At 38.6% G+C, this 72,089-nt stretch overlaps 2 protein-coding genes across 4 annotated transcripts; both read left to right on the top strand.

The window, feature by feature from the left end:
• The first annotated feature begins 13,559 nt into the window (after window positions 1–13,559).
• On the top strand, window positions 13,560–14,078 carry LOC142178896 (uncharacterized). Its single transcript, XM_075248695.1, has one exon. It carries the CDS (start codon window positions 13,560–13,562, stop codon window positions 14,076–14,078), a length of 519 nt encoding a protein of 172 aa, XP_075104796.1.
• A 9,951-nt stretch (window positions 14,079–24,029) lies between these two features.
• LOC107784679 (chloride channel protein CLC-e) lies at window positions 24,030–69,107 on the top strand. 3 transcript variants are annotated; one of them, XR_001647729.2, is made up of 8 exons: window positions 24,030–24,507; window positions 24,924–25,305; window positions 37,554–37,754; window positions 41,583–42,049; window positions 52,005–52,559; window positions 66,490–66,698; window positions 68,456–68,681; window positions 68,770–69,107. XR_001647729.2 is itself a non-coding variant. In XM_016605841.2 (7 exons), exons 1-7 carry the CDS (start codon window positions 24,091–24,093, stop codon window positions 68,484–68,486), a joined length of 2,262 nt encoding a protein of 753 aa, XP_016461327.2. In that variant the 5' UTR covers window positions 24,030–24,090; the 3' UTR covers window positions 68,487–68,817. The 3 variants fall into 3 exon arrangements, 1 of the variants encoding a protein (XP_016461327.2); XR_012707085.1 differs by having other exon boundaries at window positions 52,005–52,570; window positions 68,456–68,817; XM_016605841.2 differs by having other exon boundaries at window positions 68,456–68,817.
• Window positions 69,108–72,089: the final 2,982 nt, after the last annotated feature.

Here is a 72,089-nt window from a genome sequence, read left to right as displayed (position 1 = left end):
GAGTCCATTCTAACATGTTTTATTTTGAATTGTGAAGAAAGTTGAGTTGGTCGGTTTGTTCAGAGGGTTCAACAAGAGTCTACTGTGCTGGAAAAAAATAGAATACTGAAACAGCAAATGACCGGAGTGTGTCAAGCATGGGCCAGTGGGCAAGGACATCCTCGTCATGAGTCACAATTTGCGACACAACAAGAGCAGTACCACTCTCCTAAGTACCACCCGTACTCGTTAGATCTTCCTTAAAAGATTGAAGAGCCTGCCCGAAAGCTGGTACAAGAAGAAATGACCCAAAGGGTGAAAAACTTAGAACAATGGTTGAAAAACATGCAAGGGTTGTCTGGCCAAAAGAGTGTTGCCTTCAAAGATCTATGTATGTTCCCCGATGTCCACTTGCCGCCTGGTTTCAAGACTCCCAAATTTGAAAAGTACGATGGACATGGAGATCCCATTGCCCACCTGAAAAGGTATTGCAATCAACTGAGAGGTGCGGGAAGAAATGAAGAATTATTGATGGCTTATTTTGTGGAAAGCCTTACGGGAGTAGCTTCCGAATGGTTTATGGATCAAGACACGTCTCGCTGGTATGTCTGGGACGACATGGCACAAGCATTTGTCAAACAGTTCCAATACAGCATCGACATTGCCCCAGACCGCATTTCTCTTTCAAACCTGAAGAAGAAACCAAGTGAAAGTTTCAGGGAATATGCCATTAAATGGAGAGAGCAAGCAGCTCGAGTTAAGCCACCCATGGATGACCACGAGCTAATAACTGTCTTCCTTCAAGCGCAAGAGCCAGATTACTTTCAGAACATGATGTCCGCAGTTGGCAAATCCTTTTCAGAAGCAATCAAAATGGGAGAAATAATAGAGAATGGTCTTAAGACAGGAAAAATTATAAGTCAAGCAGTTTTTAAAGCTGCAACTCATGCTGTCCGGGTTGAGTCTGATAATTTTTGCGACACAAATGAGAAGATTGAAGAAATCATGATGACATCAGGGTCAAGAAGAGGTCCTAGGAGAACATCTCGAAGGTATGAGCAGCCTCCTAAAGTTATCTATGAATCCCCTGAGCAATATTATCCCCCTCAGAACCCACAACACTCTATTGTTCCACCTCAGTATGTTGCCCGGCCACCAAAACGCCCCAGAAGGCGAGCACGAGCATCACAAAATCTCCAGAAGCCTCCACATAACTTTCAGGTGCCCTATAACCCACATCCAAGCCAGAAGTATAAAGGGGAACGAAGGTTGAAAGATAATTTTACACCAATAGGAGAGTCTTATGAAAGCTTATTTGAGAGGTTAAAGTATCACGACATGATTGCATCTATTCCTCCAAATCATCTAGACACACGTGCAAGAAGCTTTGACCCTTCTAAAAGGTGTGAATACCATTCCAATGCCCAGGGGCACAATGTTGAAAGTTGTCGGGATTTGAAAAAAGAAATAGAAAGGATGATCCAGGAAAATCTGATTGTAATCCAAGGTAATGACACCCAGAATATCGCGCAGAATCCTTTACCTGCACATCATGATGCACACTTTATGGGGAGGATGCCTGGTAACATGGGATTTTAGAGTCATCCCGGAAAGCCGCTAACCGATGATAATGATATCGAAGTTGGAAATGGTCTGGACAATACTGCAAAGCTCAGTGGCTAAAGATGACAACTTTGATAAAATGGGAGGACGCTCTGTTCCTTGGTTAGCAAGAGAGAAGCTTGTGGTGGCTTATTTTGTTGTCATTTCTGTTGTCTGGATTATTCTTAGGGTTGTAATCCGAATATTGTCTTGAGTCAAACCTTCTTATTTTTCCATTTTGTCATATCAGTTTGTTTAAGTTTTGTCAAGGCTGTGTTAGGATTTTATTCTGCTTGTTTTGATTGTTTTATTATTCAAACCATTTCGCCAGTAGTCTAATACAAAAGCCGGCCTTTTATTATTTCCAGTTTTCTTTTGACTAGTCCTTTTATCATTTTTATTCAAGCGCCGATTCTAGTGACATGACATGCGCACACAGTTTGGGCCTAGTCTTTAAAGATAATCATAAAACCCTGGAGAGGTGATCAAAGCATTTAAGGGAAATAAGAACAGTTTGAAATTATTTGAAGCCCGAGTCATGTGGAACTGGGGCAAGTAAAACTTAAAGAAAACCGTTAAATGCAAGATTCGCCAAATTGGCATGAGGGTCGTTCATGAGAATGAGAGTGTCGCCCAACGGTGCTTTAGAAATGACAAATGAAAAAGCAAGTGTTTAACATAATTGTCAAATCCAGCACCATCGGAAGAGACTATAAATCTATGATCAATTGTGTTGTTTGCATTTGGCATGTTTTGAAGACTGGAATGATGAAGGCATTTTGTTCTGCTATCTAAACACTTTATCCTTCGTTACCCCTTTTTAGCCTTATTTTATTTTCTTTCATACCCCTCGTTCGGAATCAATAGCAACGACTAGGAAATACGAACCTAGTAGGTAAAAAAAATCAAAAAAAAAAACGAAAAAGAAAAAAAGAAAAGAAAATTGATAACAAAAAAAAACAAAAGAAAGTCAGAAGAAAAAAGAGGAATTGGGAACTACGTTTGACCTGATTCCTCAAAGAGGATACGTAGGCGCCTCACGGCTCGGTCATAGGGTGCATAGTGTGCATAGTGTGCATGGTGTGCATAGTGTAACAAAAAAAAAATTTAAAATATAAATAATAAATAAATAATCCCCAAGCAAGAAACTGGGGCAAGAGTTGTACTCGTTGTAAGCAAAATTGGTTCCGAAGGTTGTAATTTTAAAACCCCAAATTTATTTTGTTTTTTGAGCCTTTAATACCCTTTCTTTCTAAACCTATCCAAAAAACCCACATTACGGTCCAAAGAAAGACCTTCTGACCAGTCTGCAAAAGATGCCAAGTCAGACAAATGAGAGTCTTACCGGCGAACATAACATTCTGTTCCACAGCAGAAAGGACTCTAATCTCCAGCAGAGAGAGTCATACCGGCAACATTCCAAATCCCCAGCTGGAAAGTGATATAAATGAGAGAGTCTTATCGGTGAAAACCTTCACAGGCACCATAAGGCGATGAAAGCTGAGAGAAAAACCAAAATGAGAGAGACTTGATAGTGAAAACCTTTTGGGCACTACAAGTCGAATAAGATTGAGAATCAGATGGGGAATTGCCAATTGAAGGTCTTGAAAAATGATTGATGGCAGAGGATAGGCCACATGTGCATGTCATGACCATTAGAGTCAGTATTTGCGTTTGATAGGTTTTTAATTATAGTTTCTTTTATTAAAGAGTCATCTTTTTCCGTTGTCTTTTATTCTGTTTCCTTTTATCTTTTCCTTTCATAGAAATTTCCCCAGTAGAGTCTGTTTGGTCAGAACCAGTGGGAAATGACTTCAAAATAGGCCATCAGCTTTCCAAGATAAGATCTGGCTAGTACATCCAAGTGGTATAGTCAGCAAGGAACAAGCACAAGGCCAGTGTCAAGAAAGATATCCCCAGCAAAAGGGAATTGACAAAAGGATTGACGAGTGTCAAGAGGGATATCCTTGCCGAAATCAAAGGTTATTAAACCTCAAAGCCCGTGGACAAATCAAGGAGAGCAATAAGCATGACTTGGAAAATTCATGCGAGACTAAAAGGTCGGAAAAATGCAAGTCTCCGAGCCATGCCACGAAAGAAGAGGGATATCCCTAGCAGAAAAAGATTATCCTCAGCAAATAATATCGTCCCTTGTGGAATGCAGAGCAAGGAAGGAGAAAGGGGAAAGCCATCCCAAGTAGGAGTATCACAACAAATGGACCACGTTTTAAACTAACAAATTTTGTTTAAATTGAAACAGGTAAAGGAAGTGGCATTGATGACAGAAATGCAGGCCATAAGGGAGACTGTCAAACTGGGGCAGAAAATTTTCCTTTCATTTGGAAAATTTTCTGGAAGTCAGATACCCATTCAGGGTAAAATGAATATAGCACCAGTCTCAAGGGAAGTGGTCTTTGAACCAGTTTTACCCCCAGCATAACAAGTTTTAATAAAGGAAGTATTCCCCAGCAGACAGAACAAAGGGATGACATTTGTGCTCAGAAAAACAAAAGCCATTATCATCCCTAGGAGCTTCCAGAAGAATGAAGCATTGATTTGAAGGGATAAAATTCCCCAGCAACGTTATCCTCAACGACGTTATCCCAAGAAGATAACACTTTTATCCCCAGCAGTGTTGAGAGAAAATAAATTCTGGAAAAAAAATTGAATTTGAAGGAGGGGAAGAAAGAAAACTACCGCAGTGGTATTATCCCCAGCAAGCAAGAACAAAGCAGCGCGAAGGAAGGAGAAAAGAAAAGAAGGAATTACGAAGGTAAGTTTCTCAAATCATTGATCTTTACATTTTTCTCCTAGGATAAAAAGTCCTAGTCTGATGAATTTACCTCCCGATACAATCTTGGTCCGATGAAATTTTTCTCCCAAGATAAGATATCAAATCTTAGTCGGATGAATCTTTCTCCTAAGATCACAACAAAATGGACCTAGTCTGACGATTTATCTCCTAGAGTCAAAATCTTGGTCTGATGAAATTGTTCTCCCAAGATAAAATCTTAGTCGGATGAATCTTTCTCCTAAGATCACAACAAATGGACCTAGTCTGACGATTTATCTCCTAGAGTCAAAATCTTGGTCTGATGAAATTGTTCTCCCAAGATAAAATCTTAGTCGGATGAATCTTTCTCCTAAGATCACAACAAAATGGACCTAGTCTGACGATTTATCTCCTAGAGTCAAAATCTTGGTCTGATGAAATTTTTTCTCCCAAGATAATATAATAAAATCTTAGTCGGATGAATCTTTCTCCTAAGATCACAACAAATGGACCTAGTCTGACGATTTATCTCCTAGAGTCAAAATCTTGGTCTGATGAAATTGTTCTCCCAAGATAAAATCTTAGTCGGATGAATCTTTCTCCTAAGATCACAACAAATGGACCTAGTCTGACGATTTATCTCCTAGAGTCAAAATCTTGGTCTGATGAAATTGTTCTCCCAAGATAAAATCTTAGTCGGATGAATCTTTCTCCTAAGATCACAACAAAATGGACCTAGTCTGACGATTTATCTCCTAGAGTCAAAATCTTGGTCTAATGAAATTTTTTCTCCCAAGATAATATAATAAAATCTTAGTCGGATGAATCTTTCTCCTAAGATCACAACAAAATGGACCTAGTCTGACGATTTATCTCCTAGAGTCACAATCTTGGTCCGATGAAATTTTTCTCCCAAGATAAGATATCAAATCTTAGTCCGATGAATCTTTCTCCTAAGATAAGATATCAAATCCTAGTCTAATGAATTTTCTCCTAGGATAATTTAAAAAAAAGTTTGAATTGAAAAAAAATGGTTGAAGTCAGGAGCCCCCCTGAAGAATAGAATGGCGATTTATTGGTTGAAATCAGGAGCCCGCCTGAAGAAAGGAAAGGCGTAAAAAAAAAAAGGTTGTTGAAATCTTGCCAACCTAAAGAAAGGAATGGCAATGTATTGTTTGAAGTCAGGAGCCCGCCTGAAGAGAGGAAAGGCATTTTTTGTTGAAATCTTGCCAACCTAAAGAAAGGAATGGCGATGTATTGGTTGAAGTCAGGAGCCCGCCTGAAGAGAGGAATGGCGATTATTTTCAAAGTTGTTGTTGAAGTCAGGAGCCCGCCTGAAGAGAGGAATGACGTTTATTTCTAAAGTTGTTATTGAAGTCAGGAGCCCGCCTGAAGAGAGGAATGGCATTCATTTTTGTTGTTAAAGTTGGGAGCCCGCCCATAGAACAGAGGCATACATTTCTGTCTTTAATTTTCAAGCATTGAACTTGAGAGCCCGCCCAGATAACAGAGGCATACATTTCAAGTCTTTAATTTTCAAGTATTGAAGTTGGGAGCCCGCCCAAATAACAGAGGCATACATTTCAAGTCTTTAATTTTCAAGTATTGAAGTTGGGAGCCCGCCCATAGAACAGAGGCATAAATTTCAGTCTTTACATTTCAAGCATTGAAGTTGGGAGCCCGCCCAAATAACAGAGGCATACATTTCAAGTCTTTAATTTTCAAGTATTGAAGTTGGGAGCCCGCCCAGATAACAGAGGCATACATTTCAGTCTTTACATTTCAAGCATTGAAGTTGGGAGCCCGCCCAGATAACAGAGACATACATTTCAAGTCTTTAATTTTCAAGTATTGAAGTTGGGAGCCCGCCCAGATAACAGAGGCATACATTTCAAGATCAAGTCAGAGGACAATAAAACAGAGGGTTACAATAGGAATCCCCAGCAGGAAACAATAAAATTCCCCGGCATGGGGAAGCAGAAGGTTGCAACAAGAGGTCACAATACAAACTCAAGTACATGTGTCAAAAGAAGAAAAAACACCGGAAGAAATGCAAGCATATAAGGAAGCAAGGCAACAAAAACAAATTGTACTCTAGCCCAGCTTCTTGTTTTCTTTTAAGAATGGTGTTACAAGGAGATCGGTAAGCAGTAGTAATAGCATGCAACAACAGTAACATTGCAGTCCAACGGTAGTCCCAGCTACCAAAATTTCCCGAACTACATTGACCTGATTCCTGTTTAGCCCAGGATATGTAGGAAACCTTTGAAGCAAAGGTTCGGTCAAATCTTTTTCAAAAAAATGCTTCACAAGGAGTACTCGGATGGGCAATACTCGGATGGGCAAAAATCGCTCGCTTTATCTTTGCACGAAAACCCTTCGTGTCTTCGGGCAAAGAGGGGCAGCTGTAAGCACGTGATTTTTGCCCAATATGAGAATTACTCCGAAAAAATTCAAAAATAAAGTAATTTTCTTGGTGTGCAATTTTGTGATATTTTGTGATATTTTGAATAATTATTTGTATTTATTTGTGCATGTTTATTTGCTAAATTAATAAAAAATACAAAAATATGTCGCATTTTGCATATAGGATTCAATTCTACAATTGTTAGTAATTAAATTTGTTTTACAAAAATTAAAAATTACAAAAATAGGCATCGTTTGCATTTTTAGCATTTAATGTCCAAATATACAATTTTATGCTTAATTAATACTTAATTGTGCGTTAATTGTTATTGGGAGTTAATTTGCGCTTTTATAACTTAATTTAGTTCTTAATAATAGTTTAAGTATTTTTATAATTTAGTTTTAGAAAAATAAAAGAAGAAAAGAGAGCGAAAATATAAAGAAAGTCGGAATTGGGCCTCTTCTTCAATTTCAAGCCACAGGCCCAAAAAATGGCCCAATCTTCCCTACGACCCAGTCCATTTCGAACTGGGTCGACCCAATCCATAACCCAACACCCCTATTATCTTACAAACAACACAAAACAAAAGAAAAAAAGAAGAAAAAAACCCTAAAAAACTAAGAAGTCATCCGCCCCCACCCCTCCTATCTTCTTCTTCTTCTTCCTCAAGCTTCTCCACCTCCCATGGCTGCCCTTCCTCACGCCTCCACCACCTCAACACACACACACACACACATGACATTCTCCATCGTCCCATCAACCCCAACACGAGCAGCCATGGCTGCTTTCTCCCCCCATTTCCCGTTGTCGAAACCAAATGACCATTGGAGTAGCTTCACGTTCGCCATTGTTGCTGCGTTTTCTTCCAGTCGTTGCAGCTGCTACTGCTGTTCCTTCGTCATCCATGGAGGTCCTTCTGCTTCCATCTTCTCAACTTCAAGTCCAAGCGACCAAGCTGCTCCGTTCTCCAAAACGCAGCAATGAGAGCTGCTCGAAACCAGCCCAAAAACGAGCTCCACCGTTGCTCCGTCGTGCTGCTGCGTCGCTGCTGCCTCTTCGCCATGACCAGCACTGCTGCTCACATTTCTGTTACTCGTGTTGCTGCTGTTCCTTCTCCTCCGAGCTGCTGCTTCTCCGCCATGGACGAGCAAGCGTCGTGCTGCTGCCATGATAACGCCGTTGCTACTGCTTCGAAGTTCTTCTTCAATGCAAGCTTCGTCTTCTTCGTTTCTTCGTCGTTGTTTTGAATCGGTTAGTTGGTTTATGTTTCAAATTTCGTCCATATCTTGTTCGTTGTTTTCGGATCCAAAATCGCTAAATATTTGATTCTTGTTTTGTTCGTTGTTCATCGTTAAAATAATTTTCTAGTTTGTTCATATGTTTTGTTAAAATTAATTTTCAGATTTCAAAATAAAAGTTTAATTAGTTGTTTTCATGTTTATTTCATGTTTGTATTATTGTTTAAATGAATATTTGTTAGTTTAATATTAGTTAGATACAAATTGAAGTTTAATTAATTGTTTCTTCAATTTGTTTCATGTATTTTATGTATTTTCCGGAAATTGTTAATATTGTTAAGTTCAAGCTTAAGTTCATAATTGTTTCTTCTTAGGTTTTTGTTTTGTCATTTGCCTAAAAGAATTTAGTTGTAATAAGGGAAGTATGTTGGTTTTAATCATTTGAATCCATCATTTTTATTTTTAGATTTAATTCATGTTCATATTATGTTTGTTTGATCTTGAATCCGAAATGTGTATAGTTTGATTTTTTGTTTATCATTTATGATTATTTCTTGAATTTGTCTCATAATCTTGTTTATAGGAATTGTTTGTTGTAATGTTGTTAGAGTAGTTGATTTTAAGTTCAATATTATTGAATTTAGAAATCTAAATATACTTGTTTGTTCTTGTTGTTGAATCCGAAAATATGATTGTTTGTTGCTAAAATATTGTTCAATCAAATTTTAGTTGTTCTTTGTTGTTCAATTTGTGTTCATGTGATTTGTTGTTGAAATGTTGTTGAAATCATGTTCATGTGCTTTGTTGTTGAAATGTTGAAGAAATCATGTTCATGAAATTTGTTGTTTGAACATTGTTAGAAATTAATCATATTGTCTATATTTTGGTTATGTTTGATTAAATGATGTGTTATAGCTGATGGGTAGTTTGGTAATTTGTAGTACGTTCAGGGGTAGTTTGGTAATTTTAGTAAGGTCGTGAGGGGTAGTTTAGGAATTGTACATTTTGTAATTGTTTATTTGAAGCATGGGGGACAAAATGAAATGGGGTGGGTTGTGATATGGTTATTTAATATAAAGGGGGGACAAGATTTAATTTAAAGGGGAATCTTGCATTATTTTAAATGAAGCATGGGGGACAAAATATAATGGGGTGGTGTGATATGTTTATTTAATGTAATGGGGATGAGTGGAAAGATAATGGGTTGGGTAGAGAAAAAGTATGGATTTTAATTAATTGAAAGGTTTATGGGATGGGTTATATATGTGAAGTCTTGAACACAAGACAGGACAGAATACAGAGAGAACATAAAAGATACGAGAAAAAATACAGACACAGATAGAGAAAAAAACGGACAGAGAATAGAAGAGAGAAAAATTCCGAAAAATATTTAAGCTTTCAAAATAAAAATAAAAGCTAAAAAATCTACTGCTTTCTTTCTTTGTTTGAAATTAGTATTAATGGTTGTTGTTTCATTTAAAGCTTAAAGCTTTTGTTTTTGGGATTACTACTCCACCGGTCTGTACTGGGTTGTTACTGTTGCTGGGCAGTTGTTGATGTTGTACTGTTATTACTGCCGCTGATTCTCATCTTCATTTTCTTGCTTCCAATATCAGGTACATATCTGTAAATTCATGTCATGAACAGCTTCAACATGACATATTAATGAAGTTCGGGAATTATAATTCTGTTTTCCATTCGTTCAAGTTCATTAGTTTAAAATTTGGTTTTGTTTCAGTTGATTAATATAGTAGTATGTTTGTCGTGATGAATATAAGATAATTGTTACCTCTTAAAGTTCGTATAAGTGTTGTAATAATATCACCTATTTCGGAATTTTCATTAAGTGAAGTCATGATTGAATTATCAAGGTAGGGAACATGACATAAAATGGGTCATTAATTACATCCCGTAATATTGTTAGCTAAATGTAAAGTAGAATGGAAGTATCAAGAAATTACATTATTAGTATATCTTGTAAAAAATCTGATTTTGGTTTAGATTGATATAAGTTGTATGTTCATATATGGCATGATGATGAGTATATATATAATCATATATGGAAGGTGATTTGATATAGCTCGTTACGATGTTAGAGTGTTATGAATGTTTTAGACGGACAATTGTGTTGCATGTAAGGCAATTTTATTCAATCGATTTGTATAATAATTCCCTTTCTTATCAACTTGATGCTTATCTACCATCATAAACAAATTAATCAAACGATTATAACTTTGGATTAAAAACAATTAATGTAGAAGGTGATTAGGTTTATAGATTATAACATTTTTTTAGCATTCGCTTCAAATAGAACAATGAAAATTCTTCAAAAATATCACTTCCTTACATCCATTCTTTCCCAAATTTTATACGTAATTTGCATGTTGTCTATTTGGGTAGGCAAATATTGTATTCACTAAATGGTAGTATTAATTACACGTTTATTTTTACTCCACAAATTCGAATGGTTTGAGGAATATAATTCATGTGCGAAAAACATAAATAGTGATCAACGTCCAATAAATTGTAAATTCTTTTTAAGGAATTTAGAGACTAAAAGAATATTTATTTCTCATGATGTTCACATAAAAATACGTGGATATAATAAACAATTTGTAAACAAATTTATACTACCATCAAGAATATTTTTGTGATTAGGGATACATTCGCGTAACCTAATTATATTTCTAAAGGCAATTTGGATTATGCGTTCGCGCAACTTCGATCGAATATTTAATAAAAGGGATTTCTCGGAGAATATCATTATTAATTTCATAAAAACCCGAGATGTGAGATTCACTACTTAATTATACCAAAAGGGCGAATGTTCTTGATTTTATTTAAAGCATAATTTCGAAAATAATTATTTTAATAAAAATATTATCTATATTATTGTGTACACGTGCGCGTGACACAACTCCGCATGTTTTAAAAAATATAATTTATAACACGAATATACGTACGCGTGATTCGATTCAAAGAAGGGACTTTAAATCTAAATAGAAGCGGTAACAATAAAATCATGCAATAAAAAATGTATTTAGCAAATCAAAATAATCAAGCCGAATATAACAGTTGAGCGATCGTGCTAGAACCACGGAACTCGGGAATGCCTAACACCTTCTCCCGGGTTAACAGAATTCCTTATCCGGATTTCTGGTGCGCAGACTGTTAAATAGACAGAGTCATATTCTCCTCGATTCAGGGATTAAAACCGGTGACTTGGGACGCCTTAAAATTCCCAGGTGGCGACTCTGAAACAAACAAACAAATCCCGTTTCGACTGTCCTTTAATTGAAGAAAACTCCCTACGCACCCTCGCGGGCGCGGAAAAAGGAGGTGCGACAGGGAGCACTCGTGAAATACCCTCGTTGCTCCAACAATGTCAGCATCACATTTGTAATTTGAAAATTTCCCGCCCGGAACCGGGTGGGAAAATTGCACTAGCATATCCTTGGTTGGGAAGCACTCGAGGAGCCACTCTTGGAGGTGGCGAGGGAGGGTCTGGAATATTATCATTGACCTAGCGGCCTCTCCTTTGTCCTTGAGGTACAATAGGAACCTCATCATCGATATTGTCATCTACCTCCTCCCCCGGCAGAAGATCTCCAAGAGGTGCGTTGTTTGCAGCCATTTTGTACTTGAATTTGCGACACAGACAAATTAGTAACGCAGAAGGAAAGAAGAACAATGCATAAAACTATTTAGATAGATAGCCAAAACTATTAGCTCCCCGAAAATGGCGCCAAAAAGTGATCGAAGCCAACCCTACACCAATACAAAGTGGCGAGAGCGGTCAAAATAGCCTTTACCCGAGATGGTCGGGATCAAATCCATAGGGAGCTAGAAGTGGGAATTGGATTCCTATCTAAACTAGAGATGCGTAGGGCTCTTAATTATGCTTTCAATCATCTTTTGGTTGGTTATTACTTCTAATATTTATGCTAATGATAAGCTAAATTAAACTAAGAATGATTGTTTGTAAGGTTTTCTAAATAGTTAAACAGGCACTAAGGAAGTGACTTTCTCCTAGGTGAATACTTGACAGGATCTAAAGCCTAAGTCAAAGACATTATGTTGGGGATTGTGATATAGCCAATGCACGGAATTACTCACTCTATACCTCTCGGTAGCTTGAGTGGTTTTGCCCTAATTGACTTTCTCAAGACCAATTGGGTGTCAAAATTGCGGGTATTACTATCTCTATGTTTAACCCTTTAATTGGGGCTATCAATCTCTTGATTACACCCCAATTCTTTGTTGGGCTGATTTTCCTAGACTCAAGCTCTCTTTATCAAGAAGAACTCAAGTCAAATAGGCACAAATTAGTGTTTGCAACCACTAATTCAACATGGAAAATACAAATCAGTCCAAATATCATCTACCCATAAACATCTAAGCATTAAATCAAAAGACTCATCAAATACCCACACTAGGGTTGAGCCACAACCCTAACTAATAGGTCTAGCTACTCATAATAATGGAAGAAAACAGAGAAATAGATGAAGAATAACCCATATGATTTAATTACAAGCTAAGATAAAGAAGATTCAGTATTAATCTAGCTACAAATTACTCAAAATATATAAAACGCTGTTCACATGCTCTGGTCTTTTATAAATTACAAAAAGATGCCCTAAAATTGTGAAAAGAATGTATTTATAATAGGCTGAATTTTCTGGACAAAAATACCCCTGACGAGATACTGCGGTCCGCATAAAATGCACCGCAGACCGCATTGAGGCTTCTCGGCTTGATTAATCATTCTCTGAATTTGGCCACCGCGGGCCACATAAAATGCACCGCGACCGCGGTGGGTTCAACTGCGGTCCGCACAAAAAGGACCGCGGACCGCATTGTCCTTTATATTAAAACTCCCAACTCTCTGAACCCCTATCTTCGCGGACCGCACAAAATGGATTGCGGCCGCGAAGAGGCTACTGCGACCGCACAAAATCCTCCGCGGACCGCATTGCCTTGGGCTCCCAAAAGTGCACCTCTATGAATCTCCCCACTGCGGATCGCACTAAATGGCTTGCGGCCACAGTGGGTCTATTGTAGTTGTGCTTTGACTTGTTCTTGGTTCTTGTGCATGTTTCACTCCTTTTTGAGCTAGTTTTGACTAATTGTCACCTTTTTTCCAAACCCTGCAAACAAGTACAACATGTAAGCCTTTGGGACTATTTTGTATACATTTTTAATCAAAACTCAAGTAAAAATGAGTGTAAAATGAACTAGAATCCCTAGTTATCATACCCCTCCCAGCAAGACGAGGTAATGTACGATTTCTTTTAGTTTTAACTGACTATTTTTCCAAGTGGGTAGAAGCAGGTGCATTCGCCAAATACACGAGCAAGAAATAATCACATTCATATGGAGAAACATCACATGCCGCTTCGGCATCCCCAAAGAAATCAGTTGCAATAACGGGCCCTAGTTCACTAGAAAAAAGACTACCGAGTTTTTCAAAAAATGGCACATCAAAAGAATACTCTCCACGCCATATCATCCCACAGGCAACGGTCAGGCATAGTCCTCCAACAAGATAATATTGAACATCATGAAAAAGAAGCTCAAGAACGCCAAGGGGCTGTGGCCAGAACTACTATCAGAAGTGCTATGGGCATATCTCACTACGCCGAAAACAAGCACAGAAGAAACACCATATTCGCTAGTCTATGAGACCGATACAGTAATACTGGTAGAAGTCGGTGAACCAAGCCTAAGGTATTCAAACGAGAGCAGGCCAAGCAACGACGAAAGCAGAAGGCAAGATATCAACGAAGCCGAAGAGCGGAGAGACATGGCTTACATAAGAATGATAGCTCAAAAACAACAGGTAGAGTCGTACTACAACAAAAAAGCCAAGATTAGGCCACTCAAGGTCGGGGACTATGTACTCAAAGCCAAAACACAAGCAAGCAAAGACCCACAAGAAGGAAAACTGGGAACCAATTGGGATGGCCCATACAAAATCATGGCGGCGGTAAGCAAAGGGTCATTCCATCTAGAAACAATGGAGGGGAAATTTCTACCAAACAACAGGAACGTCGCCCACCTCAAATACTTCAACTTCTAAGGATAAACGTATCCCGAGTCGTACTCTTTATTCCCTTACCCGAGTTTTGTCCCAATTGGGTTTTCTCGGGGAGGTTTTTAACGAGGCGACGAAGAAAGTGTCTCGAAGTTAAGTATAAGTTCATCGCTCAACCTCTCAACTATTTTTCCAGGTCGACCAATGAAAGAACTAGATAGAGTGGGACTTCTCCAATGAATGTATAAACAAAGTGAAATATGCAAACACACAAGTTATCTCTACCAAGTTCATATATTATGCCAAACTAAGAGTCAACATTCGACCTCGCTCGAATCGACTAACATTTGACCTCGTTTGAATCATTTAAGAGTCAACATTCAACCTCGCTCGAATCGACTCACATTCGACCTCGCTCGAATCAACTCACATTCGACCTCGTTCGAATCACTTAAGAGTCAACATTCAACCTCGCTCGAATAGACTCACATTGGACCTCGTTCAAATCACTTAAGAGTCAACATTGGACCTCGTTCAAATCGACTCACATTCGACCTTGTTCGAATCACTTAAGAGTCAACATTTGACCTCGCTCGAATCGACCCACATTCGACCTCATTTGAATCTCTTAAGAGTCAAAATTCGACCTCGCTTGAATTGACTCACATTCGACCTCGTTCGAATCACTTAAGAGTCAACATTCGATCTCGCTCGAATTGACTCACATTCGACCTAGTCTAAATCACTTAAGAGTCAACATTCAACCCCGCTCGAATTGACTCACATTCGACCTCGTTCGAATCACTTAAGAGTCAACATTCGACCTCACTCGAATCGGCTCACATTCGACCTCACTCGAATTACTTGAAGTCAACGTTCAACCTCGCTCGTATCGACTCATTCGACTTCACTCCAATCGACTCACGATCTACTTTGTTCGAATTTATCAACATTCGACCTCGCTCGAATCAATTCACATTCTTTGCTCGAATTATTTAACATTCGACTTCATTCGAATTTATCAAAATTCAACCTTGCTCGAATCAATTCACATTCTTCACTGGGATTATTTAACATTCAATTTTTTTTGAATTTATTAACATTCGACCTCGTTCGAATCAACTAAGAGTTGAGAACTCTTACAAAGGAAAAACATTCGGAGAAAAGTAAAAAGAGCCAAGAACATACAGCAAAAAGTCAGTCATTCCATTACAAAAAATAAAGTATCTTACAAAGGGCCAGAAAGACCCCCCACCTACCCCAAAAAAAAGAGAAGAAAAAATAAAGAAAAGTAATAAAAACTAAGTACACAAGTATCACACAACATCATCTCCGCCCGCGCCATCGCCACCTTCATCGCCCGGCCCAGCAGTACCATTTCCACTATCACCCGCGCCATTAGCATACTCATTGTCATACCAAGCATCAGATGCAAACCCGTTGAAGTCCCCTTCATTATCGTTGTTCCTCAGTGTGGTGGGGTCATAACTACAGGCAAGCCTGGCATCACGTGCTTTAATACGAGCATCTTTGAAGTCGGCCTCAGGAACCTTCCCCGCCGCCATCAAGTTCCTATATATGTCTAGTTTTGCCTCAACATGGATCCACATCTTGTATAAATCACGAGGAACATTGGGGAAAGCGGAAGCATGAGAGGAAGAAGGTCGAGCCAACAATAGTGCCTTCTTAGCCTCAAGAGCGGCAACTTGCTCACTTAGGCTCAAAACTTCTTTCTCAAGCCCACCAATTCACTCATCAAGCCACATCTCCCTTAGCGCGACCGTTTTCGCATCAGTTGCACGTTCAGACCTAAGGACGTAGATAGAGCTCTCTAATGCCGTCGCCTTTGCCAAAGCCGCTACCCTAGCCTCCTTGGCCCTCACCAATAACTCTTCCACTTTCTCAATCAACTCATCACTCAGGCCAAAAACTCTAATCGAGCTTTGCTCAAGCTCAACCCACAAGGTCGCCACTTGCACTTGAAGGTCAACGCATTCGGAGACGACCCCTTGCTCACCTCATGCTCGTCGTCCTTGGCCTTGAGCAACCCCTCGAGCTCACTGCATCTACCTGTAGTTTGCACAAGCTCCTCATCCTTCTGACCCAATTCATCTCTAAGGGACTCGAGGTTACCTCCTGCTCTAAACCGTGCACGCATCTCACGGTACTTGTCATGATAACGAACGTACTTCAAAACCATCTTCTAAAAAACAACCTTTCGCCTCTCTTCTCGGCAAGCACTCTCGATCTCTAAAATGAAAGTCTAAAAAAAAGAGAATAAGAAGAAAATTAGTAAATATAAAAGGAGGAAAAAGACGCAAATTGCAGAAATGATGAAAGAAACTCACCCTCAGAGCTATCCCAGATATGCCCAGTGACAGGTCAGAATCTCGGAGCGTCTGAAGGGTCCTATTTTCGGCGGTAGAGCAAAGAGGGGCAAAGGAGGGAATCATGCTCACCGTATCCTCCAACAAATCGCAGTCCAAAGGGATTACGATCGAGTGAGAGGATCCATCCGTTCTCACCTCCACCTGAGTTAACCCTTCATCGAATATCCTCGCTTCCTCGGGGTCGACTTCAGAGCCGGATTTGTAATCATCTATGATCACACTCTTTGCCCTCTCCTCTAGGGGTGTTCATCGGTCGGTACGGTACAGTATTTAGATAATTCGGTACGGTATTTTCGGTATTCGATTTCCTAAAATGCTATACCAATACCGTACCTAATTAAATTCGGTATGGTTCGGCTCTAAAGCAACTTTTTGAACGTAATATTTAGGGGAGAAAAATGCCTTAACTAGCCAGCAAAATTAAAATTATAATTAGCCAATAAAATCAACCTTATGAATACAGCAACACTACACATCATATATGAGACTTCTATAAAAAGGAGCATAGGATTAGAATAATATTTACAAACTTCATCAATGTTTAAATATGTTTGCTCTAAAGATATAACTTGCATCATCATAAAGAATGCACCAGACACCAGTAAGCTTCTCAAAATGTGACCAAAATAAGTATACAAATATTGTTTACAGAAACCATTCTGTGTAACATTCATTAACCACATAGACAAAAATAGGTGGTGCACAGGCTTTAACAAAAGAACATGGAACTAGAAACATTCTCCTGAAGCTCTCTGGTAACTTCATGCTGCAAGGATGACCGGATAAAAATTAATCCAATATCTAACAACATAAGTTGATAACATTTATCAACCAAATAAAAGCTAGACTTACCATATGTGTTGCAACTAACAATTATACATCAACGATGCAAGGCTCTGTTCCATTGGGCAAGCCTACAGAGAATTCAAGGTAATTTGATATGCAATGTGAACAATAAACTAATTGCAATTTGCAAATATCAATATAGAGTGCATACAAATAAAATATTCTTACCAAGTTCAAATTGCACGAGATAATCTATAACTTCCTCAACTCTAACAAGAAGTAATTCGTTTCGAAGCCAATCTTGACAACACACAAGAGCTTGTACTAATTTGGGAGTCAATGAGCTCCTAAAACAATCAAGAATACGGCCTCCCATACTAAAAGCACTCTCTAATGCCACACTAGACACAGGAATTGCCAAAACATCAAGAGCAATCTCGGCAACAATTGGAAATCTAGATTTGTTCACTTTCCACCAAAGCAAGATATAAAAACCATCACCTCCATCATCACATTCTTAATCTAAATACTTCTCTAACTCTGTTTTAGCATCTGAATTTTCATTTTCAGCTTTGTGCCTCTTATATTGTTGTGAAAATGTTGCCTTTGAAGTTTTAGATTGAGTTCCATGACTACTTGCACTTGACGTCTCTGATGAGCTACTTGATGTAGAAGATGAAGCATGATCATTTTTTGAGTGTTTCTTTGCATACTCATCAAACAAAGAAGTCATGTAGCTTTTCACTTCTCCTACTATATTTTTTCCTGTTTCTTACCCGAACATGCTCACAAGTGCATAAGTAACATACTCAAACTTATGGCGCGGATCCAAAATACATGCAATAAAGATCATCTTGTTCATCTTTTCTGGAGTACCCCAATACTTGTCAAAAATTTTTTCATCTTTCCTGCCATTGAACTCAAGTCAACGTTATCTTCTACTATCAAACTTTTCAAATTATAATGAAGTTCACATATTTCAACAAAATGAACATTTAATGCAACATAAAGTGAACCAGAGATCTTCAAGGTAAGTACAAAAACAGTTTCAAGAAATCTCACCATGAGCCTCACACTTTCCCAATCAGAACATACAAGTGAACCTACTGATGTTCCATCTTCACACACATGAGTAAGAAGATAATGCAACAATCCATGATAAAGAGAACCATAACTTGCAAATGCATGCTTGAATTCTTTTGCCACATTTAACATTAAGTAGGTGGAGTTCCACCTAGTAGGAACATCCAAACATAGTGATTTCTTACATGCAATCTTTTCAATTTCACAACATTCTTTAAACTTTTTCCACCTCGCAGGAGATTGTCTAATATATCTTACCACTTGTCTAACGCGTTTCACAGAATAACCCACTTCTTTCAAACCATCCTGAACAACAAGATTGAGGATGTGATCCATACATCTCATATGGAGGTGTTTACCCTCCATCAAATTAGTTCCCCATTTGGTAAGTTGCTTAAACAACTCTTTCACTATGACATCATTTGAACTTGCGTTATCAACTGTAACACTAAAGATCTTATCTAAACCCCAATCAAGCAAACACTTAGCAATAACATTTGCCATATCATCACCTTTATGACTAATAATTGGACAAAAGTTTATTATTTTTTTGTGCATCTTCCAATCCTTATCGATAAAGTGAGCCGTAATGCATATATAATTGATCTTTTGTAATGAGGTCCATGTATTTGTAGTAAGACAAACTCTTTGTTTTGTTTCTTTGAAAAGTTTCTTGAGTTTTTGTTTGTCTTCAGCATAAAGCTCAAAACAATCCCTAGTCACTATATGATGGGAAGGAACCCAAAATTGAGGACATAAAGCACTCACAAAGTTCTTAAAACCTTCTTTTTCAATATGGCTAAAAGGTTGCTCATCAAGAATTATCATTTTAGCTAAAGCCCTTCTACAAAGTTTTTGATCAAATTTCCAAGAGACGGGCATTCCCATATCCTTTTTACCACTTGGAATTGGTTGAAAGCCTATCAATCTTTGATTTGTTTCAACATTATAGGGAAATTTCACACACCTGCTCATATGACCTTTCAATCCCGACGTTCCATTTTTGATATTACAATCTTCCTTCGTAAAATCACAGTATTTACATTTTACAATTGTTATCTCATTAGGACCATCAACCAGCTTTTGAAAGTGTTCCTACACAACAGATCTTTCTTGAATGCCTTTCCTTTTATTGCTTAAAACTGAATCAACTTCACTTGTAGCTGTGGTTTCATTTGAACCCACATTTTCACCTATTTTACCTTGAATCTCTGCCATCTGTGAAGATAAAAAGTAAAACATGAAGGAATGATATACCAAAAAGTAAAACATGAAGCATATGACATATATATAAGGGCAAAGAAACGATAATCTACAACCAAAAGAGCATAAAAAATAATGTATGAGAACTTACTTTTACTACAATATTGCAATCACCTTTGTCTTCTTTCAGTAATTTTGATTGTACCAAAAACCCTAACCCACTTGTGCACATTTCTTTTAATAATAAGTTACCAAACATATAAAAAGCAAGAGATGAACACACAGAGAAAAGGAGCAGAAGATTGAGAGAGACAGAGAGATGGAATAGAGAAGAGGAGAAAAATATAGATAGCTAGATAGAGAGAGGGGAGAGATCGAGATCCTACCTACTGCAAACCGCGAGAGAAGGCAAAAGCTAGAAACCAGGTGCAACTTACAGCGAGAGAGCTGGAGAGAATTGTCTATGGTCTGTCTAAGTTGAAGTAAGGTTTGAAAATGGTGGATTTTAGATTTCTAAACCTAAAACTAAAAGGGGAAACGACTGGGTGTAAGCAGGTAACCAAAAAAATGGGGGGGAAAGGTATGTATAGTGAAAATAAAAGGTGGGAAATATTAAAAAAAATAACTAAGAATAAAGAGAAGTAAAATTTTACAACTTTTATATTTATGTTATAAATAATCTCTCTCTCTCTCTCTCTATATATATATATATATATATATATATATATATTATGTAATTTAGTCGGTATTTCAGTACGGTATCGGTATTTCGGTATTTAAAAAAAATATCACATACCATACCTAATACCAAATATTTTTAAAATTTAAACCAAATATCATACCAAATACCAAATACCAAAAATTTCGGTTTTGGTATGGTAATTCGCTATTTACCAAATTATGCACAACCCTACTCTCCTCAGTTGAAGAAGGAATGTTGGCCTGCTCTGACGTTGACGGATCACTTCTTGAAATGATCACAGCCACTTCTGGTCGCTCCCCTTCTTCTATTAAGGTGATCTCTACATCCGAAGGAGGCACGATCTCTACATCCAAGGCCGTACCTCCCCTCAGCTCGGCCATGGTCAACTCAGGTTCACCCCCGCCGGCTCATCTTCGTCCACTATTCCATCAATCTCTATCCTTCGCCTTTTCAGCGGAGCCTCTTTGTCTTCGCCTTAGTCCGACTCATCAACCAAGTGAAACACTGTAGAAGCCGGAATCTCTACTAGCGGGGCAGTATCAACAGTCTGAGCATGCTCACTTGTAGCCACAACGAGTACGGGCCCGACCGAAATACCTGACTGGCGAAAAACAAGCGTAGGATCCCTTGCCCTCCTTGAAGCTCTCCGACCTACCAACGAAGAAAGACAAATAAGAAATAGAAGGAAAGAAAGGACGATACAAAGATCAAAATTATTAAGATCAAAGCAAGGTGACTCACTGGCCGCAGGCCTGCGCCCAAACCTCTCATTAAACTGCAACCACTCATGAATCCCCACCGTGTAAGGAAAGATCTGACTCACTCGGTTGCGAATGTCGACGACTAGCGAAGGAGGGTCCCTCTCGGCTGCAAAAAGAGTAAAGGAGAACGATCATATCGCCAAAAAGAAACAACAAAGTTATTTGGGAGAAAACACTTACGAGCAAAGTTACAGTTCTCGGGGAATCCGCTGGGGTTCGATACCACGTGCTCCATTATCACGTAGAAGAAATTAGCCCAAACACGGCGATTGGTTTTATCGTCCATCTTCACTACTAATCCCTTAGTCCCACGGTGGCACTAGTGTATTATCGTGCCCCTATGAAAACTTGGGGCGAAGAGGTGACGCAGATGGCAGAGAGAAACACCACGGTGGCCAGCTCCGCGTACTTGATAAGCATAAGGTTAAGCTTGTATATGTACGGGGAGAGCTAAGCCGGGCACATACCGTAATAACGGCAAAAATCCTCCGCCAAGGAAGGAAGAGGAAGTGTATAGCCGACAACGAATGGGTACGCGTAAAATGTATAATACCCTGGGCGATGTACTTGCACTACATCGCTACCAGCAGGGATAAGTTCAACGTGGGTCGAGATTTGCCATTTAGCCCTAAATGCAACGAGCGCCTCCGCATCCATCTCATAAACGATGGGTTCAGTATCACCCTCAGGTGGGTTCTTGAAGTCTGACCTGGCCTTCCTCAAATGTGGAATTATCTCATCCACAGTGGGAAAATTCTTGTCTTCTACCATGGCCGCTCCTTCAAGAAGAAGGAAAAGCTTGGGGTTTAAAAGCTTCAGAAATGCAATAGCTCAAGTCAGAAATATCCATCTCTATTTATAAGAATATGGGCACCCTGAATGAGAAAGTCCAAACGCCACCTCATTAATTTCGAAACGAAAGAGGCACGGGAAACTACGTAGCATATTAGGAACATGCGCCGTAATGACGCATGATGAAATGACGTTATTTCAAACTGACGTAACAGTTAGACGTGGCTCTTGAAATGCCACATCATCATCTCGCCATAAAAGGGTCACTCCTCGGCCAACGTGCTCAGATTTCTCAAAATTACAACTAGCGAAGTCCGCTCATCGAGCTCGTCCAAAGACAACCCCGACGGGCGGAGGAACTAACTGTATGAGTTAAAATTTGATCAAAGGGACCTCGCCTAAAAGAGGGCAATCAAGAATTAATTAGGCCAAGGTCATGCTTAAGAAGTAACATTGGCAAGCCGAGCAGCTAAGGTCGAGGTCGAGCATTCATATCTGCCAAAACGGCTAGTTTAGCAATAAGATATTTTAAAGGAATATTCTGCAGAATATTCTCTGCATTTGTACTTTAGTAGGTAAGGGATATGTCCTATATAAGTAGGAAGAGAGAGAGAAAGAAAGGGGTATGTAATATTTTATATAATAAGCCCTCTCTAGAAAAGTTGTTTCTCAAGCAACTACAAACATTATGTTTACACAAGATTCGATTTGTTGTTTGTCTCAAGTTTTCTCACATTAGATCCGATAAAGTTCTCTATATTCCCACATTTGGTTATCTTACATCACTGTCAGAGGGAGAATCATCCACCCCATTGAATATTTGGGTGAATCATTCTCTCTATTTACATTTATTGTCACTTATCATATTTATTGCTTGTCACTATCCCCTCATTCATTCATAACAATATCATTAAACATCCCCTTGATATTTAATAGCTTGAATGCGGTTTTTATATTATTGATATCAATCAATCTTGGATCTAGGACTTATTATATTTAACTAGAATTTACCCATTATCATTTTATATAATTAGTTTAGCTAAAAGACTAAATACTTTTTGGTCAAACAATAAAATTTCATCTTTATTTTCTCAAAAAGATTTTTATCTTTTTTCTTCTTCTCATTATAGGTAGTCATTTATAGGTGGAAGATTAGCAGGAAGAAATAATAATGAAATATAGAATTTATGGAATTCCCATAGAACAAGAAAGCTTTTGAGTTGGGGTATTTGATTGAACGAAGATTATGCTCTTTCTTTTATCTAGTGTAGTTTATGAATATGTAAATTATTTTTTTATTTGTCAATTGAATTTTAAAATGCATTACAAAGGTTATGAATGTTTTCTTTCTTGTTTGGTTAATTAGGTTTACACGCATGCTTCGTGTGGGTTTGAGGTCTGTCAAATACGGGATATGTAATGAATGATTATCGATTCAATAAAATGTTTGCAAGGTCTTGAAGAATTTTATGTTTTTACCAAAAGTGAAGTGTCTTAGTCAAGAGATTAATGCTGTGATTTTCACGCCATAATATTGTTTCATAGTAAATGTTACAATACTGAAATTGTAAGAAAGAGATATTAATCAATTGAACGATTATGTATATTCTTTATGCAATTTATACTTTTAGATTAATCAAACACTAATTATGTAAATGATTATATATGTATCATAAGGCTCAAGCAATGTAAAACAACGCTATTCATTATTATGAAAATAGAAGGACTATCAAGAATGACGATTAATGATATCAAAAATGACTAATTCAATTGGCAATGTTCATGATAGTTGTAAAAAGGATTATGCCACTGCAAGAAGGATCATGTATTGTGAATAATATTTATAAGTATTAAGTGAGAAACGATTGATTATGTAATTGTACCTCATAAAATTACAACAAAATAAAATAAATAGTTATGTCTGATTAAACTTTAATTGTTCATCTTCATAGTTTCAAATGATATCTAATCATCTTTACCTCGACAAACAAATCATTATACGACGATCCACATTGATAATTCATAGAAACTTGTATTTTTTCATGTATAATTATTTATTCAAATTTTATTTAATAATATTATATTATTTTATAATATTATATATTACATAATTTGGTATACACATTCCATCGAAAAACTAGTAAATATAAAAGCCAACCCACAAACAAAAAAAAGAAGAAAAAGGAAATGAAAGTCCTCATTAAAAAAGCGATTTTTTTTCTTAACGGCATTAGTAGACGGTTAAAATCCAAAAAAAATTGTGATAACATTATATTGTAGAATAAAATATGTTGACATTTTTATTATTGGTCTGACGAAGTTGTACGCTTCAGACAGCTATGATTAGCGGCCAAAACACTGTGCTGCACAATCCTCCTAATTCGCTCTTCAATTCCTTATCTCCTCGCCATATCTGTATATCTTTCTGTAACGACAAAGCTTTAAAAAAGTCAGTCACGCACTCCGCCCCTCGGTTTGCTCGTCTGTTAAACAATGAATCACGGAAGTTGTTGGGTCGTCATCCAAATTGCTGGCCTTGGGCTCGACGACCATCTCTTCCTCCGGGACGTTCCTCTGACGGAAACATTGAAAAAGAACAAGATATGTGCGACAGCAGCAAAGTCGATAGTGATAGTGGCATCCAGATAGGATCTCTGCTCGAGGAAGTTATCCCACAAGGCAATAATACCGCTATAATCTCGGCTTGCTTTGTTGGCCTCTTCACCGGTATCAGTGTCGTGCTTTTCAACGCTGCGGTACGTGCGCTATAGGTCTTTCATTTCTCTTTTCATGTACTATTCCTCCTTACTTACTTGGCCTCAGTCAATCAGCCCCCTGCCTACTTTAAATTATTGTACATTTTATCAGAGGAGTGTCCTATACATCAAATTCACATAACTTAGTAAAATATGCTGATATTCTGAATTTTAAACTTACCAGCTTAGAACATCCAGGTTAGTTCAGAAACAGATAATCTAAATTGGTCTCATTTATAAGTCATTTTGTTATTCAAGACATACAATTTGGCTCTTGATAAAAGATTATGCAGCGCCCGATGATTACCTAATATTTATCAGCAACCCATGTAATTTAACAATATTGTCACCATATAAAAGAGAACTGAAGAGAATGTTCAATTTGTGGTCATATAACGGATATCTCCCTTGGTTAGGTTCATGAAATACGTGATCTTTGTTGGGATGGAATTCCATATCGAGCTGCCTCAGAGGAGCCCATTGGAGTACATTGGCAACGTGTAATCTTAGTACCAGCTTGTGGCGGTTTGGTAGTCAGCTTTTTGAATGCCTTCCGAGCCACTCTGGAGGTTTCAACTGAAGAAAGTTGGACATCATCTGTTAAATCTGTGTTGGGGCCAGTTTTGAAGACAATGGCCGCTTGTGTCACATTAGGAACTGGGAATTCCTTAGGACCAGAAGGCCCTAGTGTTGAAATTGGCACATCTGTTGCCAAGGGAGTTGGAGCTCTGCTTGATAAAGGTGGTCGTAGAAAGCTGTCACTCAAGGCTGCTGGATCAGCTGCTGGAATCGCTTCTGGTTTGTTCCCCATATTATTCTTGGTTCTGAACCATACATGGTACATTTTCCTTATAATTACATGTAGCCTGTTGTATGCTTTCCTCTTTCCTGGGAAGCCTTTCTGTAAATACAAGTGTGTTTGCACTCAAACCAATAAACTGTAAAAAAGGTGAACTCCTTAAGCAAGCAAAAGCATTAGAAATGTAAACTAGACATATTTCTCAGATTGAGAGTCTGAGAGATTAGAACACGAGTGTTTCCATTAGAGAGAGAAAAGAGACTTCTAGATATTTCTATTATCTCTGTAAGAGTGAATCCGTTCCTATACAAAAAATAGGCCTTCATTAAATACAAGCTTGGGCTGGGTACTACTGGGCCAAAGTAAAAAATAAAAAGAATCACCCACTATCAAATGGGCCTAGTCTAACAACCCCCTTCAAGCTGGAGGGTGACACAACCCCTAGCTTGCGAATATGAAAATGATGAGCAGGCCCAAGTAACACTTTGGTAAGAACATCAACCACTTGAGAAGCACTGGAGTTGTGAAATAGACTGATCAGGCCATTCCCAAGCTTGCCACAAACAAAATGACAGTCCAGCTTAATGTGTTTAGTGCGTTCATGGAAAACTTGGTTTTTTGCAATGTGGACTTCCTGATTATCACAAAATAAAGGAACAGGTAAAGAAGGAGAAACTCCAATATCAGACAATAATTTGGTGAGCCAAGACACCTCTGCAACAGCCTTACTCATGGACCTATACTCAGCTTCAATTGATGATAGTGAGACAACAGGTTGCTTCTTTGATTTCCAGCTCACCAAGCTGCCCCCCAAGAAAAATACAAAAACCAGTGACAGACCTGCGGCTGTCTGGGCAAGAAGCCCAATCACTGCACAATAAAGCTGCAAAGACAAGTCTGGAGAGTTATTGCGGAAGATTCCAAAGTCAAAAGTGCCCTTGAGGTATCTTAGCAAGTGCAGGGCAGCCTGCATGTTAGGAACACAGGGAGACTGCATAAACTGACTCAGATGCTGAACAACAAAACTAAGGTCAGGCCTTGTGCGTATCAAAAAGTTTAGCTTGTGCATTAGACTCCTGTACTCTTCAGGCCTGGGCAAAGGAGTGCCAATCTTAGCTTTTAACTTCACATTCAATTCAAGGGGGCAAGTGACAGAAGAGCAATTCGAGGAATGAAAATCAGCCAGCAAATCATGAATGAACTTTTTCTGATGAAGAAGAACCCCAGAATCAGTGTATAAAACCTCAATGCTAAGGAAGTAATTAAGAGAGCCCATGTCCTTAATCTTGAACTGGTCACTGAGAAAGGACTTCAAAGCAGCCAATTCAGCTAGATCACACCTAGTCAATATGATATCATTCACATAGACAACCAAGATGACCAAGGAATCCCTAGAACCCTTGGTAAAAATAGAGAAATCATTCAAGGAACGAGAGAAGCCATTAGAGCACAAGGCTTGAGATAATTTAGCATACTATTGTCTTGAAGCCAGTCTTAAACCATAAAGAGACTTCTGGAGTTTGCATACTAAAGGAGCAGAAGAAGAGTGAGGAACAGTTAGGCCCGGTGGCAGCTTCATGAATACCTCCTCATCAAGGTCCCCATGTAAGAAGACATTATTCACATCTAGTTGAAAGAGGGGCCAGTGTTGTTTAACAGCTACAACAATAAGAGTTTTGACAATAGACATATTGACCACAGGAGAAAAAGTTTCATTAAAGTCAATACCCTCAACTTGAGTGACCTAGCTTTATATCTCTCAATACTTTCATTAGCCCTATATTTAACCTTGTATACCCACTTACAACTAGTAGGTTTCTTGCCAGGAGGCAATTCAACAATGTCCCAAGTTCTGTTGGCATCCAAGGCCTCAAATTCACATCTCATGGCTGCCTGCCATTCAGGAACAGCTGCAACCTGAGAGTAAGAATAAGGCTCAGGAACATGAAGTTGACTAAGAGAAGGAGCATTAGAAATAGATCTGGAGGGAGGAGGAGAAGAAGTGGAGGTGCAGACATAACTCTTGAGATAGTTGGTTGGATTGTGTGGCACGGAAGATCTTCTCAAAGCAGGAGGAGGTACAAGAGAGTTAGAATAATGAGAAGGAGAAGAGATGGAAGTGGGAACAGAGAAGATTGAGAAGCAGTAGAAGGAGAAAGTGAAGGAGATGAAGGAGAGGAAGAAGACGGAAAGGAACATTCATCAAAACAAGCAGAAAAGGGAAAGGGGAAGACTTGAGGTACTACATGAGAGGATTGAAAGAAAGGAAAAATGGTGTTCATAAAAAATGACATCTTTTGATACAAAACAGGTGTTATTCTGAAGATTAAGGCGCTTGTAGCCCTTTTTGGCAAAAGGGTAGCCAATGAAAACACAAGGAAGGGACCTAGGATGAAATTTGTTTTGTGAGGGGTGGTGACAGTTGAGTAACAGAGGCACCCAAAAGCTCTAAGGTGGTGATAAGTAGGGTGGAAGAATGAAGCAATTCATAGGGACTTTTGTGATTAAGAAGAGGAAAAGGAAATCTGTTAATTAAATATGTGGCAGTTAAAAAGCAGTCACCCCAAAATTTAAGTGGTAGATGAGACTGAAACATAAGTGACCTAGCAGTCTCTAGTAAATTTCTGTGTTCTCTTTCTACAATACCATTTTATTGGGGGGTGTGAGGACAGGAGGTTTGGTGTACTATCCCTTTTTCTGAAAAGAAAAGGCAACCAGAAGAACTAGATCCCAGTTCCAAAGCATTATCACTCCTAACAGTTTGAACTTTAGATTGGAATTGGGTTTCAACCATAGCAATGAAAACCTTGAGCAAATCAAAGGCATTGCGGCACCCATTAAATGTGTCCAAGTAGCCCTAGAGTAGTCATCTACAATGGTTAAAAAATACCTAGAACCATTATAGGTAGGAGTAGAATAGGGTCACCAAGTATTTATGTGTATTAGCTGAAAAGGCTGGGTGGAGTGAATAGAACTATCAGGGAAGGACAACCTGGTCTGCCTCGCTAAAGGACAAACCGGACTAGTGAATGACCGTTTGGAAGACAGTTTGCAATTAAGACCAGAAATGCATTTCATTTTATAGAAGGGAATATGGCCAAGTTTGTAATGCCAAACAACATCATCTTTATTCACATTATGCAAAGCAGTACTAGTATTTACAATTGGAGTATCATCAGGTACAGAAATAGGAGCAGAAACTGAATTAAGCAAACAAGAAATAAGGAAATTAGAAAGAGGTAAAGGAGATGATGTTGGAGGCCTGGCATTCTGAAATAGTTTGTAGAGTCCATTGTCCAATCTACCAAGAACCACTGGCTTCCTCACTGAAGGGCCCTGTAGGGTACAAGTAGCCTTGGTAAATTGTACAATATCATCATCATGGGAAAGTAATTTGTACACAAAGATGAGATTATATTGAAAACTAGGAATATAGAGCACATTATAAAGAATCAAGTCAGGGAACAAGGCTAAGGAACCAATATTAGTGACCTTAACCTTATACCCATTAGGAAGGGAGACAAGGTATGGTACAGGAAGTGTTTGAACATTAAAAAAACAAATGTTTAAGGGAGGTCATGTGGTCAGATGCCCAGGGTCTATTACTCAAACTACACTATCTATCATAGTCAGCATAAATGCACCATAAGACAACCCTTGTGAGGTAATAACTCACCAGCAAAGTTGGTAGAAGCAAGATAGTTGGTTGAAGAAGTAGATGATGCTGATGAAGACAGTTGAGATTGTTGAAGTAACATTAGCTGAGAATATTGGTTCTTGGTAAGACCAGGAACTGGATAGGACTGTTCAGGAGCAGAGGTACCTTCAGGACCAGCTGACATTGCAGAACCACCAGAGGTATCCACCTCAGCATGGGCAACAGACCTTCTGGGAGGAAGAGATCTATTTGACTTGAAATTTGGAGGAAAGCCATTGAGCTTATAGCACTTATCAATGCTATGTCCGGGTTTCTTACAATAGTAGACATGTGAAGCTCAAAAGATCCCTTAGAGGTAGTACCGGACCTTTGAGGTTCAAAATTTATTTTAGGAGAGGGAGGAGGCCTGGATACACCAACACTGAAAGAAGCAGAATTTGAGGCATATTGAGTTCTAGCAAAAATTTGTCTTTGCTTCTCATCAGATAGCAAAATCCCATATACATTACCAATGGAAGGTAAGGGCTTCATCATGATGATGTTGCTTCTTGTTTGGACATAAGTATCATTCAGTCCCATAAAGAACTGGTAGACCTTTTGTTCCCTGTCTTCAGCAGATTTACCCCCACAAGTACACATTCAAACTCTCCCGGCAGACAAAGATGCAATATCATCCCATAGTCGTTTAATTTTGTTGAAATATGATGCTATGTCCATGGACCCTTGGGAAATATGAGCCAGTTCCTTCTTTAGCTCAAAGATCCTAGTACCTCTCTTCTAACTCAGTCCAAATATTCTTAGCAAACTCAGAGTATTCAACACTCTTGGATATTTCCTTGTACATAGAGTTAGTCAACCAAGAGACCACAAGGTCATTGCAACGTTACCACTGTCTGGCTAGAGGAGAACCTTCAGGAGGTCTGTGAGAAGTACCATTAATGAAATCTAGCTTGTTACGAATAGACAAGGCAACTAGGACATTACGTCTCCAATTGCCATAACAGCTTCCATCAAAAGGACCGGAAACTAAGGAAGTTCCCAGCACGTCTGATGGATGGACATATAAGGGGCGACAGGGATGGGTATAATCATCTTCATGGAAAATTAGGCGTAAGGGAGTAGAAGAAGTCGCATCAGCACTGGTGTTATTATCATTTGCCATTTTTTTCAACAGATTGTCAATCAACCAACACAATACAGATACACATATATAGATTGTGAGAAAGCACGAGAGAAAAATCTATATTATTGATATTCTATTTAATTATAATACAATGAGCCCTATTTATACAATACATATCATACTCCTATTCTATGTGGGACTAGGACTAATTCATATTATGTACATAACTATCTAACACTCCCCCTCAAGCCGGTGCATACAAATCATATGTACCGAACTTGTTACATATGTAACTAATACAAGGACCAGTAAGGAACTTGGTGAAAATATCTGCAAACTGATCATTTGACTTCACAAACTTTGTAGCAATATCTCATGAGAGTATCTTTTCTCTGACGAAATGACAATTAATCTCAATGTGTTTAGTTCTCTCATGAAACACCGGATTTGATGCTATATGAATGGCAGCTTGGTTATCACACATCAGTTCCATCTTGCTGACCTCACCAAATTTCAACTAATTAAGTAAATGTTTGATCCAAACTAGCTCACAAGTTGTCACAGCCATTGCTCGATATTCTGCTTCTGCACTAGACCGAGCAACCACATTTTGTTTCTTGCTCTTCCAAGACACCTAATTACCTCCTACTAAAACACAATATCCAGACGTAGAACATCTGTCAAAAGGTGATCCTGCCTAGCCAGCATTTGAGTACCCAACAATTTGCTCATGGCCTCGATCTTCAAACAATAATCTGTTACCTGGAGCTGATTTTATATATCGAAGAATGCAGACAACTGCATCCCAATGACTATCACAAGGAGAATCCAAGAACTGACTTACCACACTCACTGGAAAGGAAATATCAGGTCTAATCACTGTGAGGTAATTTAATTTACCAACCAGCCGCCTATATCTAGCAGGATCGCTAAGCGGCTCCCCCTGTCCTGGTAGAAGTTTAGAATTCCGATCCATAGGAGTGTCAATAGGTCTACAACGTGTCATTCCTGTCTCCTCAAGAATGTCTAAGGCATACTTCCTTTGTGAGATAACAATACATGTGCTAGACTAAGCGACCTCAATACCTAGAAAATACTTTAATCTGCCCAGATCCTTAGTCTGAAAGTGCTGAAAGAGATGTTGTTTCAACTTAGTAATACCATCTTGATCATTGCCGGTAATAACAATATTATCAACATAAACCACCAGATAAATACTAAGATTTGAAGAAGAATGCCGATAAAACACAGAGTGATCAGCTTCACTACGAGTCATGCCGAACTCTTGAATAACTGTGCTGAACTTACCAAACCAGGCTCGAGGAGACTGTTTTAGACCATAGAGGGACCGACGCAACCGACATACAAGGCCACTAGACTCCCCCTGAGCAACAAAACCAGGTGGTTGCTCCATATAAACTTCACCTCAAGGTCACCACGAAGAAAAGCATTCTTAATGTCCAACTGATAGAGAGGCCAATGGAGAACAACAACCATGGATAGAAAAAGGCGGACTGATGCTATTTTAGCCACAGGAGAGAAAGTATCACTGTAATCAAGCCCAAATATCTGAGTATACCCTTTGGCAACAAGACGAGCCTTAAGTCGATCAACCTGGCCATCTGGACCAACTTTGACTGCATACACCCAACGACAACCAACAATAAATTTACCCGAAGGAAGAGGAACAAACTCCCAAGTACCACTCGTATGTAAAGCAGACATCTCGTCAATCATAGCCTGTCACCACCCTAGATGAGACAGTGCTTCACCTGGATGGAAATAGAGGACAAAGATGATACAAATGCACAATAGGGTGATGACAGACGATGGTAACTTAAACCGACATAATGGGGATTAGCATTTAGTGTAGACCGTTCACCTTTCCGGAGTGCAATCAATTGACTAAGAGGAGACAAGTCCGCAGTATTAGCAGGATCAGGTGCAGGACGTGAATCAGCTGGGCCTGATGCTGGGCGCGGACGACGATGATAAGTTAGGAGTGGTAGAGCTGTAGAAGGTTGAACTGGACTAGGCAGTGGAACTGAAGCTATATGTGGTGGAACTGGAGCTATAGGTGGTGGAGCTGGAGCTGTAGGTGAAGATGAATGGGAGATAGTGACTGAATCTCCAAAAGATGGAACTGGTAGCACCTCAGATATATCTAAGTGATTACCTGGACTGGTGAAGTATGATTGGGTTTCAAAGAAGGTAACATCAGCAGACATAAGGTACCACCTGAGGTCAGGAGAATAGCATCGATATCCCTTTTGTGTTCTCGAGTAACCCAAAAATACGCACTTAAGAGCACGAGGAGCTAATTTATCTTTTCTTGGAGTAAGGTTATGAACAAAACACGTGCTCCCAAAGGCACGGGGTGGAAGAGAGAACAAAGGTAAGTGGGGAAACAAGACAGAGAATGGAACTTGATTCTGGATAGCTGAAGATGGCATACGATTAATAAGATAGCAAGATGTAAGAACTGCATCCCCCCAAAAACGCAACGGAACGTGAGATTGTATGAGTAAGGTACGAGCAGTTTCAATAAGATGTCTATTCTTTCTTTCAGCTACCCGATTTTGTTGGGATGTGTATGGACAAGATGTTTTATGAATAATCCCATGAGAGTTCATAAACTGTTGAAATGGGAAAGACAAATACTCTAAGGCATTATCACTACGAAATATGCGGATAGAAACCCCAAATTGATTTTGAATTTCAGCGTGGAAGGTCTGGAAAGTAGAAAACAACTCAGATCGATTTTTTATCAAAAATATCCAAGTGCACCTGTAATAATCATCAATGAAACTGACAAAGTAGCGGAATCCCAAGGTAGAACTGACCTGACTAGGACCCCAAACATCTGAATGGACTAAAGTAAAAGGTGACTGACTCTGCTCGATTATCAAGACGGCGAGGGAAATGGGAGCACGTATGCTTACCGAGCTGACATGACTCACACTCTAGAGTGGACAAGTGAGATAAACCAGATACCATTTTTTGAAGTTTTGACAAACTGGGATGTCCCAACCGTTTATGTAATAGATCTGGTGAATCAGTAACAGGACAAGTTGTTGAAGAAAGACAAGATGTAAGTCCATGTGATTTTGCAAGAATAAGGTAGTAAAATCCATTTAATTCACGCCCGGTACCAATGATCCGCCCTGTACTGCGTTCCTGTATAAAAACAAGGTCATCAAGAAATAAAACAGAGCATTTAAGTGATTTGGCTAAGCGACTAACGGCTATGAGATTAAAAAGACTAACGAGAACATAAAGAACTGAATCTAAAGGTAAGGAAGGAAGTGGACTTACTTGGCTTATTCCAGTTGCCATGGTTTGAGACTCGTTATCCATTGTGACTGTTGGGAGTGATTGAGAATATGAAATAGTAATGAAAAGAGATTTGTTACCAAAAATATGATCAGATGCACCTGAATCAATGACCCAAGACTCAGAGGTTGAAGATTGGGAGACACAAGTCACACTACTATCTGTTTGAGCAACGGAAGCTATCCCTGAAGATGTTTGTTTACATGTTTTGAACTGAAGGAACTCAATATAATCCGGTAGAGAAACCATCCAACTCTTCGTAGTATTGGATTCCATTTTGCTACAACCAATTTCTCAAATTCTTGATTACAACTTGTGTGGTTAACCTTGGAATGCCAAATCAGAACACCCCTTTTTTTTTTTTTGGAAAACATTGTTCACTCGCTGGAAAATAAAAAAGGTTGCCGGAATTTGATGAAACTTGAATAGACCGACTCGGAATAATGTCCTAAGAAGGCTGTCCAAAAGGAGTTTTGTCAGAAACTGACCAGAAGGAGGTCCACGCACCGGCGCGTGGACAGATCTCGCCGAAAAAAAAAATCACTTTGGTTGGCGCGTGATGGCGCGTGGGTGGGGTTTTTCCGGTCGGGTTTTGTGGGGTTTGCTCCCCCGGAGATGGAGAACACTGTGGTGGTGTTGGTTTATGCACAACACTGGTAAAAAGTGGTTTTGATGCGAACAGCTACTCAGGTCACCAAAAAATTGCACGGTGACGACTGATTTCTTCCCGGATGTCGTTGGAATGACGCACAACGATAATTATCTCACCAATGCTCTGATACCATGTGAGAATGCACGGGAGAAAATATTATTGATTAATATTGACAATGATACAATGAGCCCTATATACATATATAATACATATCCTACTCCTAATACATATGGGATTAGGGTTATTTACTACTATTTAACTATCAAACTAACACAGATTACAAAACCATGGTAAAGGAGAAAATAGCCTTCAATCACAAACGAGAAAGAAGAATCTCCGGCTTGACAGTAGACGACTTCGAAACCCTAGCTCGAGATGAAAACCACAAAATCCCCAAATCACATTACCAACCAAACAATTTGAGATCACAAATGTTGAATATGTGAGAATCCGACTAAGAAATCAACAAAAAATCAATAGAAATGGTTGAAGAATACCGACTTGAACCCTAAATGAGTCAGACATCACCTAGAATGAAATACACCTTCGAAATTGACGAAAACAGGACCGGTTGAAAGCGGAGAACGTGCCATAGAAGGATCTACGCTCTGATACCATGTAAACTTGACATACTTCTCAGATTGAGAGTCTGAGAGATTAGAAAACGAGTGTTTCCATTAGAAAGAGAGAAAAGAGACTTCTAGATATTTCGATTATCTGTGTAAAAATGAATCCGTTCCTATACAAAAATTAGGCCTTCATTAAATACAAGATTCGGCCGGGTATTACTGGCCCAAAGTAAAATATAAAAAGAATCACCCACTATCAAATGGGCCTAGTCTAACAAGAAAACCAACAAATAGTCCCCCCCCCCCCAAAGATACCACTGAAATGACACCGGGTGCCCAAAAATAAAGCAGCTTACTTCTTGACTTTGAGAGGAACTGCAATCCTTATCGGTTTGAGAGGAACTGCAATCAGCTATAAGTAGCTTATTAATTTCCAGTGCCTGCATTCTGCCAAGTACTATGATATATTTCTGAAGCTTTGTTTCCCCAGTTCCTTTTTCAGACGTTTGCTGTCAATAAAGTTGAGCCAGCCAACTTGGCTCCCACAAGCTACTAATTTTGTCCAAGCTTACTCTATGGGAGAAGTTAAATTTCCCAAATTCCTTGAGCGGAAAATGAAAAATGGACTCAAAGTGTCATATTATGCAACTATCTAAAGAAAAATACTCAATTGAAGTTTAGATAAGAAAAGTGAATGTATATTGATGTAGTCTCCGTTAGGTGAGAAGCGTATCACTTACCCAGCAACATATGGACCTAACATTTTACTAGTGAAGTTTTCACATTGTATCAAAAGCTCAACAAACGGAAAGGTGACTAATCCTAAAATGTTATTTCACATATATGGGCACACGGTTTGTCAACCTTCTCATACGTGCATTATTTGTTCTCTATCTTTCTATTTCATCCGATATAACCAATCGTTATTGTAAATTCTATAATGCCTGTGGTTACTTTTGTCTTTAGTGACAAATGACATTTAGGATAACCATGTAGTTATTGACTTATTTCACTTGAGGTCTCTTCCAATTATGTAGTAGTAGAGTGTTGAGATATGGATATGTTACCTTCTAAAAAAAAGAGTGTAGAGATGCGGATAGTTTGCTAGCTGGCTTTTGTCTCCCTTCAAGTTGAATTAGCAAAAGCTTGTCTCATAAGTTGGATAGCTAGACAAGAAAAACTCCAAATTACTTTATGTAGAGTATTCTTAAGCTTGAGTCGCGAGTTGGAAACTGGAATTATGTAAAAAAACCTGGAATTATTTGGTTGAGCCTGCTTTTTAGTTTTGTCAATATTTCCAGTATCTAACCCAACATGTTTAGAGTGATTCCCGGAGAGCCTCAGTACAAGGCATTTGCAGAGTCTTTATGAGAGTCCAGGAAGGGGCACACATTCTGTAGAGGTATAGTCTTGTCCTTATTTTCAGGGTTGAACTAGTTCTTTAGAAGTTACCTAGGCTTCCTAATTTCCAAATTTCTGCCAGGTCCTTTTTTGGTGAAGTACTTGAAGTTTAATAAATCAAATTTTAATTTCTAACATATCCTGAGAAATTTATTCACAAATTCAACTGGTGACTTCTGATGCAGAAACATAAGCAACTGCTTATGGGTTCATATGTTCCTGCAATTTTATTGTTGACATGGATTGGCTTCATATGGTTTTGTTCCTGCAATTTTATCGCTGACACTAATCCTTTCATATGGTTTTATGTGGAGTGTTAAATAGAGGTTAAGAGACAAGAAGAGGCTGAAAAAGGTGGGCAGTTCATTTGTTAGTAGACTACTCTATTTACTAAGAGATATGATGTCCCATACATTACTCGAATTGGCTCCGAATCCAGATTCCACTTCTTTGCCGAGTTTCCTTATTGTACATAGTTCGACTCGTCAAGGGAAATTCACTTCCTTTGACTGAATAATGCTAGTTTGAGTAGTACCTTACATTAAATGGACCATTTAGTTCTATCTACTTGATAGAATAGACTGGTCATCAACTAGTTGCAAATACAATGACAACTTTGCCATGTTTGCAGAGTCACCTGATGAAGAAGTACCTCAATTAGTAGAACATTTCTTGAATGTTCTACAGTATTCTCTATGCCTACATGACCACATCACTTTTCCTTTTGCGTTGTGAGAACTTGAACTTGGTGAGCGGGGGTTCCCCAGGAATGGCATCTTGATGGCAGATGACCATTCTGTCCTTGTCTTAGCTAATGCTTCTTGCATTGCCTCACTAGATTTATTATACCTTTAAAAAATGTTTGCCATTGTTCTGCCATAATAGAAGGATGTACCCAGCTGGTGCTTCAAAACTAATGAAATGCTTTACAATTGTCGAGTCCTAAAGGATGATTTGTGGAATCAGATCTCAAACAATTCTTTTTGAGGAAGAAAAATACCAAAGGTTTTTTCTGTTTGTTGGAAGATTAAAAATCCTTTAAATGGTAAAGATTTATGAACTTAATTCAGCGTTTTTGTGGCCATTGCTGGAAAAGAGAAAAAACAATGGCACTTCTTCGAGTTTGCTTATCCAAAAAAAAGAAGAAGAGAATGTCACGTAATGCAATTTCATCTTAGGAAACTTTGCAGGAGAAAAGCAAGAGTGATAAAACAGAACTATTTGTTTTTTTTAACAAGTTGTTGTGACCTATTTCTTGTCATTCTTATTTGCTAATAAGCTAATGTACTATAGTTCCTGTACTATGGTTTGTTTTGACTTAATACGGGGATGTTCAATGAGCATTTTCTTGTTTTTTCTGCTTTCAGCATCTGCTGCCTTACAGGAATTCATTTTCTGGAAATTTACTTCTTGTTCTGCTAACATTTTCCTGTTATATCTTGTCAGTCATTTTCTCTCCATGGTTATACTGTTTGTGTCACTTTAAACTCTCCTTGTTTTCTACTTTAAAGGATTTAATGCTGCTGTCGGGGGCTGTTTCTTTGCTGTGGAATCTGTGTTATGGCCATCACCTGCAGAGTCCTCCTTGTCCTTAACAAATACGACTTCAATGGTTATTCTCAGTGCTGTTATAGCTTCTGTAGTCTCAGAAATTGGTCTTGGCTCTGAACCTGCATTTGCGGTCCCAGGATATGATTTTCGTACACCTACTGGTAATTTTGGACTTCTTTCTCGAGTTTGATTCTTAAATACAATTGTACCCGTCACTTACAGCAACAACTACATTTCAACAGCTAGTTGGGGTTGGCTACACAGATCATCACTATCCATTTCAATTCATTTAGTCCCATTTCTTTCGAATATTGAGTACTTTGGGATTCTATAATATCAAGGTTCTTTATATTTTCTACTTTGACGTACAAATCTCTAAATAGATTAAAGAAGACTCCTAGAGACACTGGCCTAATGCAAATGTACCACCATGAATAAACTTTAATCTGAAATAGCTGGTATCTTATATAAGGACCCTTAGCTTTAATTGTGTTCTATATTGATCTTTTGGGACAACTTCCTTCCAATATTATGTCTTACTTATACAGTTATACTTATCCTTAAGCCTTACTCTTTAGAGTGGTTATCCCTAATTCAAGCTTTTGTTGGCACCATAGCTAGTTTGGTTCTAAGTAAAAAGTTACTCTTTAGAGTGGTAACTTTTTGTCAATTTTCTTAGTGAAAATATAACCTCTGTGACAAATCTACCAAGTATAAATCCAATTTGGTTCTATGTCATCCTTGTAGTTTATCCAAGTCAATGCTCCATCACTCTTACAAAGGTTCATCGTATGACTAATCTTTTTTGGAGAAAGGTAACAGTTTGTATTGATAATAAGATCAGCGCCAGGTTGGTCATTAGTGCTAATAGCTGTACGTACAACTCCAAAAGAGCAAAAGACAAGCACCTGATGTAAGGTAAATTACAAGCTGCCTATAAAATCTATCAGGTGTCCTATCTCACTAAACATTTCTTGTTTACACCAAAAAAATAAAACAAGGAAAGACAATCCATCTTAATCTTCTGAATGGAGTTTCTTTTTCCTTCAAAACATCTGGAGTTCCTTCCGTTCCATGCAATCCACCATATACAAGCTGGGATGATTTTCCATTTGTCTTTATCCATTTCTTCTACCAATTCCCTTCCAATTGATTAGAAGTTCCAATGTGGTTCTAGATATGACCCAATTAACTCCCAACAGATAAAAGAAGATGTGCCACGGATTTGTAGTGATTCTGCAATGTAGGAACAAGTGAGCATTACTTTCTACTTCCTGTCCACAAAGAAAACATCTTGAGCAAATCTGGAAACCTCTTCTTTGTAAGTTATCATGTGTTAAACATGCCTTTTTCACCACCAACCAGACAAAACATGATACTTTGGGAGGAGTTTTAACCCTCCAAATGTGTTTCCAAGGCCACACCTCAGTTGTTGAAACATTAGGATGTAGAGTCCAGTATGCTCTTTTACTGAAAATGCACCTTTTCTATTCAGCTTTTAAACTACTTTATCTATGGTCTGTGATGTACCCTTGAAAGGTTCAAGAGTTTGGAGGAAGATAGAAACTCTGTTTATCTCCCAATCATCCAAAGATCTTCTAAAGTTCCAGCTCCATCCTTGTGAGCTCCAGACTGACTTACCAATGCTTGGCTTTGAAGACTTAGAGAGAATAAGTCAGGAAAATATCTTTCAACCTTCCTTGCCCTATCCGGTGATCTTCCCAAAAAGATGTCTGCAACCCATTGCCAATATTGATCTTGATATTGCTACTGAAAGATTTCTTTTGGTGGCAGGATTACTCTCATTAACAATGTACTTGACAATCTCCATACATACTAATGTCTCTTTACCCTCTTGCCATTAAGGTTGTAAAGAGACTTGTCAAATTAAGAAAAGGTTTCCTATGGAACTGTTTCAAGGAAGGAACCTCCTTTCCTTTGGTCAAGTGGAGTTAAGTCATATAATCTAGGAAGTGGAGGCTTGGGTATGAAATAGCTGCAAATACAGAAAAGGAGCATCTTATTTAAATGATCACGGAAATGTGCCCAAAACTTTAAATATCTGCACAGCATATGGTTGTAGCAAAATTTGAATCTTCCTGTCAATGGTGCTCATGTCCAGTGAATACCCCTGATGGTGAAAGTGTCCTGAAGGGAAGCAGGAACTTATTGGAAGAATTGGCATCTAACACTCAGCTTTTCGGTGGGTCATAGCCCATTGAAAATTGAGTGCCCAGATTTATATAGTTTTGCTCTAAACTGACGATGCAGTTGCACAACATACGACAAACTAAGGTGGGACATCATCTTCTTCGGAAGGAATTTTGAGGATTAAGAGATAGAGTGGTTGATTCAGTTGCAAATGAAGCTTCAAGGGTTCAATATCATCCAGGAGACACCGGATTCTGATAGATAAAACAACAGAAAGATGAGCACTACTTTGTTAGGCTTGTTACAAGTTGCTATCGTCTTTCTTATCTCGGTACACAATTTAGATTTGGGAACTTAGTTGGAAAAGCAGAGTGGTTGTTTTTGTGAATAGCATCAGACAAAGCTTCTGAGCTGGTACGACAGAAAACTCAACAGGGAGAATAGAAGACTGTGGTTCACAATTTCTGCATGCATCTTGTAGGTTATTTGGTGGGTAAATTATTTAATGTTTTGAAGGGAAGGTAGAACATGTTCATAGGCTTAGATTCAAATGTTTGTATTTTTTTGGCTCTTTGGTGAGAGATGCTGAACGTAAATGACATAGGCAGCTGACTATAATTTCTCAGCTCCTTGCTTTTTAAATTGACAGGCACTGATATGTACATGTGAACATCCAACACTTTTGTGGTGCCGTTCCGATGAATAAAGAACATTAATCACTTACTGATCAGGAGTAATAGTTTAGGAGTTCTAGAATTTTTGTACATAAAATGAACCAAAAAGAAGATCGGAATGAGAACATGTTTCTTTTTTTGTTTTTTCTTTTTCGTACAAATTTCAATAACACTTCTGATAGAATAGCTAGGTCCATTTGAATTCCTTTGGAGACCCTTACACAACCAATGAATGACAAGTATAGCATTTCTAACTCCCTCCCACACGTATAACCCAGATTTTAGGGTTTAGATGTGGATCTGATTTGACCTTATTGCCTTTTTTTGTTTTTGTTCTTTTTGAAGTAGAGAGTGAGGAGGCTCAACAATTAATTCGGCTCAACGGGCTAATGATTGGACTTACATGCTACGACAATGTTAGGAGAGAGAGAGAGAGAGAGAAGCCCAGAGCAGTTACATGAGTTAAGAAAGAGAAGTCCAAAGCGATAGAATATGAAGAGAGAAAGCGGTTGTGCTAACAGGCTCCCTGAAGTTTGGCTCTGAGCATCCAACTCAAAACCTTAAGGCAATGAGTAGAGTAGCCCAGGACCATTTAAATTGCTGTTGAAAACCTTACACAACCAATAAGGGAACAAGTGTAACATTCTCTTACAACCCTACCGTCTTATAAGTCAGTGCTCTAATTTAGCATAAAATCAAAGTGAGGCGATCTACAATGAAATGAAGTAAATAACTGATAAATACAAAGAATGTTAATTCTCCAATATAGCCTGAATGTTCCCAGAACAAAATAAACTAGTCTCAGGATTTATCATTAACATGATGTTCCTCTTATTTTGAGTGATTAGGAAGGTTAATCAAGGTATAAATTCTTTCTAATTTGTATCGTCTAGAATTATTTATCTAACAAATTTTCAGATTACCGGTTCAAAAGAGGAATATATTTTGCATACAACGTTACCATACCTTACAAAAGGGAGATGAACATTTTTTTATTTTATTATTGTCCTTTTTTTCAATTAGGGATTATGCAGTCTTCCTCCACGTGATATTACTCTTAGAATCACGTTTTTGTCATTGCTATTACTTAATGTGGTAAGTACAAATGTGTTTTGAACTCTTTTTGGTATGTAATATTGAGTTAATTTTTGGTTTCCATTTCAGAGCTGCCGCTTTATCTTCTGCTGGGCATCTTTTGTGGCTTAGTTTCAGTGGCATTATCAAGTTGTACATCATTTATGCTGCAAATAGTGGAAAATATTCAAACGACCAGCGGCATGCCAAAAGCAGCTTTTCCTGTCCTGGGTGGTCTTCTGGTTGGGCTGGTAGCTTTAGCATATCCTGAAATCCTTTACCAGGGTTTTGAGAATGTTAATATTTTGCTAGAATCTCGCCCACTAGTGAAAGGCCTCTCCGCTGATCTGTTGCTCCAGCTTGTAGCTGTCAAAATAGTAACAACTTCATTATGTCGAGCCTCTGGATTGGTTGGAGGCTACTATGCACCATCTCTATTCATCGGTGCTGCTACTGGAACTGCATATGGGAAAATTGTTAGCTACATTATCTCTCATGCTGATCCAATCTTTCATCTTTCCATCTTGGAAGTTGCATCCCCACAAGCATATGGCCTGGTATGAATTTGTCTTTTGTTAGAAGTAGCATTACATATCTGGATAAGTGAGTTTTTTATTATTGAAAAGTAATAACAGGAGAGCAAGAGAATATAGCACCCAAATCTACTTCTTTCCTCTCTTCTATTCTTCTGAAATTCAAGGTCCTTTAACTCCTCCACGGCCTGTCTAGTTATTGATCCTGTAGACTTAATTCACATAGGTTTAGGACATTCAAGTTTATCCAAACTTCGTGAAAAGGTTTCTAATTTTTTTACATTACAGTATGAGTCGTGTCTACTTGAGAAACATATCACTCCATGTTTCTATAGAGTCTGTTTTCTCCTCAGTTTATTTTGATATATGGGGTCCTATTAAGACAGTTCAACCTTGGATTTTCATTATTTTTGTTGTTTCATTGATAATTATTCAAGATGTACTTGGATTTTCTTAACAAGAGATAGTTCTCAGTTGTTTTTTGTGTTCCTAAGTTTTTGTGCTGCAATACAAAATTAGTTTGATGTCTCTATTTGCATTTTTCCCAATGATAATGCCTTAGAATATTTTCTTCTCGGTTTCAGTAGCTTATGATTTCTTTAGAAACTCTCTATCAGAAATCTCAACTGAGATAGATGAGAGGAAGAATAAGCATATCATTGAGACGGCTCGTACCCTTCTCATTCAGTCCCCTGTCAAGCTTAGTTTCTTGGGCGATGCAGTTTCACGTCCTTTGATTAGATTAATTGGATGCCTCATCTGCTATCCAAAATCAGATTCAACTTTCGATATTGTTTCCTCGCTTACCTTTATACTCTCTTTCCCTCGAGTCTTTGGGAGCACATGTTTTGTTCAATAACATAGCTCCTGGAAAGTGACCAGCGCAACCGACAAGCAAGGCCTTCTTAATATAGAAGGAGGGCATATGCTATTCTAGCCACGAGGGAGAAAGTAATATTGTAATCAAACCCAAATATCTGAGTATAACCTTTGGCAATGGCGATCAATTTGATTATATGGACCAACTTTGCCTACATATACCCACCGATAGATTTACGGGGAGGTAGAGAAATAAGCTCCCAAGTACCACTAATATGTAAAGCAGACATCTCTTTGATCATAGCCTGTCCTTGTGGACATAGGGATAGAAATTGAGGACTAAGATGACACAAAAGCATAATGCTGTGATGATAAACGATGATAACTCAAATCAATATGATGGGGATGGGAATTAAGAGTGGATTGAATATCTTTGCGGAATGTGATTGGTAGACTAGGAGGAGACAAGTCCGCAATAGGTAAAAGATCCAGTACATGGAATGAATCTTCTGGACATGATGTTGGACTGACGTCAATGATAAGTCAAGAGTGGTGGAGTTGCAGAACATGGAACTGGAGCTGTAGGTGACATAATCGAAGTTGTAGGGGGTGGAGCTATAGAGGAAGGTGAAGGAGAGATAGTGACTGAATCTCCAAAATATGAAACCGGTAATACCTCAAAAAATGTCTAAGAGATCATTTGGACCTATGAAGTATGGTTGCGTTTTAAAGAAGGTAACATCAGCAGACATAAGGTACCGCGGAAAGTCAGGTGAATAACATTGATATCCTTGTTGCGTCCTCGAGTAACTTAGAAATACATATTTGAGAGCACGGGGAGCTAACTTATCTTTTCTGGAGTAAGGTTATAAAAAAACACATGCTCCCATAGACACGAGGTGGAAGAGAGAAAGGTGAGTGGGGAAACAAGACAGAGTATGAAACTTGATTCTTGATAGTTGAAGATGGCATACAATTAATAAGACAATAGGATGTGAGAACTGTATCCCCACGTAAACACAACAGAACATGAGATTGTACGAGTTGGGTATGAGCAGTCTCAATGAGATACCTATTCTTCCTTTCAGCTATCCCATTTTATTGAGATGTGTATGGACAAAATATTTGATGTATGATCCTATGAGAGTTCATGAACTGCTGAAATGGAGAAGACAAATACTCTGGGGCATTATCACTATGAAATGTGCGGTTAGAAACCCCAAATTGATTTTGGATTTCAGAGTGAAAGGTCTGAAAAATAGAGACCAACTCAGATTGATTTTTCATGAGAAATATCCAAGTGGACTTGGAATAATCATCAATGAAACTGACAAAGTAGCAGAATTCCAAGGTAGAACTAACTCGACAAGGACCTCAAACATCTGAATGGACTAAAGTGAAAGGTGACTCTATTCGATTATCAAGACACCGAGGAAAATGAGAGCGAGTATGCCTTCTGAGCGGATATGACTGACGCTCTAGAGTGGACAAGTGAGACAAACCAGGTACCATTTTCTGAAGTTCTGATAAATTGGGATGTCCTAACCGTTTATGTAATAAATCTGGTGGATCAGTAAAAGGACAAGCTGTAAGGGGACAAAAATACCAAATATTTCCAGAAGATGGCAAACTACAACAGAAGAAGCAACTACATTAACAGGCTCAGGATATGTGATGAAATGAGGACAAAGAGTTGATCAAGAAGGAGATTCTGGAATTCTACCAGAACTTATATAGTGAAAATGAACCGTGGAGGCCCAGTGCAAATTTTGAAGGCATCTCCTCACTAAGCATAGAAGAGAAGAACTAGTTGGAAGCTCCATTTGAAGAAATAGAGGTGCTTGAAGCTTTGAAATCATGTGCCCCTGATAAAGCACCAGGTCCAGACGGCTTCACCATGGCTTTCTTTCAGAAAAATTGGGATACTCTTAAAACAGACATCATGGCTGCACTTAATCATTTTCACCAGAGCTGTCACATGGTTAGGGCTTGCAATGCCACCTTCATCGCCTTAATTCCAAAGAAAAAGGGTGCTATGGAGCTCAGAGACTACAGATCTATTGACAAACTAGTCTCGGGGGAACAAAATGCTTTCATCAAGAACAGGCACATCACTGATGCTTCCTTGATTGCCAGTGAAGTGCTGGATTGGAGAATGAAAAGTGGAAAACCAGGCGTGTTGTGCAAACTGGACATTGAAAAGGCTTTTGATCAATTAAGATGGTCTTACCTCATGAGTATCTTGAGGCAGATGGCTTTGGGGAGAAATGGATAAGATGGATAAACTATTGCATTTCAACTGTCAAGAACTCTGTTTTGGTGAATAGTGGCCCGACCGGTTTTTTCTCCTGCCAAAAGGGCCTAAGGCAGGGGATCTCCTCTCCCCTTTCCTATTCATTTTGGCGATGGAAGGACTCACTAAAATGTTGGAGAAGGCTAAGCAACTACAATGGATACAAGGCTTTCAGGTGGGAAGGAATCCTGCCAGCTCAGTTACAGTATCCCATCTACTCTTTGCGGATGATACTCTTATTTTTTGTGGTACTGAGAGATCACAAGCACGAAATCTCAACCTGACGCTGATGATCTTCGAGGCACTATCAGGACTCCACAACAATATGATAAAGAGCATCATATACCCTGTGAATGCAGTCCCCAACATACAGGAGCTAGCAGACATCCTATGCTGCAAAACAGATACTTTCCCAACATATCTTGGACTTCCCTTGGGAGCTAAATTCAAATCAAAAGAAGTTTGGAATGGAGTCCTAGAGAAGTTTGAAAAGAGGCTTGCGACTTGGCGAATGCAATACCTCTCCATCGGTGGCAAGTTAACTTTAATCAATAGTGTACTGGACAGTCTTCCTACATACCACATGTCTTTGTTCCCAATTCCAATCTCAGTCCTAAAGCAGATGGACAAACTCAGAAGGAAGTTCTTACGGGAAGGATGCAGCAAAACACACAAATTTCCACTAGTGAAATGACTCAAGGTAACTCAACCAAAATTCAAAGGAGGCTTGAGCATCAGGGATCTACAAGCACACAACAAAGCTATGCTCTTAAAATGGCTCTGGAGATATGGACAGGAGGAATCTAGGCTATGGAAGGACATCATAGTTGCTAAATATGGAGCACACAATCACTGGTGTTCCAAGAAAACAAACACTCCTTATGGAGTTGGTCTGTGGAAGAACATCAGCAACCACTGGGATGAATTCTTCCAAAATGTAACTTTCAAAGTTGGGAATGGAACTCGTATTAAGTTTTGGAAGGATAGATGGCTCGGAAATACACCTTTGAAAGACATGTTTCCCGGTATGTATCAGATTGCCTTGACCAAAGACTCCACTGTTGCTCAAAATAGAGACAATGGCACTTGGTGCCCATTTTCAGAAGAAATTTGCAGGATTGGGAGGTCAACAGCCTACTCACAATGTTAAGCTCCCTAGAAGGTCATAATATCGAAGATCAACAGCCTGACAAACTTATTTGGGGAAATTCTGAGAGAGGCAAGTACACAGTCAAAGAATGATACATTCACCTCTGTGACCAGAATCCAATAATAGATAACTAGCCATGGAAACACATCTGGAGAACTGAAGTGCCTACCAAGGTGACTTGCTTCACATGGTTGACTCTAAATGGGGCATGTCTCACTCAAGACAACTTAATCAAGAGGAATATCATACTAGTTAATAGATGCTACATGTGCCAACAACAGTCAGAAAGTGTAAACCACCTATTCCTCCACTGCTCAGTTGCAAAAGACATTTGGAACTTCTTCTACACTACCTTTGGTCTGAAATGGGTTATGCCACAATCAACAAAGCAAGCTTTTGAAAGTTGGTATTTTTGGAGAGTTGACAAATCCATCAAAAAAATCTGGAAAACGGTGCCGGCTGCATTTTTTTGGTGTATTTGGAAAGAAAGGAACCGAAGATGTTTTGATGACATATTAACTCCACTCTACTCCCTCAAGGCTGCGTGTTTAGTTAACTTATTTAGTTTTGTGGATTTTATTAGCTCCCTGATAGTAGCATAGGCTTTTGTAAATGGAGCTAATTATCCTATCTCTTTTGTACTCTTTGCATCTTCTTGATGCCTTTTAATGAATCTAATTTACTTCATAAAAAATAAAAGGACAAGTTGTTGAAGGAGGAAAAGATGTGAGTCCATGTGATTTAGCAAGGATAAGGTACTAAAGTCCATTTGATTCACGCCCGGTACCAATGATCCATCCCGCATTGCATTCCTGTATTAAAACAGAGTCATCAAGAAATAAAATAGAGCAAATAAGTGATTGGCCAAACGACTAGTGGATATGAGATTAAAAGGACTATCGGGAACATAAAGAACTGAATTCAAAGGTAAGGAAGGAAGTGGACTAGCTTAACCTATTCCAGTTGCCATGGTTTGAGAATAGTTGGCCATTGTGACTGTTGGAAGTGATTGAGAGTAAGAAATAGTAGTGAAAAGAGATTTGTTACCAGAAATATAATCAGATGCAACTGAATCAATAACCTAAGAGTCGGAAAAAGAAACACAAGTCATGTTATTACCTGTTTGAACAATAGAAGTTATCTCCGAAGAGGATTATTTACATGTTTTGTACTGATGGAACTCAATATAAGCCGATAAAGAAACCATCCGGATATTCAAAGTATTGGATCAACAGCTTATAAGCCAAAAGCATCCGATACGAGTGCCATTATAATGGATCAAGAGAGATCAAACAACAAATCACCAAATATCATAAACAACCAAGAATCTCGCTGGAATGTGAACAAAGATTGAAAAACAACAATGTAGCTCGCCAAAAATGTGCAAAGTGATCGAAAAATATTGAATCGTGAGTGGAGAGAAATAGGAGCTTCAATCGACCCACACAGTACCAAAAAATCCAAAAACGGTTGTCGGAGCTCAAGAAAGTTGTCAAAAAGTATATTGTATGCTTCGAAAGTAGCCGAAAAAGGTTGGAAGTGGGATGTGTCAACTCCGAATTATGATACGAGCACCACAGAAGATCAATTTGTGTCAAAACTACCGAAAAAAATACTTCACACCCCGACGCGTGGAGTTACTCGCTCGTTGGAACCCTTGCTGCCAACGTCGCATGTAGGATCAGTTTTCGAAGAATCTTATTGGGGTTTGGTCGCCGGACGATGTCGGATCTTGTGGTGCCGTTGGAATTCGCACAACCCTGAAGGAAAAGAAGGTTACACAAATCAGATCTGAAAGTCACCGAAAAGACACATGGCGATTGACTTTTTTGTCTCAGATGTTTCTCACCGTCGCTCTGATACCAGTTGTTGGGCTCAACTCGTTTGAAGATACTCTTAACATAGTGTGATATTGTCCCTTTTGGAATGTGAGTCATCTTAGCTCGGTAAGCATACTCGCTCTTCCAACTAGCCCGAAGATACTTTTAACAGAGTGTAATATTATCTGCTTTGAGCCAAGCTGGCGCGGTTTTCATCAAAAGACCTCATACTATTAAAAGATCCATACACCTTATATGTAGGCTTCTAAGTTGCTCGGACACGGGTGCGAGTACCCGACACAGGTGCAAATCTAGAGGTCAGATCCTTTAAAATGTAAATTCTAAGATTTGGGGATACGAATCCTAGTACGGATACGGGTGCGAGGATCCGATTAAAAATAATTCAAAAAAATAAGAAAATAAAAAAGTCTCTAAATTATGTGAAATTTTGTGGAATAACTACGTATAGCTTGTAAAGTGTGGATTTATTTTTTATTCTCAAGTTGTAGATAAGTAAATGATTGATTTCCTAGATAAGGTATGTTATTTTCTTCAAATTTACCCTAGTTTGGTTCGAATTTCGGGAAATTGTATCTTGTCTCGAATTTTTCCTTCTGTCCTGATTAAACTACTCAAAATCGTCTGACCAGATCCGGTACGGATCCCATACCCACATCCACACTAGTGTCGTGTGGACAAGGGTGCGGCACCTAAACTTCCGTGTAGGAGCAATTTAGGTAGGCTCCTAATCTTTTCAGCTATTAATGTGGGACTTTTACGCACCTCTATCAAATTCCCCAATAAACTAAGTTTCACGTGGTCCATCATCGCAATCCACGGGTCTCTTCCTCTAGTTAAGTCCCACATGGCCCATTACCATGATCCACGGGTCAATTTTCGTGATTCATCGTGTGCCACCCACATCGTTAGTATTTATGGTAACTAAAGTACGCAACTAGCTTTTGCTTGTGAGCGTGTCTCCAAGCTCGTAAAGGTAAGAAAACCGAGCCGCATATTCCATCACTCTATCATCACCATACTCGTCCCGCGAAACTTGTAAGATAAAGGTGGCTGGTTGGTCAGTTGAACTACCTCAGAGTGACTTGGTATAGTATTTCCTTTCTTGTGAATATTTAACTCAATTATGGACTCTCTGTGTGATAGTCATTGAGAGCCATTTTCTATATAGCCGGTGCACACAAATCATATGTACCAAGCTTGTTATATATGTAACTAATACGAGGACCAGTGAAGGACTCGGTGAAAATATCTGCAATCTGGTCATTCGACATACAAGGCCAATAGACTCCCCAGCAATAAAATCAGGGGGTTGCTGATAAATAGAATTGGCCGAAATGTTGCCAGAAAAATTTGAAAATAGTGAGACTAAGCCGAATTCTACACTACAAAATAGGTTTTAAAACACAACCAGAAAACAAAAACTTTTTTGGAAATTACTGTTCACATCGAAAAAATAAAAGTTGTCAGAATTTGATGTAATTTATATGGATAGGCTCGTAATCACTGGACGAGTAAGTTGTCCTGAAGAAGTTTTGTCAAAAGGTGGCCGGAATGGCTCACACATGCCGGAAAACTTATTGTAGCTCGCCGGAACCCTAGTTCTGGCGGTGCGTAGAGGCGTGTGACTTTCTGCCAGACTGATTGACTGTGGTTTGTCGCCTGACTTTTCCTAACAAGATGGTAGTATTGGTTTTCGCACAACAATTACCGATGAGGAGATAACGCAAATCAATCTTGAGTCGTCAATCGGAAAGACGCACGGTGGCTGACTTTCTATTTAGATGGGACTGGAATTTCTGGAGTTTAATCGCACAAGCGTTTTGGATCTGATGGTAATACTGGTATGCACAGTACCACTGTAGCAGTGATGAACCCTCAAAATAAGACAAAGTTGCCAGAAAATTGCACGGCGATGAGATCTTTCTTCCGGATGTCACCGGAATGACGCACAACGATAATTTCTCACTGAAGCTCTGACACCATGTGAGAATACACGGGAGAAAAATCTATTTTTATTAACAATGATACAATGAGCCCTATATATAATACATATTCTACTCTACTACATATGGGAATAGGGCATATTTTACTCCTACTACATATGAGACTAGGACTATTTACACATAACTATCTAACAAGGACTAAATACATTGAAATTATCTACCCAACGACCCAGAGAGACGAGCCTAATCATTTTGCAGTGGCACAGACTATAACAACAAAAAACCTACTCATAATGGTTAAACCAACTGATTAAGATGCTTACAGGACTATCTTGAGAAATGTACATATTATATAGATGCTTGAGTTGCGTCCCAATCCTAAATAGAAGCTTTTATTCGTAAGCAAGAAGGGAAGCAGCTTTACTTGAGCCAATAGCTTTCAAGGTGCATGTTGTCACACCAAGGACATCCAGAATTTGATTTTATAGTGGGAATATCGTTTAAAGATAAAAAAGATAGCGTGCAGAAGATTGCATACATTAGAGATGCAAAATACGGAATACCCATACTCCCAGATAATGCAGTATGCCTTTTGCATGACCTACTGGTTGAATGGAAGCACCTGGTGAATTTACTAGGTGTGTTAGTGATTTCTGCTGCTTCCTTCCCCTTTCTAAACTGCATACTATCTAAAATGTTAGGGGGGCAGAAGCCCAGTCAATCTGACTAGGTGATGTTAGTGGTTTCCGCTTCTTCCTCCCACTTCTAAATGCGTACTTTCTCAAATTTAGGAGCATAGAAACTTAAGCAGCTGCCTACCTGAGGAGTTGCATGGGAACATAAGAGAATAGACTTTACCTGTCATATTTTCCATACCTTAGTTAATTACAGTGTTATCCTGATAATGATCTGTTTTCTGGATCTAGGCTGAATCGAGATTCAATCGCTTTTGGTTGAAAGGATGCTGCTACAGATCCTTAGTTTACATCATTTTGGTTCTTATTCTATAAGTACTTCCCCTATCAACTACTTCCTTCTTTTTTCTTAGGTTATTTGCCTCTTTAGGTTGTTTGGAAGGAAAGGAACAGTAGATGTTTTGATGGAATAGCAACTCCAAACCACTTCCTTAAGGCTAATATCCTGATTGGCCAAGTTTCTCCAAAGTCCAAAACACTTTTTTTTTCCTTCAAAAAAGTACCTTTTTTTTTCAAAGTTGAGGTGTTTGGCCAAGCTTTTGGAAGGAAAAAAAGTGTTTTTGAGTAGAAGCAGATGCTCTTGAGAAGCAGAAGAAGTAGCTTCTTCCCGGAAGCACTTTTGAGAAAAATAAATTTAGAAACACTTTTTAAAAGCTTGGCCAAACACTAATTGCTGCTTAAAAGTATTTTCAGATTTATTAGACAAACACAAACTGCTTCTCACCAAAAATACTTTTTTGAAAAGTACTTTTCAAACAAAGCACTTTTCAAAATAAGTTTTTTAGAAGCTTGGCTAAACAGGCTATAAATGTCTTTTATTTTTACAGCTGGAGTACCCTAACACCTGTAAATTCCCCTATACATTTTTTTCGACTTTGGTAGCTCATTAACCCTAGTATAGGACTCTTTGTTTTGGAGCTAGCAAACTCTTTTGTTTTCCTATTTTTGCATCTTCTTGGTGCCATTTATAATATCTCTTCACCAAAAAAAAAAAGTTCCCAAACTATGACTACCTTGAGTTGGTCAAAGCATAACCAAAGCATGGGCACACCAGTGTTTGCGTGAATTTTATGGATGTTCCTTACCTTTATCCTTCTGTGCTTATGTAGCATCTGTCTTGGTCAATCTTTTCTGAAGTCTATATTGTATTTCTGTGTTGCAACATGAGTTTACTGTTAATCTTACTGTTTGACCTCAATTTTGGGTTCTTTTTGATTTTGGAAGACATCGTTTAACAGGTTGGCATGGCTGCTACTCTTGCTGGTGTCTGTCAGGTGCCTCTCACTGCGGTTTTGCTTCTCTTTGAACTGACACAGGATTATCGGATAGTTCTGCCCCTCTTGGGAGCTGTGGGGTTGTCTTCTTGGGTTACATCTGGACAAACAAGGAAAAGTGTAGTGAAGGATAGAGAAAAACTAAAAGATGCAAGAGCCCACATGATGCAGCGACAAGGAACTTCTTTCTCCAACATTTCTAGTTTAACTTATTCTTCAGGTTCACCTTCACAGAAAGAGAGTAACCTCTGCAAACTTGAGAGTTCCCTCTGTCTTTATGAATCTGATGATGAAGAAAATGATTTGGCAAGGACAATTCTAGTTTCACAGGCAATGAGAACACGATATGTGACAGTTCTAATGAGCACCTTGCTAATGGAGACCATATCCCTCATGCTAGCTGAGAAGCAATCTTGTGCAATAATAGTTGATGAAAATAATTTTCTCATTGGTCTGCTGACACTTGGTGATATCCAGAATTACAGCAAGTTGCCAAGAACAGAGGGCAATTTCCAGGAGGTAGCTTCTTGGTACATTTCAATATTCTTAACTGATGAAAAAATAAGGGAAATTGATCTAGCATGAAATGAAGCTAATTATAAGTTTTACACAGTAGAACTGGTAAAACAGGGTTGGCTGGATATTTCTTTGTTGAATTTTTAGGATTATATATATTGTTTTAGTTTTGTAGGTTGTTTTCTGATGTGCTTTTTGACTCGGCAGAATCTTAAGATGAAATGGAAGGTTGTATCATCAAATGTTAAATAAGGGAATATGTGACTTTCAAAGTTAAGCACGGAGTATTTTGGAGTCAATAGTTACTTCCTGAATCTTTTAGGATGGAGGAGACAGTTTCTATAGGAATAGGAAAAGGGGACCTGATTTCATTATTTGTGTGTATATACATTTGTTATCTGAATTCGCATTACTTTCTAACAACCAACAAAAGGAAAGTGGACATTCAATTTGAGCCGGAGGGAGAAAATTTAACTAGAAAATGACCTGGCCGTGAAATAAAATTATTGATCCGTCCTTTAACTAGTTTTCATGGATTGCCTCCTTGCGGATGATTTTTCCAACCGGTAGAACTACTGTTAGTCGTCCAAATTCTGACCCCCTACTATGAATAAAAATGTATTAGTAAGTTTAGTGGGTAATCTCCTTGAGAAATAAAGGAACAGGAGAAATATTTTATTGATATATGCTAAGTGTTTTACAATAGCCCTATTTATATACAATGTTTACATAAACCTAAAGCCTTCTATATAAATGTGGGACACTATACATGAACTAACTCTAACACTATCCCTCAAGCTAGTGCATATAAATTATATATATGCTTGTTACATATATAATTAATTTCTCTACTTTTTGGTATACTTCTTGTATACGGGAGTTATCTCCCTTTTGATTAATACAATTTACCTTATCAAAAAAAAATTAATACGAGGACCAGTGAGGGACTTGGTGAAAATATCTGCAAGTTGATCATTTGACTTCTCAAACTTTGTAACAATATCTCCTGAGAATCTTCTCTCTCGTGAAGTGACAGTCAATCTCAGTGTGTTTGGTCCTCTCATGGAACACTGGATTTGATGCAATATGAAGGACAACTTGATTATCACACACAAGTTCCATCTGACTGATTGCTCCAAATTTTAATTATTTGAGCAATTGTTTGATCCAAACTAGCTCACATGGTGCAAGAGTCATGACTCGATATTCGGCTTCTGCGCTAGATCGAGCAACTACATTCTGTTTCTTGCTTTTCCGAGAGACAAATTACCTCCTATTAAAACACAATATCCAGATACGTAACGTCTATCAGAAGGTGACCCTGCCCAATTAGCATCTGTGCGTCCAACAATATGCTCATGGCATCGATCTTCGAATATTAGTCATTTGTCTGGAGCTGATTTTATATAACGAACAATGCGAACAACTGCATCCCAATGACTATCGCAAGGAAATTCCATAAACTGACTTACAACACTCACAGGAAATAAAATATCAGGTCTAGTAATTATGAGGTAATTCAATTTTCCAACCAGGCGCCTATATTTTGCAGGATTGCTAAGAGGCTCCCCCCTATCCTGGCAGAAGCTTAGCATTCGGATTCATAAGAGTATCAATAGTTCTGCAGCCCATTATTCATGTCTCCTCAAGAATGTCTAAAGCATACTTCCTTTGCGAAATAACAACCTGAACTAGACCGAGCGACCTCAATACCTACAAAGTACTTCAATCTGCTAAGGTCGTTAGTCTGGAAGTGTTGAAAGTGATGTTGTTTCAAATTAGTAATACCATCCTGATCATTGCGAGTAATAACAATATCATCAACATAAACCACCAGATAAATACAGAGATTAGGAGCAGAATGCCGATAAAATACAGAGTGATCAGCTTCACTATTAGTCATGCCAAATTCCCGAATAATTGTCCTGAACTTACGAAACTAGGCTCGACGAGATTGTTTTAAACCATAGAGACTTGCATAAGTGACATACAATACCTCTAGACTCCCCTTGAGCAACAAAACCAAGTGGTTGCTCCATATTAACTTTATCCTCAAGATCACCATGGAGAAAGGCATTCTTTATGTCCAACTGATAAAGAGGCCAATGATGAACAATAGCCATGGACAGGAAAAGGCGAACAGATACGACTTTAGCCACGGGAGAAAAGTGTCATTATTATCAAGCCCAAATAGCTGAGTATATCCTTTTGCAATCAGACGAGCCTTGAGCCAATCAACCTGGCCATCCAGGTAGACTTTGACTGCATAAACCCAACGACAACCAACAGTAGACTTACTTGAAGGAAGAGAACAAACTCCCATGTACCACTCACTCACATGTAAAGCAAACATCTCGTCAATCATAGCCTGTCGCCATCCTGGATGAGATAGTGCCTCACCTGTAAACTTAGGAATGGAAACAGTGGACAAAGATGATACAAAATCATAATAGGGTGATGAGATGCGGTGATAACTTAAACCAACATAATGGGGACTAGGATTAAGTTTGGATCATACACCCTTTCGAAGTGCAATCAGTGGACTAGGAGGAGCCAAGTCCGCACTAGACGTGGATGACAATGATAAGTCAAGAGTGGTGGCCTCGTGGTTGGAGATGTAGGATGAGCAACTGTAGACTCCTCAGAAGTCGGTATAGGTAGGAGTACCTGTGATGTTGATGTGGATTTAAGAGGAGGAACAATAGATTCCTCACAAGTAGATACAGGTAAGACCTCAGATATATCAAGATGATTAGATGAAGTAAAGTAAGGTTGAGACTCAAAAAATGTGACATCGACTGACATAAGATATCTACGAAGATCAGGTGAGTAGCAGCGATACCCCTTTTGAACCCGAGAATAGCCAAGAAAGACACACCTGAGAACACAAGGAGCTATTTTATCTTTTTCAGGAGCTAAGTTATGAACAAATGTACTCCTTAAAACACTAGGAGGAAAGAGTATAAAGATGACCTAGGGAACAATACTGAGTGTGGAAACTGATTCTAGATGGAAGATGAAGGCATCCGATTAATTAAGTAACAGGTTGTAAGAACTGCATCGTCCCAAAAACGTTGTGGAACATAGGACTGAATGAGAAGTGTGCGAGCAGTTTTAATGAGATACCTATTCTTTCTCTCTACTACCCTATAATGTTGAGGAGTATACAGACATAGGATAATATTTTGAGAAGTCATAAACTATTGAAACTAAGAGAATACATATTTTAAGGCATTATCACTACGAAAAGCGAATAAAAACACCAAGCGGAGTTTTAATTTCAGCATAAAAACTCTAGAATATTGAAAACAACTCAAAACGATCTTTCATTTGGAAAATCCAAATACATCTTGAGTAATCATTAATGAAACTAACAAAATCCAAATCTTAAGGTTGTGACTCTACTAAGACCCCATATATCATAATGAACTAAAGACAAAACAGACTCTACACGACTCTTAGCACGACGTGAAAATGTAGCTCGAATATATTTCCCAAGTTGACACGAATCACAATCTAATGTGGACAAACCAGACACCATCTTCTGAAGCTTGGATAAACTCGGATGTCCTAAACGTTTGTGAATTAGGTCTAGAGGATCTGTAGTTGGACATGTTGTAGAGGGATTGAGTGAGTTAAGATAGTCAAGGTCTTGTGATTCACGCCATGTGCCAATCGTCTGTACCGTACTGCGGTCCTGCATAGTAAAAGAATCATCAATAAAATATATATCACAATGGAATTCACGAGTCAAATGACTAACAGATGCGAGATTAAAGGACAACCGGGGACATAAAAAATAGAATCTAAAGTGACAGAGGACATGTGATTAGCTTGTCCAACTCCTTTTGCTTTTGTTTAGACTTCATTTGCTAAAGTATCATTGGGAAGAGATTGTGAATAAACAATTATTTGACAAAAGTGACATATTACCACTGGGGTATCAAGTTGCTTAGTCATACTAAGAATGTTTGGGAGAGGGTGGTGGAAGTGAGGGTAAGGAGGACAGTGTCTCTATCCGAGAACCAGTTCGGATTCATGCATGATCGTTCAACTGCGGAAGCTATCCGTCTTATTAGGAGGCTGGTGGAACAGTACAAGGATAGGAAGAAGGATTTGCACATGATGTTTACCTAGAGTAAGCGTATGACAAGGTCCCTAAGGAGGTTCCTTGGAGATGTCAGAAGGTTAAAGGTGTTCCGGTAGCATATACTAGGGTGATGAAGGACATGTATGATGGAGCTAAGACTCGGGTTAGGACAATGGAAAGAGACTCTAAGCATTGTTTGGTTGTTATGGGGTTACAGTAAGGATCTACGCTCAAACCGTTCTTATTTGCCTTGGCGATGGACGCATTAACGTACCATATTCAGGGAGATGTGCCATGGTGTATGTTATTCGCGGATGATATAGTTCTGATTGATGAGACGCGAGGCGGTGTTAACGAGAGGTTGGGGGTTTGGAGACAGACCCTTGAATTTAAAGGTTTCAAGTTGAGCAGGACTAAGACAGAATACTTGGAATGTAAGTTCAGCGACGTGACGGAGGAAGCTGACATGGACGCGAGGCTTGATTCATAAGTCATCCCCAAGAGAGGAAGTTTCAAGTATCTTGAGTCAGTTATACAGGGAGAAGATGGGGAGATTGACAAGGATGTCACGCACCGTATTAAGGGCGGGGTGGATGAAATGGAGGTTAGCATTCGGTATCTTTTGTCACAAGAATGTGCCACCAAAACTTAAAGGTAAGTTCTATAGAGCGGTGGTTAGACCAACCATGTTGTATGGGGCAGAGTGTTGGCCAGTCAAGAATTCTCATATCTAGAAGATGAAAGTAGCAGAAATGAGAATGTTGAGACGGATATGCGGGCATACTACGTTGGAAGATTAAGAATGAAAATATTTGGGTGAAGGTGGGCGTGGCCCCATGGAAGTTGTGCCCACCATTAAAGACTGCTATCTGAAAACTAATTCTTTGGGCCCAAACATTCTGGCCCAAAGTACCTCGTGAATAATAATATTGAGCTCATGTCTGACATGTTGGAAGAGGAGTTACTAGCAAACACTTATACACCTATGTTGGTAACACAATTGAAGAACTACGAAAAACACTCTTCTGCAAAGGAAAATGAGAAGAAGAAGAAGAAGAAGACGAAGAAGAAGGATGATGCAATGATCATTGAAGAAAAAGGAGAGCAGGAGGACCCATCTAAACTTACAAAGTCTAGAGGAAGAGGAGGACCCAGAGTTTGATGCTTCCCTCTGGGTACACCAAAACATCGTCAAACTTAGGCAAGGAGTTTGGGGTAAACATTCAGGGGTGTGAGAAGGAAGCTTTGGAGCTTTTCGTAAAATTACAACTAGAGGCATAAAAAAAAAAAAAGGCAATCCAGGCATGGAGGTGACAACCTTCGAAAAGAAAGGGATTCAAAGAACTGAAAGGGCTGGATTTTTGGAGTAACTTCAAGAGTAATAGAACAAGAAGTAGGGGGTTGCATTATTATCAAAGATCAATGAAGATTAACATTGAAGAAGTGGGAAATCCAAAAAGACTCCACCGAGAAGGATGATGCAATGATCATTGAAGAAAAAGGAGAGCATGAGAAAAAACCCGTAGAAATTGACAGCACTCACACACAATAAGACGAGATAATAAAGTAGTGAGTTGGCCAATTGAAGAAGCTTTACCTCTTAACTTACAAAGTCTAGAGGAAGAGGAGGACCCAGAGTTTGATGCTTCCCTCTGGGTACACCAAAACATCGTCAAACTTAGGCAAGGAGTTTGGGGTAAACTTTCAGGGGTGTGAGAAGGATGTTTTGGAGCTTTTCATAAAATTATAACAAGAGGCATGGGAAAAAAAAGGAAATCCAGGCATGCAGGTGACAAAACCTTCCAAAAGAAAGGGACTGGAAGAACTGAAAGGGCTGGATTTTTGGCGTAACTTCAAGAGTAATAGGACAAGAAGTACGGGATTGCATTATTATCAAAGATCAATGAAGATTAACATTGTATCATGGAATGTCAGGGGGTTAAATCGACATAGAAAAAGAATGTTGATTAGGAGTTTAATTCATAGGTGGAAAGCAGATGTTTTCTGTTTCCAAGATTCAAAATTAAAAGGGGACATTAGGGAGTTTATAAGAGAACTATGGGCAAATAGGTGGTTTAAATATGCACAGTTGGAGGCTAGTGGGCCTAGAGGGGGTATTATTGTCTTATGGGATAGTAAAATTGGGGAGGGGGAGATCAGCAGCCTGAGCTCCTATTCTGTTACTTGTAAATTTATAGGTAAAACTCAGGAGTATACTTGGAATTTATCCACTGTATACGCTCCAAATGATAGGGAGGAAAGGAAAGAAGTATGGTGGGAATTAGCAGGTGCCAGGGGAATTTTTATGGACCTTGGGTAATTTCTGGGGATTTCAATACTGTGAGGTACCCACCAGAGAAAAAGAATTACAGCAAAATCACTAGAGCAATAAATGAATTCTCATAATTTATTGAAGATATGGAACTGGTGGATCTACAACTTGCAGGAGGAAGTTACACTTGGAGGACAGGAGATAGACATGTGATAACAGCTAGACTGGATAGGTTCTTGGTTTTTATGGATTGGAATGAGAGCATCAGAAACACCAAGCAATCAGTTCTCCATTGAATTACCTCTGACCATTCCCCTGTGATGCTTCAATGTGGTAACCGGTACCCTGTCAAATCCTATTACAAGTTTGAGAATTGGTGGCTGGAAACAGAGGGCTTCAAAGAAAGGATTAAAGTCTGGTGGAGCTCTTTTGCTTGTGAAGGAAGACGTGACTTTATTCTGGCTTTCAAACTTAAAGCATCGAAGGAAAAAATTGAAGAAATGGAGTAAATCTATTCAAGGAAACTTGGAGATGCAGAAATTGAGTATTCTTAGTCAACTTGCAGAACTAGAAGAGACACATGATCAAAGGAGCCTTACTGAAGAAGAAATACACACTAAATATGCAGTCTATGGAGTTTGGGGAGATTGCAAAACATGAGGAGGTGGCTTGGAGACAAAGATCTAGGGCTCTTTGGTTGAAAGAAGGGACAAAAACATCAATTTTTTCCTCAAAATTGCAAGTGCACATAGGAAATACAATAACATAGACCAACTGTTACTTGAAGGAAAATTTGTGGCGAATCCAACATACATAACAAATAATATTGGTACATTTTATCAAAAACTATATATAAAGATTGCTAGAGGACAATCTTATGTTGCAAAGTCTTTTCGAAGCTTAGGAAATTTGGGATAGTGTCAGGCATGTGAAAGGGATAAAGCACCTGGACCTGAGAACTGGGAGGTGATAAACACGGATATGATAGCTGCAGTTCTTTGTTCATGGAATGTTTGAGGAAAGCTTTAATGTTACCTTTGTGGTATTGATTCCTAAGAAGATGGAAGCTAAGGAATAGAAGGACTTTAGGCCTATTATGATAGGCAATGTGTACAAGATCTTGATAGAAAGACTTAAGAAATTGGTGAACAAGTTGGTGAAGGGTCAACGGATGACTTTTATTAAAGGTAGACAGATAATGGATGTTGTTCTAATTGCCAAATGAATGTGTAGATGCAAGAACAAAGGCGAGAAACCTACAATACTATGCAAACTAGATATTGAGAAGGCATATGACCATCTAAATTGGAACTTTCTATTGGAATCGCTGATGAGGATGGGCTTTGGTGTAAGATGGGTCAGCTGGATCAAATTCTGCATCAGCACAATGAAATTCTCAATTTTGATAAATGTTTCACCAGTAGGTTTCTTCCCTTCTCAGAGGGATTTGAGACAGGGTGATCCACTATCTCCTTTTATTATTCATTAGTGCTATGGGAGGCTTAAATGATATGTTAAAGACTACTCAAGATAACAACTGCATACGGGGTTTTAAGGTGAAGTCCAGGGCAGACAGTACTATTGAGATTTTTCATCTTCGATATGCAGATGACGCACTTATGTTCTGTGAGGTTGACAATGAACAATTGAAAGTGCTGAAGGTGATCTTCATTCTGTTTGAAGCCACATCTGTATTACAAATTAACTGGAATGAAAGCTTTATCTATCTAGTTAATGAGGTAACTAAGATCCACTTTTTGGTTGGAATCCTAGAAGGTAAAATTGGGGAATTGCCTACAGTTATTTGGGGATGCCATGGGGGCCAAGAGCAATTTTAAGGGGATTTGGACTAGGGTCGTAGAGATATGTGAAAAAATTTTAACAAACTGGAAGAGTTAGTATTTATCCTTAAGGGACAAACTAATACTAATCAATTCTATACTTGATGATTTTCCTACTTACATGATGTTCCTCTTCTCAATCCATGTGAATGTTGTGAAGAGAATATATACCCTTAGAAGGAACTTCCTATGGGGAGGAAACTATGACAAGGAAAGATCTATTTGGTCAAATGGAAGTCTCTCACAGTCAGCAAGAAGTAAGAGTGTTTTGGAATCAAGAATTGGAGAATTCAGAACCAAAGTTTGATGATGAAGTGGCTATGGAGATTTACTACAGAAGAACATTGTTTGTGGAAAGAGGTGATCATGGAGAAGTATGGCATAGAAGATAAACGGATAACAAAGTCTGTAAATAGATCTTATGGAGTTAGTCGATGGAAATCCATCAGGGACCTATAGCTTCAGCTCTTGAATAAGTCCAAATTCTGAATAGGAAATGGATTGAAAATATCTTTTTGGAAGGATAATTGGCTAACCAAGGAACTTTGAAACAACTCTTTCTTGACATTTACATTCCAAATCAACAGCATAAAGCAATAATAGTAGAATTATGGGCTAATCAAGGTTGGAATCTCACATACAGAAGACTATCAAAAGACCCGGAGATTGGCAGGTCAACAGAGTTCAAAGGCACTTTGGAACAATTTAAAGAGGTCTATACTTCTATAGACTATTTGACTTGGCAAGGGAAGTTTATTGTTAATTCAGCCTATAAGGAATTCAACTTCTCAGCTAACTGGATTGGTTGTTGGCCATAGAAGTTGATTTGGAAAGTTAAAATTCCTTATAGAGTTGCTTGTTTCTCTTGGCTTTTGGCTAAAGAGGCAGTTCTGACGCATGATAATCTAACCAAGAGAGATTACCATTTATGTTCAAGATGTTATTTATGTGAAGAGCAGGCAGAGACAACCAATCCACTTTTTTTTGCATTGTAAGTTCACTGCAGTTATGGAGGATTTTCATTAGTTTAAAGGGTATCATGTGGGCTATGCGTAGAAGTATACCTGAAGTTCTAGCATACTGGAAAAAAGAAAGAAATCTTTCCAATTATAAAAAGAGATGGAGGATTATCCTAGCTTGCATCTGGTGGACCATTTGGGAAGAAAGAAATCAAAGATGCTTCAAAGATAAATCAGTCATATTCAGATAATTAAAATGAAGTGGCTAGTCTTGTTTTATTTTTGGTGTTAAGTGTTAGATAGTTATGTATTATGTATAAGTTGTCTAGTCCCACATTGGAACGGGAGTAATATGTACTATGTAGAGTATAGCTATAAATAGGACTTCTTGTACTTTATTGTAGAGAATATATTAATAATATATTTTTCCCGTGTTGTCTCACATGGTATCAGAGAAACCGTGAGATATCAGTCGTTGTGAAAAATACCAGCGGCTTCGGGAAGAAAAAAATCAATCAACTGCTAGGTATATTAGTCTTCGGCGACCGATCCATTAAATTTCTCTGGCAAAGAACCACTCATGGGCCCTCACGCGCCCACCGAAAGAAATATTTCCGGCGAGGTTCCAATTTCATGCGCCCGCGCGTGAGGCAGTTTCCGGTCAAATTTTGACAAAGGTCCTTTTTGACAGTTTGTTCACCCTGTAATTCCCAGTCTATCCATCATTTTTTTTATTTCGATCACTTCGCAATTTCTCGGGCAGCTACAGTGATTTTTCCGGCAGAAGCGGTGTTTCCTTTGCCTGCTTCAGCGAGATACAGTTGATTATTTCTATTATTTGTTTCTAGACCTCTCTCCAATCCAACGATGTCTTTGGAATTTGATGTATTTGGTTCTGAAAACACGAGTTCTAGAAAGTCAAGCTTCATGATTACTTTAGAGCCATTAATGGGGAGTTCAAACTATTTAGCTTGGGTTTCCTCTGTTGAATTGTGGTGTAAAGGTCAAGGTGTTCGAGATCACTTAATCAAAAAGGCTAGTGAGGGCTGTGAAAAGGTCAATTTAAGCAGTTTATGACGTCTGTATACCACTCAGCAGAATAGGATAGCAAAGAAAGAATATGCACATCATTGAGACTGCTCGCACACTTCTCATTGAGTCTCACGTTCTGCTACATTTTCTGAGCGATGCAGTTCTAACGGCTTGTTATTTGATTAATCGGATGCCTTTATCTTCCATCCAGAATCAGATTCTGCAGTTAGTATTGTTTTCTCAGTCACCCTTATACTTTTTTCGTCCTCGTGCTTTTGGGAGCATGTGTTTGTTCATAACTTAGCTCCCGAAAAAAATAAGTTAGCTCCTCGTGCTCTCAAGTGTGTCTTCCTTGGATATTCCCGAGTTTAAAAGTGATATTGTTGCTACTCACCTGATCGTAGGTACCTTATGTCAGTTGATGTTGCATTTTTTGAGTCTAGACCTTACTTTACCTCTTCTGACCACCTTGATATATATGAGGTCTTACCTATAGCGACTCTTGAGGGGTTTACTATAGCTCCTCCTCTACATACTGAGCCACAGAAATCTTACTCATACCTACCATTGGGGAATCTAGTGTTGCTCCTCCTAGATCCCCAGCTACAGGAACACTTTTAACTTATCGTCGTCGTCCGCGCCCAGCATCATGTCCAGCTGATTCACGTTCTGCACCTGCTCCTACTGCGGACTAGTCTCATCCTAATCTACCAATTGCACTTCGGAAAGGTATATAGTCCACACTTAATCCTAATCCATATTATGTCGGTTTGAGTTATCATCGTGTCATCACCTCATTATGCTTTTATAACTTCTTTGTCCACTGTTTCAATTCATAAGTTTACAGGTGAAGCACTGTCACATCCAGGATGGCAACATGCTATGATTGACGAGATGTCTGCTTTACATACGAGTAGTACTTGTGAACTTGTTCCTCTTCCTTCAGGCAAATCTACTGTTGGTTATCGTTGGGTTTATGCCGTCAAAGTTGGTCCAGATGACCAGATTGCCAAAGGGTATAGTCAAATATTTGGGGCTTGGTTACAGTGATATTTTCTCTCCCGTGGCTAAAATACCATCAGTTCATCTCTTTATATCCATGGTTGTTGTTCGTCATTGGCATCTCTATCAGTTTGACATTAAGAATGTTTTTCTTCACAGTGAGATTGAGGATGAAGTTTATATGAATTAACCACCTAATTTTGTTGCTTAGGGGGAGTCTAGTGGCTTTGTATGTTGGTTGCCTCAGACGCTCTATGGTCTAAAGTAATCTCCTCGAGCCTTGTTTAGTAAGTTGAGCACAGTTATTCGGGAATTTGGCCAACTCGTAGTGAAGCTTATCACTTTGTGCTTTATTGGCATTTTACTTCAAATCTCTGTATTTATTTGGTGGTTTATGTTGACGATATTGTTATTACCGGCAATGAACAGGATGGTATTACTGAGTTGAAGCAACATCTCTTTCAGCACTTTTAGACTAAGGATCTGAGTAGATTGAAGTATTTTTTAGGTATTGTGATTGCTCAGTCTAGCTTAGGTTTTGTTATTTCACATTGGAAGTAGAAAAACTTCAATCATTTTTCTTTATTTGAAAGGAAGAAAAAAAAGGTAATATCTAGACCTAAATATTAATCTGAAGACAAGTGAGGCTTGCTCAGTTGGTAAAAGCACCTCCACCTACGATCGTTAGGTCCTGGGTTCGAGTCACCATGGAGGGGAAGTGTGGAAACACTATAGATCCTCCTAATTTGGGAGGGGGAAAAAAATATTAATCTGAATTGACATGAATCTCAATGACAATGACCAACGATTTCCTGCAATTCTTTTCAGTATGGAATGAATAAAAAATCAAGCTACAAGTCTCTATTAAACGAAATGCACTAACAGGGATCACTCTCAAGAAAGGAAGTGGTTTTGGTTGTTGTTATTCCAGGTTGGATAAATCACTTTCTTTATAAATATCATAAAAGACAAGGGCTTTCTTGCTTCAGCACATGTGGGAAATGCCGGGGGGCTTGGCTGGTACCAAGCTCGAGCGGTCTTTCTATCTTTTTGGATTGCATGCCCAAGGCAATGCTTTTTGTAGATTGGGATGGATTGATCTTCGCAGAAGTATGCTTTAGACATTCTTGAGGAGACAGGAATGACGGATTGTAGACCCATTGACACACCTATGGATCCAAATGCCACACTTCTACCAGGATAGGGGGAGCCTCTTAGTGATCCTGCAAGATATAGGCGGCTGGTTGGCAAGTTGAATTACCTCACAGTAACTAGACCTTATATATCCTTTCCTGTGAGTGTTGTAAGTCAGTTTATGGACTCTCCTTGTGATAGTCATTGGGATGTGGTTTTCCGAATTCTTCGATATAAAATCAGCTCCAAGCAAAGAACTGTTGTTCGAGGATCGAGGCCCATGAGCAGATGTTGATTGGGCACGATCACCTTCTAATAGACATTCTATATCTGGATATTGTATGTTAATAGGAGTTAATTTGGTGTCTTGGAAGATCAAGACGTAAAATGTAGTTGATCGGTCTAGTGCGGAAGCAAATAATCGAGCAATTGTTATGGTAACACGTGAGCTAGTTTGGATCAAACAACTGCTCAAAGAATTGAAATTTGGAGAAATTGATGGAACCAGTGTGTAATAATCAAGCAGCTCTTCATATTGCGTCAAATCCGGTGTTCCATGACAGAATTAAACACATTGAGATTGACTCTCACTTTGCCGGAGAAAAGATACTCTCAGGAGATACCGTTACAAAGATTGTGAAGTCGAATGATCAGCTTAGAGATATTTTTACCAAGTCCCTTGCTGGTCCTCGTATTAGTTATATTTGTAGCAAACTCGGTATATATGATTTATATGCACCAACTTAAGGGAGAGTGTGAGATAGTTATGTACAACAAAATACCCGGTATAATCCCACAAGTGGGGTATGGAGGGTAGTGTATACGTAGAGCTTACCCTTACCCTGTGAAGGTAGAGAAGCTGTTTCCAAATACCCTCGGCTCCAGTACAAATGAAAAGGAGCAGTAGCAACAAGCAGTAACAACAATGATATAGTAAAATAACTGAAGAAAGAAATAACATGTAGACATATAACTCCACTAACAAACATGCAAGGTTAATACTATTGCCACGAGAATGGCAAAGGAATGTTAGATAGTTATGTATTATATGTATATTAATAGTCTAGTCTCACGTTGGAATAGGAGTAATATGTACTATGTAGAGTATAGCTATAACTAGGACTTCTTGTAATATATTGCATAGAGATATCAATAATATATTTTTCCTGTGCTTTCTCACGTAAAGGAATGTAATGTACTTAGAAGATCATGAATCTATCTTTGATGTTTTAGACACCTCGTGAGAACACAAAGGTTTAGGAACTTTATTGTGTTCTTTGTAATTATGGGTGACTGCCAATATGTTACCTTTTCATAAAAATGATTATTTGGCCATTGGATTAGTTTCAACAGCCTCTCTGCCCCTCCGGGTAGGGGTAAGGTCTGCGTACATATTACCCTCTCCAGACCCCACTTGTGGGATTATACTGGGTTGTTGTTGTTGTTGTTGTGGATTAGTTTCAACAATTTTGATAGTTCTTTTATTTGAATCAAACTACTCATTCACATGGATTTTGTATCGTATCATTGAGTTAAAAAAATTGGTTTTGCTAATTTATCCTCATGTATAACAACTACCTATTTTTCAATATATTGGATTCAGGAGCTTGTAGTAGCTGGAGTTTGCTCTTCAAAGGGCAATAAGTGCCGGGTATCATGCACAGTGACTCCAAATACAGATCTCCTTTCTGCTCTAACTCTTATGGAGAAACATGATCTAAGTCAGCTACCTGTTATACTAGGGGACGTGGAGGATGAAGGCATCCATCCTGTGGGCATTTTGGACAGAGAATGCATCAATGTAGCTTGCAGGTTTTTGACATTCAACTTTTACTTCAAAGATATAATGCTTTCTGGAACCATTGATGATAAAATATGCAAGAAACTTGTGCAGAAGTCGCACTTTACTATCGATTACCAGATAAAGTTACTTATCAAGAAGTCAAATATATTGAACATATTTCTCTAAAACACTTTGACTGGACTGTAAGCAGAAACTTACTAAAGTAGGTCGTAAGAAATGGTTTGATAGGGAAATCACCATCTACACTTAAAAGAGTTGTGTGAATTTGAATTCTTAAAGCATGTGAAAGTTATAAAAACTTGTTATTATCTAAGCATCTGAAGCATTTTGGCCATCCAAAGGATCAAAAATAGGAAATAATTTCATTTGTACAATGAACTCCCTGCACAAATTCTCACACTAGGTGTATTCTCTATTCATCACTAGCACTACATGTGTCACTACGAATCATATACAATAAATCTTTGTAACATAAAAGACGACACATAATATGGAAGTAAGCCGAGTATACAAGGGAAGTTTCATCATTACGGTGAGCTTTTTATAAGATAATCAAGTTTTACTGGAAAAGGGCAAAAACTCTCCCGTATAGAAGTATACCAAAAAGTAGAATACCTTACAAAAATATGATTTTCTATGAACAACACCCTATCTTCTATACTTGTAGGGATCTCATCGGGGCACCAAAAAGAGATAAAGGGATAAGAGGCTTTTCCTCAAATGTACAAAATCCTTCTCTATTCCTTCAAAAGCTCTCCTATTTCTCTCTCTGCACACTGTCCACATAAGTTCAATGGAGCAACATCCACGCCCTGTGTCTTCTTTTCCGTCTTCTATAGGTCCAGCTGAACATGGCTTCTTTGACTGAGTGTGGCATCAACGTTGAAGACCAAACCATCCCAGTACTTCCAACCACAAACGAGACACTATATGACAATTTAGAAGAAGATGATTCACATCTTCTCCCGAACATTTACACATAAAACACCAGCTGATACATGTAATCTTCCTCTTCCTCAAATTATCAGCCGTCAGGATCACCCGTCTCGTAGCTAACTAGGTGAAGAAGCACACCTTTCTCGAAAACCTCAGGATCCATACAGAGAGATATGGAAAAGCTGATTCCTCCATGCCCAGAAGCTTCTCATAATAAGACTTAACAAAGAAACACCACTATTCCCCCCCCCCCCCCCCAAAAAAAAAAAAAATCTCCATACATCGACTTTCATGTGTAATTCTTGTTCGTGAAACGACCCAATCAACCTTTGGCACAAATCTCCCAGTCTTGCGAGTTCCTCCTAAACTTCAAATCACAATGAACTTCTCCACCTTGTAGCCTCCGTGTCCCTTGGACTGGCAACTCCTTTGGCATGAAACTTTGTACATATTAGGAGATGTGATACTCAAAGTGTTGTTCCTGCACCAATTGTACCCCCAAAAAACTTACCATGCTCCCATCACCTAACATTGAATGATACGTTCCAAAATCTTCGCACTCCTTCAAGAAACTTTTCCGTAGGCCCCACCCATAAGGGAGTGTGATTTTTTTTGCTCTCCATCCCCTCTCCAAGAATCCATTCCCTAAACCACTGCAGGACACTTTAACAATCACTATGTCACTTTTTCTACTAGTTCTACATTGAGTGATATCTTGATGTCATTGAAATGCCTCTGGAAAATCTTCTTCTCATCTAAAAGAACACTTGTTTGCCTTTTGAATCCCCCTCTAACATTTTCTATGTTTCATTCATCTTTGGTGGAACAGAGCATTAGCAACTAGAGAACAGCTTTGCTAGTTCTCCACGAAGGAAAGGCTTTCTGAAGGCTGCATAACCTGTCTGCAATAAGTTCTTCCTTGTTAAAGCATGTGAGGGTTATTATCTCTGAAAAATTCTCCGTTACCCCGTCGTACAACAGGGTTGGAGGTACCAACTACTTAATTACTGTCTACTTGCTAGGCCATGAGGAATAATGCAAGTTTCATTGAACAAGTAAGATGAACAATTAGAATGATAGTGATTTATCCATTAATTAGTGTTATACTGACTTGTACTTCATATAATACGATATGCTGTAAAGGTCTTTTTACCTCAGCAAATCCAAACAACTGTTTCGGTCTTCCTGAGATTTTGGACTACCATCTTCAGTTCAATTTTAAATGATGAGAATGACACTGGCATAGGCAGAGGAGATCATACTACCAGGAAGCTGGATTCACAGCTAAAGCTGAAGGTTGTCCAAGCTGCTTCTCAAATTAGGGACTGGACGACCACACTTCCTAACTAAACTAACTCGTTACCAATTCCAAAGATTGACTTCCGTACTAAGGAACTTGAACAAGATTGAGTTACATGCCTTCTGTCAAAACTAAATTTTACTCTTTTGGCTTTGCCTGAATTATATTTCTTCTTGCTACTTCAGTCAGCTGTTAATGACTTTTCAGACAAACCACCCAGTCAGAGGCGGATCTACCATGTGAAACATGGTTCACGTGAACCCGTGGTCCTCGGGTTAAAGTATGGATATGATGTACATAATTTGGAAAAAATAGATATATATACTTGATGGAACCCATGGTCAAAAGAGACTAAGTGGTGCACTGGTTTTGGTTTCTTATTTCCAATAGCCTAAGGTCAGGGGATCAAATCCCTTACCAACTTTTTAGTTTAATTTTTTTTTTAAAAAGTAATAGTGAACCCATCCTTCAAACATCCTGGATCCGCCTCTGCACCCAGTCCCCCTCCGCCCCTGTTTCCCAAACTGCCATTTCCTGACGTTGTCTTTGCTGCAATTTGCTTGTTCGTTATTAAGGTGTTATACCCTTTCTCTGGCCCATTTTACATGATGTGATTTGAGCAGGTAAAATTTAACAAGGTAATCCGGCTTGTATTATATTGATAAAAAGGTAAATAATAAAGTAGCAGTTGATGAGTTAAGAGGTATGTCAGTATTTTCAAGTTCTTGAAGTAAAAACTGAAGATACTATTGCTGTATATAGTAATGCTAAACATTGTGGAATAACAAAACAAAAAATGTCATACAAATTGAGATGAAGTGTATTCATGATGTTGCACATGCCACTTACCTTTATAGACTTCGGGACTACTGTTTTCTGAAACTTATAGAGCTAGTGGTAATTGTTTTGCGTAAACAGTAAAAGGAAAAAGTAACTTGCTCCTGAATGGTTTAGATGAAATCAGTTAAAATCGAAGAAGAAATCTGTTGATAAATGAATTTCAATTTGTTGACTATTAGATCTTGCTCTATAATTTGGTTATAATCACTGATGCAACCCATTTTCGGCTACTACTCAGCGGAATATGGAGGTAGTTATGGCAGAATGGACCAATTTGGTCTACACAATAAAATGATAAACGGAATTGCCATGAACAACTTATTAGTAGATTAGCAGATCACCTCGGAATGGCATATACATTTCATATAGGGGTTCCGAACAAGTTATAGTTACACCCATTTCATTAGGAATTGATGATCTTTTAACGGTACCTTTTAAGATATGGATACTTCAAGTTCAAGATGCTGAAGAAGAAAGTTTGATTTTGGAAAAAACACCATCATTATGAAAATGTACACGTGGTAAAAAAAAATAGTCAATCCATTGAAATATAGTATGCTACAAGTGAATATTTACAACGGAAAAGAATTCTCTCTTAGTTGTGCCTGCACCCATACCTCCTTTATCATTGAGCGGTCATTTAGGGGCCTTAGCTGATAATTCGGGCTTTTTCTCTCTCGAAGATGAAGCTTATTCTCCATCGCCTCACTAGCCAACCTTGACCCAGTTATTTTGAAGTCATATGTATTATTCAGAATTTGCCTTGATTTGGTACCACTCTCATCGTTCAAGAAAAAACGTTGATCTACTACTTTTTGCATTCTCTTTCTGACTAGCGAAGAGATATTTCTAACATCTTAGTAACTAATGATTGGGCAAGAATTACACCTACCAAACAAGGGTCCATAACCTCTATTCGAGTAGTTTATACCCGAAAACTATTTGATCAGCTCTACTCCTGCTACGACATGTGCATATTAAGATGATACTACTGCTGTGACATTCGCATATTTAGATGATACTACTGTACTATCAAGAGGATTGACTGCCAAATGTATTTATCCAAAAGTAGATCCTTTAGATTCATCAAGTTTTATAATAAGATAAGCTGAATGAAGAGGTTTTAATTAATTAATAAAATTTCCTCTATTTTTTTTTTTTTTTTGTCTACCACTAAGTATATTTTATGTTTAAAAAAAAGGGTTCTTAATATTCCGGAATGGAGAATTACTAATATTCTCCACTATTATAGGTTTAATACTCCCCGTAAATGCAGTAATACATACTATTAAGGCGTGCACTTCATATTTTTGTTTCTGCACTCCACTAAAGCTTGTACTCCGAAAGCCCATGAAGATTTTGTTAGCAAGCAGATCCTACCACCCAACATTTTCCTTTCTAGACTTCCATACTCTTCTTGAGACCCTCCAGCTTGTAATCAGTATGCGAACGCCAACTATAGCAGTATGTTGAGTCACTACTCTTTTCACTTTTCTTCATCGACTATAGCATCCACCCTACCATACTCTACTTTTCGACTATGTTGAGCCAACTATAGCTTCCACCCTACCATACTCTACTTTGAAAGAAAATAAAAATAGTTAAAAGTTGCAGGAAGCTGCCAATGTAGAGCCCATCCTAATGTTGACAACTCACACTAGTTAAGAGAACTCTTGTCAATGATTATCTGCAGCTGATTTTTCTATATGGGTGCGAAAGCTAATTCCAGCAAAGGACATGCCCGAAAGGCAAGTTGCCATGAATTGGCTAGATAAAATTAAAATGTCCACTCAATCAATGGGTAACCAAGACAATCATCACGTGATGCTTTATGGCTCATCTCAAGTAAAGTATGATGCCCTGCACACTATATTCTCAGCAATCAAACTGCATCCAACTATCTTGGTGTGTTGAATCTTACAATAAAACCGTTGTTTATGTCAAATGATGTTGATCAAGTGTTACTAAGTTAGAGATGAAGTGCTGCCAACTTTAAAGATATTGGACAGCAGAGGCGAACCCAGGATTCGAGCACGACGGAGCACCATTGTATACTAATTACTAGCGATAAAATTTGGCGGGCAACTCTTTGAAAACTCAATGATTATGATAACTTATCATCCAAATATAAATAAATAAAAGTTCTAAAGAAATAGAAATCATCGAATAAAAAGAGATTTATTCGCAAAAAAGGTGCTACAGAAAGGAATGTATTTGATTTAAGATTGTTTCTAACTTTAAAATTTCTAACTTTTTCTCGGTTAAATAAGGGGTCTATGATCAAAAAGGTGTTCAAACTTCAAAAATTATCAAAAAAACTTAC

Source organism: Nicotiana tabacum, unplaced genomic scaffold (genome assembly GCF_000715075.1).
Source record: "Nicotiana tabacum cultivar K326 unplaced genomic scaffold, ASM71507v2 Un00025, whole genome shotgun sequence".
In the NCBI taxonomy this organism is placed as follows: Eukaryota; Viridiplantae; Streptophyta; class Magnoliopsida; order Solanales; family Solanaceae; genus Nicotiana; species Nicotiana tabacum.
Note: the sequence above shows the minus strand (reverse complement) of the source record. Positions and strands in the feature narration are given on the sequence as shown.

Excerpts from the sequence above, each read along its gene's own strand:
- LOC107784679 (XM_016605841.2), top strand. The coding sequence starts at position 24,091 with ATGATTAGCGGCCAAAACACTGTGCTGCACAATCCTCCTAATTCGCTC. Across the intron at positions 25,306-37,553 it reads AGCTGCTGGAATCGCTTCTG|GATTTAATGCTGCTGTCGGG; the intron begins GTTTGTTCCCCA and ends TCTACTTTAAAG. Across the intron at positions 37,755-41,582 it reads TGATTTTCGTACACCTACTG|AGCTGCCGCTTTATCTTCTG; the intron begins GTAATTTTGGAC and ends TTTCCATTTCAG.
- LOC142178896 (XM_075248695.1), top strand. The coding sequence starts at position 13,560 with ATGAAAAAGAAGCTCAAGAACGCCAAGGGGCTGTGGCCAGAACTACTA.